General features: G+C 40.0%; 1 protein-coding gene across 2 annotated transcripts; it reads left to right on the top strand.

Annotated features, from left to right (window-relative positions):
- Positions 1 to 33,569: 33,569 nt before the first annotated feature.
- Positions 33,570 to 69,716, top strand: SEPSECS (Sep (O-phosphoserine) tRNA:Sec (selenocysteine) tRNA synthase). 2 transcript variants are annotated; one of them, XM_045881380.3, is made up of 11 exons: positions 33,570 to 33,756; positions 34,570 to 34,724; positions 37,040 to 37,158; positions 37,478 to 37,636; positions 40,681 to 40,834; positions 43,721 to 43,823; positions 51,353 to 51,482; positions 51,616 to 51,707; positions 61,765 to 61,858; positions 64,075 to 64,165; positions 65,575 to 69,716. In XM_045881380.3, the coding sequence occupies exons 1-11, from the start codon at positions 33,643 to 33,645 to the stop codon at positions 65,876 to 65,878; spliced, it is 1,515 nt and encodes a 504-aa protein (XP_045737336.1). In that variant the 5' UTR covers positions 33,570 to 33,642; the 3' UTR covers positions 65,879 to 69,716. The 2 variants fall into 2 exon arrangements, with proteins under 2 accessions (XP_045737336.1, XP_045737337.1); XM_045881381.2 differs by lacking the exon at positions 33,570 to 33,756 and adding an exon at positions 33,766 to 34,316.
- The last annotated feature ends 2,373 nt before the right edge of the window (positions 69,717 to 72,089 follow it).

Here is a 72,089-nt window from a genome sequence, read left to right as displayed (position 1 = left end):
TGTAGTCTTAATCTCTCATCCAGAATCTGCAAAGAGGACAAGAGCTTGACAGAGCTTCCATTTTTTATTTGCAACCATTATTTTTCCTCCTCTTTTCAAAAGGGAAATGTTTTCTTTAAAGGATTACATGCTTCTTTTTTTTCTCCATCTATCTTACCAGTGTGTGGGTGGCTAATACCCCACGCTAACTGCTGGTTATTTATCACTGTGTAACAAATTACTGCCAAACTCAAAACAATGACCATTTAATTATATGTCATGAATTTGTGGGTTATGAATCCAGGCAAGATTAGTTGGATGATTCTTCTACATGATGATTGTCAACTCAGGTCACTTGGTGGCTTTAGCTTGTGGATGACTGCTTTGAAAGGCTTCATTCACTTGTCTGGCTTCTTGGAAGATGACTGGCAGGCTGGGACCACCTCCCCCCCTGCTGTTGGGGGCTCCCACACAGAGCATGGTAGTCTCAGGGTGGTCAGACTTCTAACATGGCAGCTTAGGGCTCTCAGAGAATGTTCCAGGGACCAAGAAGTGTATGTTTCCAGTCTTTTAATGCCTACACCCAGGCACAGAGTGAGCTTTGGTCGTATTTTATTGATGAAAACAGTTACAGAGCCCACCTAAATTGAAGGGGAGGGCACATAGACCTTATTTCTTGATGGGAGGCGTGGCAAATAATTTTTGGCCATTTTTATCTTTTGCACTATTTACATAAGAAGAAGCTAACAAGACCATGACTCAGGTAGAGTCTGAGTTTCATAGTGATCAAGGATGGGAGGATTAAAGGACGAGCTTAGGTTCAGCAGAGCAAAGACTGACGTTCCAAAAGGTTAGCTATAGCCAAATCCCAAAACAGTGAATGAAAGATTAATAGATTAAGCTAATTAAATATTAAAATTACTGAAGAGAAAAAAAATATACAAGAAAAATAATATATTTAATAAAAGGTTACTATCAACATAGAAAAAACTTTACAGATTAATGGTAGAAAATACATATGGAGAGATGCCTGGGTAGCTCAGTCAGTTGGGTGTCTACCTTCAGCTCAGGTCATGATCCCTGACTCCCAGGATTGAGCCCTTCATCGGGTTCCCTGCTCAGTGGGGAGTCTGCTTCTCCATATGCCCCTCACCCCCGCTCGTGCTCTCTCTCTCTCTCTCAAATAAATAAAATCTTATAAAAAAATACATATAGAAATGCAAGGGGCCCAGAATATACAAACAATCCTAAAAAACAAAAAGAACAAACTTGAAGGACATACTCTTTCTGATTTCAAAAATTACTACAAAACTATTGTAATTAAGACTATGTGGTACTGGCATAGGATAGAATATAGATCAATAGAATAGAATTGAGAATTCAGAAATAAACCAATTTATGGTCAATTAATTTTTGAAAAAGGTGCCCAGAACAATTCAGTGGGGAAAAGATTAGTCTTCAACAAATAGTGCTGAAATGACTGGATATCCACATGCAAAAGAATGAAGTTGGATCCCTACCTCCTACTATATACAAAAAAACAACTCAAAATGAGCCAAAGACCTAAATGTAAGAGTTTAAGCTATAAGACTTGCAGGGGTAAATGCTCTTGTCCTTGGATTGGGCGATGGTTTCTTTTTTTTTTTTTTTTTATGTTATGTTAATCACCATACATTACATTATTAGTTTTTGATGTAGTGTTCCATGATTCATTGTTTGCATATAACACCCAGTGCTCCATGCAGAACGTGCCCTCTTTAATACCCATCACCAGGCTAACCCATCCTCCCACGCCCCTCCCCTCTAGAACCCTCAGTTTGTTTTTCAGAGTCCATAGTCTCTGGGCGATGGTTTCTTAAGATGTGAAACCTGAAGCGTAGCAACCAAGGAAAACATAAATTAATTTGGTTTCATTAAGATTTAAAAACTTTTTTTCTTTAAAGAACACTATCAAGAAAGGGCAAAGACAACACATGGAATGGGAGAAATATTTTCAAGTCATATATTTAATAAGGAATTAGTTTTCAGAATATATAAGGAACTCCTAACTCTACGATAAAAAGACAGATTACTCATTTGATAAATGGGCACAGGATCTGAATAGAGATTTTTTAAAGTAGATATACAAATGACCAATGAGCACATGAGCACATCATTCATCATTAGGGAACAGCAAATCAAAACCACAATGAGATAGCCCATCACACCTACTAGTATAGCTATAGTAAAAGACAGATAATAACAAGTGTTGATGAGGATCTAGAGAAATCAGAGCGCTCATACATTGTAGATGGGATATAAAATGGCAGAGCTGCTCTGGAAAACCATCTGATAGTTACTCTAAAAGTTAAACATACGTATACCAAATGATTCTCAATTTTACTTCAAGGTATATACCCAAGATAACTGAAATGATATAAACTGCTATAACATTTCTAGAGAGCAGATTAGAAATAGGTATCATGACTTTATTTTATTTTACTTTATTTTTGTTTTTATTATTTTTTTTAAGGTTTTATTTATTTATTTATTTGACAGAGAGAGACACAGCGAGAGAGGGAACACAAGCAGGGGAGTGGGAGAGAGAGAGAAGCAGGCTTCCCGCTGAGCAGGGTGCCCGATGTGGGGCTCGACCCCAGGACCCTGGGATCATGACCTGAGCCGAAGGCAGACGCTTAATGACTGAGCCACCCAGGTGCCCTTTTATTTTATTTTTTTAAGTAGGCTCTACACTGGGTGTGGAGCCCAATGTGGAGCTTGAACTCACAACACTGAGATCATGAAAGACCTGAGCTGAGATCAAGAGTCTGACGCTTAATTGACTAAGCCACCCACGCACCCCGGAAATAGTTATCATGACTTTAAATGTGTATACCTTTCAACCCATAAATTTCACTTCTAAGAATATATTCTAATGAAATATATTAAGGCATGAGTGCAAAATACATGTCTAAGACATTCCCTGAAGTGTCATTTAATAGATTTGGAAATAAGGTAAAATATCTAGAAATAGAAAGTCAGTTATGACATAATTTCTATTAGTGGGACATTTAGCACTTCTTTAAGAGGATATGGTGTTGCTGAGCTTTTTTTCCTGTAGTTTTCCCTATCTTGTGGAGATGAAATGAACAGACCAGGGCAAACATCTTTTTCTTTTGTAACCGTAGGCCCAATTCCCAGAAGATGGACTGTGTATTTGAAGCAAAGGAGGAGAATGTGTGATGTTTGCAAATTCCTTTTTGACAGTTCTCCTAGGTTGGGGGGTGATGCTGAGTTGCTTTTTATGTGTCTGTTTGAGAGCTGGGGGAAGACAGATGCCCCTCGGTGTCCTAAATGAGAGCAGAGGACTGTGATCGGGAATGGACAAGTTTCACAATTTCATCCTGGAGAAAGTTCAATAGAAGAGGTGAGGGCAGCTCCCGCCTGGGAGAGGGAGTCCCCATAAGCCTGCAGGATACCAGAGGTTGCTTGCTGTCTGCTCCCAAATCACGAGACAGCTTCCCTGACTTGAGGCCCAGCATCCCTTGGCAATCTCTGCATCTCACCTTTAGGGAGATGCTTGGAACCGTATGGGCTATTGCCTAGACTTGGCTTCACACTGAGCGGGACTTTGCCCCTTTTGGCCCTGAAAATTCCACTTCATTGCAAGGAGTCTAAGTAAAACTTAGCTCTGGGTGGAGGCAGCGTTGGCCAGCCTGAATTTTAACAGGTCCTATGATATCTATTTACAAAATAATTATATCCATAATATATTAAGTAGGAAAAACAAAGCTGAAAAATTATGTATGTTGTGATTTCTATTTTTTTATATTAAAAAGCATACAAGTATTGGTATAGGCAAAATATTTTTTTAAAGATTTATTTATTTTATTTTAGAGAGAGAGAGCACACGTGTGTGCAATGGGGTGAGGGGGAGCAGAAGGAGAGGGAGACAGAGACTCTCAAGCAGACTCCTTGATGAGTGGGGAGCCCGATGTGGGGCTCAATGTCACAACCCTGAGATCATGACCTGCCTGAGCCAAAATCAAGAGTCAGAGGCTTAACCAACTAAGCCACTCAGGTGTCCCTAAGACAAAATATTTTGATAGGCATACAACTAATATGGTAACTGGCTACCACTGGGTGGTGTGTTTTCAGAGGTGATCCTTATCTTCTTATTATATACTTTATTTTCTTATTATACTTCACCAGTGTTTGATCTTTTTTTTTTTTTTTCCTGTGAGCATATATTACTTTATAAAAGGAAGAAACAAAACTTTTTTTTTTTTTTTAGGTATGTCAGTGTGAAAGGGTTAGGTAAATATTACTGGTCTGAATAGGTGGACTTTGGAGCCTGGCCGGTCCATGATGACACGTGGAAAAGCACACAACACAATCTGACTGCCGATTGCAGGGCAGAGGGCATTTACTTTCTGGTCCACTTAATACCCCTCTCTAGATGCTAGCGGTCATGTTTCCTTGTGTGTCACATGGCAGTAAAAGGGATGTCAGAAACTGGTTCTGCTAAAGGAAGAGTGTTATGAGCTGAACTATTTTACCCTAAAATTCATATGTGGAAGCCCTAAATCCTAGCACCTCTGAATGCGACTGTATGAGATAGGGTCTTTAAAGAGGTAATTAGGCCAAGACGAGGCCATTAGGGTGGGCTTTAGTCCCATCTGATTGGCGTTCATATAAGAAGAGGAAATTAGACACACGGAGAGACACCAGGGTGTGTAAGCACAGAGAACAGACCATGTAAGGACACAGCCAGAAGGCAGCCAAGGAGAGAGGCCTCAAGAAAACAAACTTGTTGATGCCTTGATCTTCCAGAGCTTCCAGAACTCTAAGAAAATGTCTGCTTATGCTGTGTTATTACAGTAGCCCTAGGAAATGAATGCAAGGATATTCATGATTTTAAGTTTTTGCATGTTGCAATGTGTAAATTTTTCAGCCCAAATATTTTCACAAACACTGACTTTTTTGCCTTCACTGAGAGTACTTTTCTTGGACAAATATTTTATAAGAAAAACCTCATCAAAGAAGTTGTCTCTATTTATGATGTTGCATAATTATAGGCCTCCTACATTTCATTTCATTCCTGTTCAGTACATAAATTGGCCCAATTAAAAATAGGTGCTTTAGGGGCCCCTGGGTGGCTCAGTCAGTTAAGCGGCTGCCTTTGGCTCAGGTCATGATCCCAGGGTGCTGGGATTGAGCCTCACGTCTGGCTCCCTGCTCAGCGGGGAGCCTGCTTCTCCCTCTCCCTCTGCCTGCCTCTCTGCTTACTTGTGCTCTCTCTCTATCTCTCTGTCAAATAAATAAATAAAATCTTTTAAAAAAATAGGTGCTTTAGTAAATGATTTATCTTACAAGTTGAGATATTTCAAAATGCAATTACAGAATTTCAGTATCAATATTGTACACTCGTTGAAGGCTCATTGTTTAATTTGTTCAGAACCTCCTGTGCTTAGGAAAGGATAAATTTCCAGGCTCTCTGTTTACAAGTCATGCTTCCAATAACAATTTTGGAACTTGATTTGATAAATACTTTGATCAGAAATGTTCATAAGCACATAAGATGTCCAATTTTATTGATCATCAGAGAAAAGTCCATTAAAATCACAATGAGATACCACTATATCCTAGGCTGGATAAAATAAAAAAGACAGACACTACCAAGTGTTGTCAAGGATATGGTGCAATTGGAACTCTTATACACTGCTGGTGGGACTACAGTCTCTTTGGCAAACAGTATGGCATTACCTTACAAAGTTAAAGATTCATTACCATACAAGCATGCAAGCAGAAATTTACTTCTGGCTATTTACCCAAAAGAGATGAAAACATACATCCTAACAAAACACGTACATGAATGTAGCAACATTATTCATAATAGCCCCAAACTGGAAACAAGCCAATGGTCCATCACTGTTGAATGGATGAACAAAATACGGTGTATCCATAGCATGGAAAACTACACAGCAATAAAAAGGAAGGAACTTTTTTTTTTTTGGAGAGAGTAAGAAAGAAAGAGAGAGACAGAGAACAGAGGGAGGGGCTAGAGGGCGAGGGAGAGAGAGAATCTCAAGCAAACTCCCTGCTGAGCCCGAAGCCGAATGTGGGGCTCGATCTCATGACCCTGAGATCATGAGCTGAGCTGAAGTGAAGAGTCAGACATTCAACCAACTGAGCCACTCAGGCACCCCAGAAGGAAATATTAATACAGACAATAACATGGATACATCTCAAAATATTAGACTAAGTAAAGTCAAACACAAAGATTCCAAACTGTATGACTCTATTTATATGAAATTCTGTAATACGCAAAACTATAATGATAGGGACATCAACGGTTGCCTGGGGCCAGGGTAAGGGGAGATAAATGAATACAAAAGGGTCTAAGAAAACTTTTTAGGGTGGGAGAACTGTTCTACTTTCTTGAGTGTGGTAGCGGTTAAATGATTGTACAAAATTACAAACATTCATCAAACCGGCCACTTAAAATTACTGTATTACCTTGATTAACAAAAAAGAGGAAAAAATTTCCAATTAGTTTTGAACGACATACAATCAAAATTTAGAGGACTTGTTTACAAAAAAATGTTTGACACACTGGTATCAGGACAAGCAGATTTGATATCAGATTTAGTGGCAGATCACTTGGTTGTTGGTTTGCAGCCTCAAGGGCTCCCTGGGTGAAATTCAAAACTGGCCTCCATTTGCAAAGGGCAAGCAGAGACTGAAGAAAGAGGCATGCCACTGCAGATGGGTAGGTGGCCGTTTTAATAAACAAAGGAACTAAACAGACAAAACTTGTCTTGGGCAACGGGAAAATGAGTAGATCTCTGCACCTGCTCACCAGAATCTCAGGAGTTTATATAGACACCTTAGTGGGGTTCAGTCATATGTAGAGTCCAGATGGTCTCAACAACACCTACTCTCTCAAGGCTACATTCTTGAAGTGGCTCTTGCTGTGGGAACAGTGGGCAGAACGTACATTCCAAGCACAGGGGAAGGAGTGAGGAGCCTCCAATGGCCCATGTCCACCTGTGCCCGGGTCACTCAGGTCACGTCCCCTTGATGACCTCTTCCAGCATGAAGCCATTCCACCAACTCTGAGAAAACATGATCTTCATTTTGAAGATGATAAAGCAGAGGTGCGTTAACATGAGTAACTTGCCCAAGGACATAGCTACTAAGTGGTGAGGCTGGGATTCAATTACGTCTGAGTTCAGAGCTCACTTCCATCTACTACAAACCTTTGACTTCTTAATTGGACCTGACATTAGTGTTTAACATGATCTTTTGGGGCCACTTGAACATGCTGTGAATAGTATTTAATGAGAAACCTCCTTTTTAGCCTGTTTTAGATGTTGTTTTCCTATCCCATCCTCTACTACAGCACTATGCTCTATCAGCGGTCCCAGAATGAGTCTCAGGGGTCCCTCCTTCACATCTGGATCTCCTTCGCTTCATTTTTTAAAAGAAGATTTATTTATTTATTTATCTGAGAGAGAGAGCCCTCACAGAGGCAGAGGGAGAAGCAGGCTCCCTGCTGAATAGGGAGCCTGAGGCGGGCTGGACCCCAAGACCCCCAAATCATGACCTGAGCCAAAGGCAGACACTTAACCGACTGAGCCCTCCAGGCTCCCCTGTATCTCCTTCATTTCAATCAATCTCTCACATCCCTTCGCTACCCATCAGAGGTTCACACTCCAGGAAAGTCCAGTCCTCTAAGAGGTACTTGAAAACGTGTGTGTGTCAGGGAGCATTTTGGACCTACTGGTACTTAGTGGGCAGAAGCTGGGGATGGTGAGCATTATGCCAGGCATGGCCCATGAATGAATCATCCAGCCCAAACTGCCAATAGCACTCCCCCACCCAAAACTTGGGCTAAATCCTGTCTTTAGAGACCTAATCAAGGTATCTCTGCAAGGCTTTCTCTGCCCAACCTGGCCCCAAGTCACCTTCCCCTCTCGAATGACTCTCTGCTGTTGTAACCTCTGCTCTTCTGCATAGCTTTTCGTCCTACCTTTTCTATTTATTTCTCTTCTTGCCGTAAAAACCGGTCAAAGCACATTGGAGGCACTGTGGCTTCAGGAAGCGAGTCTGCCATCCAGTTGTGTCCAGCACTTCGGGGCTGCCGTGCTTCGCTGGCTCGGTCACCCAATCACAGAATGATTTAAAAAGGCTTCCACGGCAGTGTCGTAGGAATTTCTCTAGGTATCTGTAGCTAGAGAGACAAGAACAGGGGGCCCTTCTATAGAATGAGTAAGATATGTGTGCTACGGATGCCTGTGAGAGACCCGGGGCTGGGGGAGGCTGGGTGGTGTGGGGGGCTCCAGCCGTGTCTGGGCTTTGCTGGGGCAGCATCGGAGATGGTTCTCCCAAACCCTCCTGTTAGCACTTAATCCTGCAAAGGCAGTCACTGTGATTCATGCACCAGGCCATTAATCCAGGAAGAAGCCGCTAAATGGGCAGACGAACAAAAACAGGAGGCCCTTCTGAGAGCTGTAAATTATATCTCATAACAGCTTTATATACTTGAAAGTGAAGGGTATTCCAGGAGCGTGGTGGAAAGTACCTGGAACTTCAGCTTCTAATAGAAACCTAGGAAATCCGGTTCAACCATGAACACATTGAAGACTTATTTTGTACCAGTGGCTGGTCCGGCACAGAGATGAATAAAAAGACAGTACTTAATCTCTTAGGAGTTCAAAAACTCCACAGAGTGACTCACAGCACTAATCTTCCCTCCCCTGCCCCCCATATCTAGTCCTAAGACCAAGCCCCTTCATACGCTGTCTGGACCTTCTCTTCCTCTCCGCCCCTACTGCTGTTGCTAGGTTTTCTGGAAGTCTGGACAAATGGCAGCCTGGCCTCTTCACCTGGTTTCCCTGGCTACCCCTGCCCCATGTGACCCAGCGTCCACACACCAGCCCAGGTGAACGTTTCAGAAAAGCAATCTGATCATAACGCCCAGTAAAGGGCGTAAACCCAGTGCAGAACTCTTTAAAGGCGCTCTATTGTTTTAAGGATGAAATTCGAACCCTTCACCCAGGCCTTTCACCACTGCGGCTGTTTGCACACCTGGCCTTTCTGTGATATAGTTCCTCCATCCCGACTTGGCAACCCTCTGGCAGTTTCCCAGAATTCTATGCTCCTACTCTTGCTTGCTTACACATCACGTGTCTCAGCCCCCCAGTCTGGCTCACCAACCTTTCAAGATTCAGCCCAGGTTCCATGTCCTCCTCCTCCTGCCCTCTGGGTGAGGGGTGCCCCTCTTTGTGCTCCTGCACTTTCTCCCTCATCACATGCTCCGTATCTGACTCCTTACGGCTCTCTCAGTCGACTTTGATTTTCTCAGCTAAACCACAAGAACTATACCTGATTGGTCTCTGACGGCTCAGCACCTTGCCAGGGGCACTGTAAATGTTTGCTGAGCGTATCTGAAGGAGGGCCTAGGCAAGGTCATAATACATAAGACAAGAATAGCTAATTCAGAGCTGCCCTAATGCATGTTTATCTGCATGTGCTCCCTGCTTCATTCCTAACGCTGCACTTGGCAAAGTTGTCGTGGACAATCGAATGCTTCATGGTTCCCGGATGATGTATGGGAGTGCTAAGATGTTAGAAGAGACAGCTTTGTTATCTTTGGAGAAGTCGGAACACAAGTCTCCAATGTAATTCTGTCTTACAAATGATATAAACATTCATATTCACAGGGATATCTGCACAGAAGATCATAGAACGTTCAGTAGGTTGAACATTTTGGTTAAGTAGTTGAGTTTGAAACTTCATGATTTTATTAAACATTCTGCCTTGCTTTTGACTCGGTTTTATTTAGTTAGGCCTACTCTAACAAATTACTACAAACCTGGTGGCTTGAAACAACAGATAATTCTTCTCTCACGGTTCTGGAAGCCGGAAGTCCAAAACCGTGTGTTGGCAAGCTGCACTCCCCCCACCGAGGACTCTAGGGGAGAATCCTTCCTTGCTTCTTCCAGCCCCTGGTTGCTCCTGGTGTTCCATGGCCTGTGGCTGCACCTGTGGATCCATGCCTCCATCTCACATGGCCTTCTCCTCTTCTCCCTGCATCTCTCTTTTTTTGTGTCTTTGAAGGACACTTGTCATTGGATTTAGGTAATTACCCAGGTCATCGTGATGATCTTGTCTTGTTATACTTAACGTGATTAAGTCTGCAAAGACTCTTTTTCCAAGTAAGCTCATATTCACAAATTCCAGAGATTAGGGCACAAACATATCTATTTTTTTTTTTTTTTGAGGAGGCATAATTCAATCTACTACTGTAGACTGTAAGGAGTAATTTTAAATACATTTATAAAAGCCATTCATGACATAACATAATAAAAAAAGGCTGTATGTAGATGGCTCTGAAATAAATAATAAAAAAAATTAAAATAGAACTGTAAAGTAAAAAAAAAAAAAGCCATTCAGATGAAATTCTAGGGAACATGATTATTTTACCTTAATTATAAATAAATAACTATTTTGAAATGTTTGTGTGTGTGCGGGGGGGGGGTCTTACTTCCTCAAGTTGGAAGGAGCTGCAATTGAATGAGCATTTAGTATTTTTTTGTTTTTGTTTTTGAGCATTCAGTATTGATATCAAATGGGAATGCCACCTATTGGCTGCAAAGATTTACAGGCTGGCAGAACTTGGATCTAGCACTGAATGTAGCGTGACGTGTGGTTGCACAGATAATAAACCTAATTACATGGTACCTGTTAGCACATTTGAAAATGTAAGATGGCTCTTCAAACACATTGGATATGTTGAGTCCAGTAAAGACACTTGTCAAATTTAGTTTTCTCTAGGGTTTTGAAGCCGTGAGCTTGAACAGAGTCCACTTTTCCCCCTTCAAGTTGATGATACTTTATGTTCATTAAGAAACAAGAAGAGGCAGATGAACTCCCTTGGAATCCTTGAGCATCAACCCTAGAGTTTACAATAAAAAGGATGGGAAAGTATGGCATTTATAGTACTATGGTGCCATGAAATCAGTCCGTTCATCCAGGCCAGGAGATGGCAAGCTATGTCACAGGCCAAATCTAGTCCACTGCCTGACTTTGTAAATAAAGTTTTATTGGAACACAGCTATGCCCATTCATTTATACAGTATTTGTGGTTACTTCTACACTACACTACGGAGTTGAATAGCTGGGACAGAGATATAACCCTCAAAGCCAAAAAATATTTACAATCTGGCCCTTTACAGAAAAAGCTGGCCAACCCCTGATTCCACTCAATCAATAATATTTAACATTTGGAACATACATTATGGATTAGATGCTGTGTTGTTTCATGTAATTTTATTTCATCCTCCTAACTATGCTATGAATTGACTATTATTATTATTATTTTTAAAGATTTTATTTATTTATTTGACAGAGAGAGCGAGAGCAGGAACACAAGCAGGGGGAGTGGGAGAGGGAGAAGCAGGCTTCCTGCCCAGCAGGGAGCCCGATGTGGGACTCGATCCCAGGACCCTGGGATCATGACCTGAGCTGAAGGCAGACACCCAGTGACTGAGCTACCCAGGAGCCCCTGAATTGACTATTATTATTATTATTATTATTATTGACATTTTATAGGTGACAAAGCTGAGGCTTAGAGGACCCGGACCTGGATCACAAAACTACTGAGTTAGTAGGTGGGGCTTGAACGGATGTCTGTTTGATTACTAAACACGAGTTTTCATTTATCAAACTATATGCAAGCTTTTTGGTCTCCTAATTACCTAAATTAGCACAGAGAGTCTTACACACCAAGGACCGTGAGGAAAATAGTATATATTAGCATATATTTCTTATTTCTTTTTGAAAAACACAAAAATGCTTTTTAAGCCTTATTGGAACAATACTGAAAAATAAACTTTAGCTTATTTTATTTAGTTAATATTTGGTTACTGAAACTGAATCATATGCAGAGAGGCAATGAACTTGCCTGTGAAGCGTACCCTTCTCTCTTGGTTATAAACATGATTAAAGGGAGGTCACTTTCCAAAGCTGCACATGGGATGGAACCTTGGACAACAGACTTCATATAATATTATGGTTCTATTGACAAGACCATCTTTGCTGTAGGGAAGAATGTCTCAAACCATGTTATCTGATGCCCACTTCTAAACTCTCCACATCTGACTTTCCTCACCCTGATTGCATGTTCAACAATCAACCTATTGGTTATTCAGAGCTGGTGCACTGCACAATTTTGTGTGTGAGGGACATTACAGTCCACGTGAATGGCGGTCCCTAGGGTTCTGCATTGTACAGCCTGGGAAGCTGTATGTAGATGGCTCTGGAAAGAATGGGCAATTCTTGCTGATGCCTATCGTTTTAATGAAAGTTACATCACTCGTTGTAAAATAAATTGGCATCCAGTTGTATGCATTGCTATCTCTGAACCTTAGTTAATGTGAGTATATTACTAAGACTAGTCCATATTTTATGTGCTGACACTGTCAGAGCTCACATCAGTTTTGGATGAGGCAGACCAAGAACCAGTCCCCGGAGAGTTTTAATGTTTCGAATAGATGCCACATTATGAGGTCTTTAGGTAAAGAGCCATAAACTTCCTTGGCATTACCATGGTTCAACCATGTTTTCTCGTTTGCAGAAGATGTTTTGCTGTGCCACTCAGAAGTGAGGGACTAATTCCCCAGCCATTGGGAATGCCCCTGGCCCCTAGCCCGCAGCTGTCCAAATGCACTGTATTAGCTATAGAGGGCCGCCTTGTCCCCTTGTTCCAAGTTGAGACAGCCTCAAAGGTCAGCCTATCTTCAGAATTCCCTGTAGGTTTACTGGGGGCTCCTACTAAGACTGTGTCAAAACTCGACTTCTCCCACTGCCCAAGCCTGCTTTCTTCTCTTCCTCGCCCAGACGCTGATGAACTTCCTGCCTGTCAAGTTCCATCTCAGAGTCTGCTTCCTGGAGACCCTAACCAGTCCCACTCAAGCCTCAAAATCAGAGACCTCTAACCTTAGGGCCTGGCAATCTATGGAAATGACAAGGAAGAAATCTCCACTTACTCATCCAACAATTATTTACTGAACACTAATGATGAGCCAAGTTCCTTCTAGGAATTAGGAATAGAGCAGCGAATAAGAAAAGTATCTGCCTTCCTGGAGAACTTTCTAGTGTAGGAGGCAGACAAAACTGGATAACAATTTACTATGTCAGGCAGAGTTATATACTTGAAGAAAAACAAATCATGGTTGAACCATGGTAATGCCAAGGAAGAGTTTTGAGATGAGATGGGCGGCGACATGGAGCAGAAACCCGAAGGAAGTCAGTAAATGCAAGGATTCAGGAAAAGAGCATTCTCAGCAGTCAGCTAAAACAAAAAGGCCTGAGGTGGGAAGGAACATTGGTTTTTTAAGGAATAGTAGGAAGGCCAGAATGGTGGAGTGGAGTGAGCAAGGCATGTTGTGAGGGGTAAGATCAGAGGCCCAGACAGGTGCCTTTTATTTTGAGCCCAGTAGGAAGCATTCAAGGTTGTGAGCTGGAAAGCAACAAGATCTGACTTAGGTTTAAAGAGATCACCCTGACTGCAGTGGGGCAAAGAGTAGAAGCAGGAGACCAGTGAAGAGGTATCGTAATAGTCTTGGAGAGGGATTATGGTACTTAGATCAGTGTGGATGGGTTAAGTAGCTGCATCTGGGGATGTATTTTCAAGTTGGAACCTTAGGACCTGCTGATTGTTATAAACTGAATGCTTGTGTCCCCCACCCCCATCCATATGTCGAAGCCCTAAGCCCCACTATGATGGAATTAGGAGGTGAGGCCTTTGGGAGGTAATTGGATCAGATGAGGTAATGAGGTTAGAACCCCCATGATGGGATCAGTGTCCTTACAAGAAGAGGAAGAGCTTCTCACTACCATTTGAGGACACAGCAAGAAGGGAGCCATCTATCTCTAAGCCAGGAAGAGGGTCATCACCCTAACTGACCCTGCTGGCACCCAATCTTGGATTTCTATCTCCTGGACTGTGGGAAATAGATTTCAGTTCTTTAAGCCACCCAGTCTGCAGTGTATATATATATGTATATATGAGGGGCTAGGGATGGGGACAGAATCAAAATGGCTCATTGGTTTCTTGGCCTGAGCACATAGATCAATGGTGGTACCATTTACTGAAATGCACATTCTCCCCATTTACAGACTTCTAGAATTTCTTGTGCACAAGGCAGAGGTCTTGTATAATAACATGGTTTCGTGGGGGAATCCTTCACTGTATGTCTGAGAAGAAAGTAGAGGAGATAGTATTTTAGTTAATACAAATATGCACTTACTGTTTTATAAGAAATATTCCTGGTGGGGAGGGGAGGGGTAAGGGAGGTTGCAGTCAGGGGCATTCTGCTTTTATTCTTACTAGGAGAGTTGTCAGCAGAACAGATGTAGGGATGATAAATAAGCTTTAAAACCAGAGCAGTGCTGAATGCAATTAGGCCTCTCTGGTCAGTTCTGCTATCTATTCATTTAATTACAGTTTTCTTTTTTAACTTGATGTAATAAATTTTACTGGTGTATTTCATGATGTTGAACCATCCTAGCAGTACTGAAATAAAATCCATATGGAAATGATATACAATCCTTTCAATAGACTATTGGGTTTGATTCGCTAATAATTAATTATCCAGCTAACTTGTTTATTAATATTCAATGTTCTTCCAAAAATAAGTTAAGGGTATTTTATGTCTATTGTCTTTGATTTTCTATTTTATTAAATTTAGCTTTTATCTTTATTCATTACCTTCTCCTACTTTCTTTATTTTGTTCTCTTCCTATTTTTTTACATACTTATTTATTTATTTAAAGATTTATTTATTTATTTATTTAAGAGGGAGAATGTGTGTACGAGAGAGCAGAGGGAGGGGCAGACGGATAGAGAGAGAATCCCCCAAGCCGACTCGCCGCTGAGCATGGAGCCTCACAGCCCTGAGATCATGACCTGAGCAGAAATCAAGAGTTGGACACTTAACCGACTGAGCCACCCAGGTGCCCCTCTTTACAGTTTCTTAACTTGGCCATCTATTTCATTTGTTTTCAGATTTTTTTTTCAAATAATGAAAGCATGTAACCATTAACCCAAATTCAAATTGCCATTTGAGTATCACGCTACCTGTACGTATAGGCTTAGGTACGAAATCATTTCCTTATTGTTTCCTTGTTTAATTTTGCTTTGTTTTTAAAATTCAGTTTTAACATTCCCAAATTGCTTTAGGTTGTTTTTTTTTTCTCTAGAAACAATATATTTCAGAACTTATTGAGGTTGTCTTTCTGATCAAGTATATGACCAATTTTTGTAAATATGCCTTAAATATAAGAGTAGAAGGTATGTAGGAAACGAAATTTCAGTTACTTGTGGGGTTTCCATGAAATCTTGCGATTCCCTGCGGAGCACCCGTGATGTGTTTGACTCCGTTAGCTCTTACTGGTGCTTCCATCTTAAGCCAAGTCTGTACCATTTCCTTCATTAGGATATCTCGCTTGATCTCGTTCCTTCCACCCGGACAAGCTTAGTCATGTCTCTACGCTCGGAACTGCCTCTGCGAATGGACGGGCTGTCTGTCATTTCTCAGGGACTCAGCGTGTCTTCCAAGTCATGACCTTGGCATGTTTGAGGAAACAAGTCTTATGCAGAAGATACAAATAATCTTAAATAGGCACCAGAATATTAGGTTATCATTTAAGTCCCCTTGTTATACAACAAAACCACATCTTCTCTTCAGGGATGAAGTGAGGGAAAGAGACCAGTGGGCTTCTACAGAAGGCCGAACCGGGTTCACGCTGCAGCTTTGCCTCTGACCGGCTGTGCCCTTGGGGCAAGTTTCTTTCCCCCCCGGGCCTCACTTTATTTTTTTTTTTTAAGATTCTATTTATTTATTTGACAGAGAGAGACACAGTGGGAGAGGGAACACAAACAGGGGGAGTGGGAGAGGCAGAAGTAGGCTCCCCGCTGAGCAGGAACCCCCAATGCGGGGCTCGATCCCAGGATGCTGGGATCATGACCTGAGCCTCACTTTGTTCACTTGCAAAGGTGGAGTTTCACTCACTCGACATGTCCCTTATTGAAGCATTATTATTTGGGCATTCAAATACCTAGTAGTGGCTGGGGATGCAATGATGAGCAAGCACAAACACAGTCCCTTACCGATACGAATTTCTGTTTTACAGTATTGTTGTGTGAATTAAATGGGGGTAATTCAAATAAAGGGTCTGGTACAGAATACATTGGTATTGTTACTATTAACCTTAAATTGTATGTGATTCAAATGCCTAACTGAAGCAGCCAGACTAGGGACTTGGTCTTTTTTGTTGAAGACGTCCAGCTTTAGGAGGAGCGCTTGTTGGTTCTTTGCACGGTTCCCTCTGGCCTACAGAAGTCCCACCACCATCTCATTTAGCTCGGTTAACTCTGCACATCTGAGCAAATTATTAGCAGAAAGAAGGAAGGGGCCAGGAGGTACTCTCCCCACCCATTCCAGATTCCCCTTGGTTAGCGCATTCTAGGAGACATCTTTCATTCTTTCAAAATTATCGAATATCTCTTGTACATTGGATCATGTACTAAATGCAGAATAAACAAAACAAATGAATTGTGGCCTTTGTCTTTGAGAAGCCAAGAATGTTTGAGACCCAAATTCTAAAAATGCACCAGACCTCAGAATATCTAAGAGTGTAATAAGGAGGCTGTTCTTCAACGAATGTCCCGGATAGTGTTTGGAAAAACCTAGGTCTCATAATTCTTACAAATTCAAATGCAGCTCAGTGTCGCTTGGGGATAGAATTTCCCCTGATGTCTTAACCATCTGCTAACCAACTTTCTGCCTCCGTTTGCATCCACTTTTATTTCAGCTGGACATCTCCTAACATCCTGAGAAGGAAATGCTTCTAAGCTATAAAGAACTTGGAATGTGTTTTTTCAAAAGTACGTTTTTCAACATTCAAGGAATTTCAAGAAATGTACCCTTTGCCTAAGAGCAGATGATTTAAAACATCTCTCTGGTGATGGCTTCCGATAAGTTAGTGATTGGAAAGCTGATGCCTGAATATAAGGCATTATTATTCCACCCTGATGCTTCAGGGGAGGGAACTAGTTAGGGGAATATTGTCCTCCCGAACATTCCTCCCTGCTGAAATAAGTCAAAATACCCAATGTTCTTTGTATTCAGAGGTGACACTGATAGCCACACGACTCTCAGTTGCTGTCCATCCCGGGCTTCTGGAAGCAATGTCACGGTGCTTTAGCTTGCTTTTCAGTTTGCTCAGCATGTCTTTGAAGCATTGCCTCTATTCGTCTCTTCCACAGCTCACTGTTCAGCCAAACTGTACTATTTCAGCAGGAACTCAACTAAATACTTAAAAGCTAGTGGGCAAGCCTTCTTCTTGTTGAGGATTTAAGCCTGTGTGTTTTCAAACAGTGATCCTCAGACAGGCAGGCACCAGCCACATGGCCTGGGGTGCTAGTTACATGGCATACTCTTGGACCTCATCCCCAGACCAAGGCCTTCTGAAATTCTAAATGGGAGATCAGGTAACCTGTGTTTTAAACAAACACCCCGGTGATGCACCAATGGTTAAGATCTATGAGTTGAGGGCTTTTGCAATCACCAACTCTGTTCTGGTTGAAGCTCGTGTATTTCTTTACACACAGGGACATCAACAATCTGCGGAAGCCTATTCCCAGAAATACACCTGAACATCACCAAGAGTAAGTCTGTTCATACGATTCAAATCTTCCCAGAAAACTCTCTATCCTTTAAATATACTATGGCTTATATTTTGAAAATATCTCACATGCAATCAAGTATGTCTTTCTCAATGGCTAGATAGACAGCAAACAAATCAAGTTCAAAACATTAACATACTCTGAAGGAGGAGGAGCTTGAATAGTGGGAGTAGAATTAAACTTCCGCAGGAAGGGAAAAAGCCCTCTTGGCTGATACACAGGCAAGAGCTCTTTTGGGCATTTGCTAAGAAAATTAAAAGTGTAGCACCTTCCAAGACAGGTATACCTCTGGCCCTGCTTAGGGCAGGTTACCCTCTTTCCTCTGGCCGCCTGGATGCGATCCCACTAGCTCGGAACTCCATTTCCATCTATATTGTTTCTACAAGCACAGACAGCATTTCTGCATATTTTTTTTAAACTTTTGCTTTTGACATTGTAGATTTGTAGGAAACTGCACAAAAACAAATATACGGGGAGATTCCATATACCCAGTCCTCAGTCTCTCCGAAGATAACATCTTGTACAACAGAATATCAAAGCCAGGAAAACAGGGTTGGTCATCTGCACATTCCACAGAGCTGATTCAGATTTCACCGGTTTCACTTCTATAATTTCCCACAATGTGACAAGGTCACATTGCATTTTATTTTTAGCCTTGAGGCAACCTCCAACCACGCTGAACTTCTTGCCTGGACTGTCCAAGTTGTCTCTCAAGGTCCCAATGACTGTTTTTGTTAGTGCCCTGGTTACAAAGTTACATAAATGCTTAGTGGTCTGACCATAATTCTAATATTCCTAAAAGCATTATTTTGAATGGACAATTTTGCTGAATGTGTGTTTTTCAGCAATAGCTATTTCATGTCATAGCAAAAATATCTGGCTCCAACATAATAGTTTATTTTTTACCTATAGGAGAGCAGAAGGAAGGTGTTCTGTCTGGCAAGCGCTTCTCTTCCAATTGGCAATCAAAGTCACCCAGACTCTTTTCATCTTGTCACTCTGCCACTTTGATGGTTAATTTTCTGTGTCAACTGGACCAGTGCCCAGATATGTGGTAAGACATTATTTCTGAGTGTGTCTGTGAGGGTTGTTCCTGGGTGAGGTTAACATTCGAAGAAGTACACTGGGTAAAGCAGATTACCCTCCCCTAGTGGGGAAGCCTTATCCAATCTCTCACAGGCCTGAATAAAATAAAAGGCTGAGTAAGAAAGAATTCTTTCTGCCCGACTGTCTTTGCGTTGGAACATGGGTCTTCTCCTTTCTTTGGGCTTGGACTTGGACCAGAGCCACATCATCAGCTTCCTGGTTCGTAGGTCTTTGGACTTGGGCTGGCACCCCACCACTCGCTTGCCAGGCCTCTAGCTGGCTAACAGCAGACCTTGGACTTCTCAGCCGCCATAATCACGTGAGCCGATTCCTCATAGTAAATCTCTTTCTCTCTCTACATCCTATGAGTTCTGTTTCTCGGGAGAACCCTGCCTAATACAGTCACCCTCTAGGGCCACGATGTAGTTGCAGTTTCAATTCTCTAGTAGCTGGGGACAGAGGGAACAGAAGACACAGCTTCTTCTTCTGGCTTGGACTAGAAAATGGCACATTTCATGTTCACTTATGTTCCGTGGGCTAGAACTCAGTCCTATGGCCACACCCGACTGCAACAGGGGCTGAGAAAAGCTGTCTAGACCAAAGGTTCTCTCTCCTTAGCTCCCAAAAAGGGAGGTTTTCTTAAGGGGAAGAGAGGGGAGAGGGAATGGCTTTGGAGTAGGCAAAACCTAGTGTCTGAAATAAGGATGAGTGCCTAGATAAGGCTACAAACTTTCATCGTAGAATCGTTTGTAAGAAAAAAATGTTTCAACCACCTAAATAAGCTATAACAGAAGACTGGCTAAATACATGATAATGGATTTATACAACAGAAAAAAAATGTGATGTTGAAAATGGTATTTTAGGGGCGCCTGGGTGGCTCAGTCTTTAAGCTTCTGCCTTGGGCTCAGGTCATGGTCCCAGGGTCCTGGGATCGAGCCCCGCATCGGGTTCCTTGCTCCGCGGGAAGCCTGCCTCTCCCTCTCCCACTCCCCCTGCTTGTGTTCTCTCTCTCGCTGTCTCTCTTTGTCAAATAAATAAATAAAATCTAAAAAAAAAAGAAAATGCTATTTTAGAAGAATACATGGTTTAGAAGTACATTGAAAACATTTATAATGCATTGTTAAGTGTCAAAAGCAGGGAACAGAACATATATATGACATATTCCCTTTTCTGGAAAACAACAAAACTGGTAAATACATGCACAGAAGAGAGGCTGGATGAACATACACCACGATTTTAACAAGTGGTTATCCCTCTGTGGGAAATTACAGCTGATTCTTGTTTTTGTCTCTTTTTTAATCTGTATTTTCTAAATTTTTTGAAATATAACAAAAATGCGTGTCATACTTTTTTAAATATTTTTTTTATTTTTTAAAAGATTTTATTTATTTATTTGAGAGAAAGAGAGCACAGAGGGAGAGTGAGAGGGAGAAGCCGACTCCCCACTGAGCAGAGAGCCCGATGTGGGGCTCCATCCCAGGACCCTGAGATCACAACCCGAGCCGAAGGCAGATGCCTAACCCACTGAGCCATCCAGGCACCCCAAAATGTGTCATACCTGAAATAATAATTATAAAAAGTTATTTTTTTAAAAAAGGGAATTGATATAGGTGACCATAAAACAAGGATAAAAAGAACAAGGTCACAGAACTGAACTGGTGACCTGGGTTTGAATCTTTGCTCTACCACTTACCAGTTTGTGACCTTGGAGGAGTTATCAACCTTTCTACATCTTGATTTCATCCATAAAATGAGAATACTGGTGATGAAAATATGCCCTCCCTGGCTTTCTGTGATGCTTAAATAAAATATTGTTCTTGTAGTTCAGTACTTGGCACACAGTAAGTGCTTGCAAGCCTTCACCACTGTTACTATGACCATTATTAGTAGTAATAGTAGAGTGTCTTGGGGCAACTTAAGGTCCTGGGATAACATGATGGTGTTTGAATGTTCTCTCCACTCCAGAGCCAAATATCAATCTTCGTAAAGAAAGCCCTGCTTCTCCCACATCAACATTGCTCTGGTTTCATCTCAGTTTCAGCACTATTCTTGTTCATGAACTTTCAAAGAAGTTCTTTGTTATTACCATCCAACCTAAACTCGGATCTCATTAAAAAAATTGCAAATTACCATCTTCATTATTTCATCTTACTAGAAGATCATACCATCAATCAGTCATCATTAAAGATCACTTCTAAAGAATTGGGGTTTTAAGCAGGTGCATTGACCACATTTTGCGGAACATCTCTCTCTCACCACCAGCACACACATACATAACACCATTCCCAGTGTTTCCTTTTATGTAGGAGTAAGTCTCCTGGTTTTCTCCAGTCCCTCCCTCCCTCCTCTCCCTCCTCCCAAACAGGCCTTTCTTCTTCCTTCTCTATGGGGAGACTGCCCTGGGCTGGGACTGGTTGTGGATAAATCTGGCTAATTTTGGATGCTGTATAGGAAGCCCATTTGGTGATGTCTCTGATATAGACTTTATCAGTAATAAAAATGATATTTTGGCCTCTATCTGCCTTATCATTTGTCTTATTTCTTTTTTTTTTTAAAGATTTTATTTATTTATTCATGAGAGACAGAGACAGAGACAGAGGCAGAGGGAGAAGCAGGCTCCCTGTGGAGCAGGGAGCCCGATGCGGGACTTGATCCCAGGACCCTGGGATCATGACCTGAGCCGAAGGCAGACGCTTAACCGACTGAGCCACCCAGGCGTCCCTCATTTGTCTTATTTCTTAATTGGTTCAAAGCCTGGATGGAGAAAGCAGTTTTATTTATTGGGCCGTACTCAAAGTTCCCAAGAAAAACACACACACGTGAGTTTCTTGATAATATAACTTAGTAATAATAAAGGTGGTTTTTTGTTTGACTTTCTTCATTTTTTACTAAAGCTATGGTAGGAAGCAGGTAAGGAAGAGGGTGCACTGAAATATCTAAAGAAGTAAAACAATCTGACTAGAATAGGAAAGATTAGGTGAGTGCTCAGTGTGGGTTCAGTTTGCATTTTTAGGATAGGATAGTTGCTTCTCAAACTTTAATAGTGCCAAAGAATCACTTGGGGATGTTGCTGAAATTCATATGCTGATTCAACAGGTCTGGGGTGGAGCCCAAATTCCATATTTCCAGTAAGCTCCAGGTGATGCTCCTGCCTCTGGCCTGTAGACAACACTTAAACAGCAAGGGTGTAGGATATTATGAATTGCTACCTTCCATACTCAATAATCACTTATCAACTTACTTATTTTGAGGCCTATTTACATTAATAATTATTCTGCCTAATCTAATATTTATGACGGGCCTCCAATTTCCCAAGTGCACTTCTATCCGGAAAGCAAATCCTATTTCTCACCTGCCCCTACCTTTTAATGGTTCCACATTATCAGCAAAATTTTGCCACATTAACAAACCACCCTAAAATGCAGTGGCTTAAAACAACAACCATTTACTTTTGCTCACAGTCTTGTGGGTTATAATTTGGGTTGAGCCCACCTGAGGATTCTTTTGCTGGTCTTCACTGGGCTGGGGCTTGCATCTAGGGCCACCTGCAGGGCACTAGGTCGCTGTTCCCCCAGCAGTGCTGACTGTTGACTGGGGCAACGCAGAGGAACTGGACCAGGTGTTTGTCCTCATCATCCAACTAGATAGAGCAGGCTTGTTCACATGGTGGCAGAAAGATTCCATGTGCAGCATCAGGGTAAGTCCAAATGTGCGAGGCCTTTTCATACCTCTACCTGAATCACATTTGCTACCATCCACCCTACTGGTCAAAGCAAATTGCATGACCAATTTCAGCACCAGTATGACAGTTACCTAAGGGGATGGAGGTGGGAGGCAGAGGCATTTGTGGTTGCTTTTGCAATCCAACTATTCAAGTTCAAATTGGCCTTGAAGTTGGATTTTGCAATCCAACTATTCAAGTTCAAATTGGTATTCTGGTAACTCTGACTCTTATATTCCCTTACCAGGCTTGTTTTTGTCTCCACACTATTGCTCTTTCCTTTCTCTTCTCCTGGAGCACTCTTCCTATTTTTGGACAGAGCTTTAATCCACTTTCCAATGCTACCTCCCACTTAAGGTTGATGTCTAAATTGAATGGGGTCTTCAACCATATAGCACATCTCATTCAGACTATTATAGTTACCTATATACAGATGGCATCCTCCTCTACTAGATCAGATATTTCTAAAGAGTTTTTGATTGTGGCTTGCCCATGTTTGTATTCCTGCAACATTCAGCAAATAATATCAATTGCTACAATTTATTGAGTGCTACTATTTATTGAGTGTAGTCCTTTTGTATATCTGTCATCTCGTACAAAGGAGGTATTCACATTGACTCCTTTCTACAGATTAGGAAAGTGAAACAGAAAAGTAAAATAATTTGTCTAAGAGCACAGAGCCAGGAAGCTGTAGAGTCAGGATTTGAACCTATATCCCTTAAGTCCAAGAGCTTGGTCTTTTCAGTTAGTCTCCTAATTGAATGAAAAGCATGGTTTTGAATAGGCCACATGCAGATAATTAAGAATTGACCAAAGAGTGTATGTTTGTCTTCTTGGGAATGCAAGTCAGGCTTTGAGGACAGAAGACAGTCCCGGAGTTAATGGGCTTTCATAGAGTCAAGCTCAGATTCTGACTCAGGTCTATAGGTTCACAAATGGTTCTCAGTTCTCTGTAGAAATGGTTCTCAGGCTCTGTAGAACTGAGTCATTGCTACGATGATTTCAGACTCACAAGGCTTGAAGAAAGTCTCGAATGCTAACTTATTAGTGTTTGGGGAGATAGAGAAGGGATAACCACACCAGCATAAGTGTCAGATGGTCAGCACGATCTTTTATCAATAGGGAAACTAAGGTGAGAAGGTTGCAGACTGTGTTTGGTTCCTGCCCCTTTCCAAAAACAATCTGAGCCCATTGCAAAGGGAGTGGCTATTTTTTTTTTAAGGATTTTATTTATTTATCCATGAGAGACAGAGACAGAGAGAGAGAGAGAGAAGCAGAGGGAGAAGCAGTCTCCCAAGGAGCAGGGAGCCCGATGCGGGACTCAATCCCAGGACCCCGGGATCATGACCTGAGCCGAAGGCAGACGCTTAACCATCTGAGCCACCGAGGCACCCCGGGAGCGGCTATTTTTAAGTAATACAGTCACCAGTGAGGCATGATGAGTCATTCGTGATGAAAAGGCTGAATCTGCCAAGCCAATGGGAAGACTCATATTGAGTCGTCAGTGCTCCATCTTTCTCGGGCAATACCGGACAAATTCTTTTCTCTCAACGTCTCTGTTTTCAGCATTCCATAGGAAAGTCAGTATTGAATGGGCTTCACTTCCTTGGTTTAGGATTGTGAAGCTGACTGTATTCTGGTAACTCTGACTCTTATATTCCCTTCCCAGAATTATGATTGCAGTTTGGGCTGCTGTCATAGGGGATGACAATGCCTTCGGCTTAGTTACTCAGGGATAGGGCATTTCGTCAGTCTTTCTGTAGGTGTGAATAACACAGGCAAAATAATTATTTATTTTTGGTGAAGTGAATGGACGCTTTAAATTTGTTTTTCACTTGTAAAAAATGTGGTACATAAGTGAGATTCTGAAGGAAAGAAATGCAAACTCCTAGAGTAGCAGTTAGGATTGAGTGCAGGAAACAGACAAGACTCTAGATATTTTAACTATGAAGGGACTTTGCGTAGGGAGTAAGACGTTTACAAAATCTTTAGGAGGTCTAGAGATGTGGACTCTAGACTGGGCTTCTAGAACTGCCTCCCAGAATACTGCAGAACTGACCTACCGAGGGAACTACCACCTCTCAGACCACCGTGGGGGCAATGGGGCCAAGAAGCCATCCCTGAGACCGTTCTTGTGTCAGGAAGCCACACTGCCTCTGGACACCCAGAGGACAGACCCTAAAAACCCTCATGTCTCTGCTGCCTTGCTTGCCAATGACAACACAGTGGAAAGAAGCAAGAAAATGCCCTCCACCTTCCAAGTCTCATGCATGTATATCTAATGGGCTACACTTAATTTGCTTCTAGAATGCTCGTTGGGAAGGAGTTTGGAGAATGTAGTTTGTAGTTATCCAGCCTCAAGTAAGGTCCTCGAGAAGGAAGCGGAGTGAGCCAGTCCACATGCGGGTCCAGTGGCTTCCTCACTACCATGACCACGACTTGTTGTAATAGCAGAGATCATGGTGTCACATTTTCTGAGCGCTCCTCTGGGCCACATGCTGGGCTGAGCCCCTGCCATCCCTCATTGCCTTCCCCTCACTATTATGATGCCCCTCTTGCAGAGATGCAAGCTGGGGCCTAGAGAGATTGGGTAATTCGCACGAACTTGTGGGGAGGATAAAAAGAGCCAGTTATGGACTCCATCTGTCTGATTCCAGAGCCGCTGTCCCCAACGCTGCTTGACCACTCACCATTATCCTGGCTCTACCACCTGCCCTCTCTCTGTGTCAAAGGCCTGGGAAACTCGTCCTCACTCTCTTTCAAGTGTCAGCAAGCCCCAGGCTCTGGGCCAGTTCACAGACCCCTGACAAGTTTCCTGCAGCTTTTCTCTTGCTCCTGCTTTTACAGGGGATTATCTCCATCTCCGCAGTTTTAGAGCTCAGAGGCAGCTTTCTCTACCTACCTCTCCACCCTCTGGAGAGAGAACTGCTTTACTCATCCCAGGGAAGGTCTTAAATTACCTTCTGCTACATCCACATCGACTTTTATTTCATCTCTCTCCATCTGAAATAGAGAAGATGAAGGCGAGACCAAGCTTTCTGAATTCTGAGTCTCAGCAAAATGTAATTACTACTTTTTTCCCCCCCTAATCACAGGAGACTTCTCTGAGCAACCTAGTTACTGATTCTGCTCTTCCCCCATTCCCTCCCTCCTTCCAACTGCTCTTTGAAGCTTGATGTTGGCGTGAAAGTTATTTTGCTTCGAATTGCTTAAAAGGCCTCATTAATGAGGTTGATGACAGCCAGATCCTGCCATGCTTCTCAAGACACTTGTCATTTCCCTTACCCCAAACATTCTGGAACACATGTGAATGGAATGACAAAATGGCACGGTCCTTATTTATCTGCATCTGCCAATGGAAAATATCTCCTCCACAATTCAAAATGCCCTCATAATCTGAGATGTCACCGATTTGTTCCCCGGTGTCTGCCTTCTGTCCTCTCTCCTCACCTGGGTTCATTCAGCAACCACCAAATGATAAACAATCTTTGGAACCCATTCTTATCGTTTCTCCATTGAAAAATGTTTGTGAATGCATCCCATGTGCCAGGCACTGCGCTAAGTGCTAGGAAGAGTAGGTGAATAAATAGAAGCTTCCATCTAGACATTACATAAGCAATCAATTCATAAAAGAATTTTAAGTGAATATATATAGCATTTACTTCAAATTAAGTTCCCGCTTAGATAAGACGTTCAGGGAAGGCTTCTCAGATGAGGTGACATCTATACTGAAGGGGAACTGGAAGCCAGCCATGCAAAATGAAGAGGGCAAAACCACTGAGGGCTGCAGGCAGAGCATGTGGATAGGTCCTGAGGTGAGAAAGGAAACAGGTGTGTTTCAGGGTCTGTAGGGAGGTCAGTGAGGTGGGAGCTCACCAGTTGAGGGAGGACAGTGCTTGGTGTCAGTGGGGGACCAGACCTTGCAGGGCCTTACAGGTCAAGATCAGGAGTCTGGACTGCATGCTCAGTGTGATGGGAAAACTTTAAAGGGGAAGCATGTGATTTGATATATAGTTAAAAGGTACTTCTCGCTGCTGAGTGGGGACTGGAGTGGGATCAGGGGTGATAAGCCAAAGTGGAAGCGGAGAGACCACTGCATTTGTCCAACGAGAGATGGCAGAGGCCTGGTCCAGGTGGTGGCATGGGACGTGGGGAGAAATGGGTGGGGTGAGGCATGATGACATTGCTGATGGATGAGGTGTGAGTGATGCTGGAGCAGAGGCGTCTATGATGCCCTCCGCACTTTCAGCCTCAAGGAATTCCGGCACCACTATGGTGGGGTGCTCTTCTGTTCACGCAGTTTAATGGGCTTTGTGACTCAGTACACTTCTGGGCAGCTTGCCCTCTCTCCCGTTCTGGTTCTGCTCTTGTTATTCCATCCACATCGCAGTGGACAGAGCCCTGATACTACGTACTGACAGGGTGGGGGAGTGGGAGAGAGTACAGGCTCTGGAGTCAGAAGCCTGCTCACAGTGTTATTTCCCTTGACCAGAGGTGCCATCCTGCCTGGCTTTTCTGACACTCAGCTTCCTAGCTGTAAAATGGAGAGAGGATACCCATACCTGCATTGTAGTGTTGCTGGGAGGACTGGATGAACCACTGCAGGTAAAGTTAGAGCTGCGCCTAGCAGAGGGGCTCTGTACGAATGCTTATTAGTGTAAATCCAAGGACCAAGTGCTTTTGAACTGCCTGTATTTCACTCTGGGACCGCCCTGACAGCAGGATTTAGCGCTTCAAGGCATCCCCCAAATAGACCCAAACCTAGAGTGGATTAACAAGAAAAGACTATTTTACTAAGCATTTCGCAGGGAGATGGAAGATGGGGATTTCCTCTAGAACGTACAGCATTTCACTTCAAATCCCTCATTGAAAATCTGGCCCCTGCTCTCCCTCCCTGGCCCTTCGCTGCCCAGCAACCTCCCCCCCCCCCCCCCCCCCGCCTTCTTGCAGCTCCCCTGGCCTTTGGACCTGGACTCTCCTCACTTTACCTGTAGCTTTTTTTTTTTCACCACTAATGGTTTTGCTAATCTTCTCTTTGTTTTCTATTTCTCTGATTTCTGGTCTTTCTTATTTCTTTCCTTCCATATTCTTGGGTTTATTTTCTGTTCTTTTACTAGATTTTGAGATAAAATCTTAGCTCTTTGTTTTAAGCCTTTTTTTTTCCTACTATATGCTTCCCCCCCCGACTTACCCCACTCCCTTACTGTATACTTTTAAAGTTTCCTTCTGAGTGTGGTTTTAGCTATTTCCTGTAAATCTTGATACGTGGTGTTTTTTATTACCGTTCAGTTCAAAAGTCTTTTTAATTTTTACTATAAATTTTCTTTGATATATGGGTTACATTTAATTTCCAAATAAGCCTTATTTTTGTTATGGATCCTTAGCTAAGTTGCATTGTGTCAGAGAGTGTGTTTTGCCTGATTTCACAGCTTTGAAATTTGTTGTGACTTGAATGACCCAGGATATATAGTCAATTCTGGTAAATGTTTCATGTGAGCTTGAAAAGAATGTATGCTTTGCAGTTTGATATAGTGTTCTATGAGTGTACATTAGGTCAAGGTACTAAACATGGTGTTTCCGTATCTTTACTAATTTTGGGGTTAACTTTTACTGTCAGTTCAATATCCCAGTATGACTGTAAATTTGTCTATTTTTCCTTTTGTCAGCTTTGACTTTATGTATTTTAAAACTATGTTATTATGTATATGCAAATTTAGAAATATTCTATCTTCCTGGTGAATTGAATCTTTTATCATTATGAAGTTTCCTCTTTATGTTTAATAACAGATACAACTTGATTACGAATAGAGGAGTCCTCTGGAACCTTAATAGTTCCTCTGTTGAGCATTTAATATTACAATTCCATTTGCAGAGTAAGTCTCTCCTTATTAAATTTGCAGGGGTGCTATCACAGAGCAAAAGGTAATGTTTTTCATTCAAGGGTGCAAGCGCTACAGTTAAGGGCTAGGAGGTAGAAAAAATCTGGGGGTTGAAAGACCTATTGTGTATGTTTATTCTGAGGAAGACGTTGAGCAAGGCAAGGGGTTTAATGTAGTAAGAGTAGCAGCCTTATCTACTAGGAATTGATTAGGTTGACCATCTATATTTATCCATCTTGAGTGTTTAAGGGTAAGTCAGGATATTGGGAGCTGTTTCCTTCTTCCGAGTACCCTCTTTGATCAGAATTGAGGGTTTTTCTTTGTGCCTGGTTTTTCTTTTGTAAGACGGGACATTCTTTTTGCCAGTGTCCCTTCTTTTACAACACCTACAATATCCTTGTCAAAAATAGTTGCTTGGGAGCTGTGCCCCCTAGCTGTTTGACCTGCAAGATCATAATTTTAGATTCTGTCTCATTTTTATTCTAAACCCTTCTTTTTTCCCCAAATTTTGATTGAAATCCTAGTTAGTTAACATAATATTGGTTTCAGGAGTAGAATTTAGTGATTCATCACTTACATACAACACCCAGTGCTCATCACAAGAAGTGCCCTCCTTAATACCCATCACCCATTTATTCTAAACCCTTCTTAAAATGTTCTAACAAGTGTTCAGCAAAGGTGCTATTTCCTTTTCTATTTTTGAATCAGGCTTCAGCTTCAGGTTTAACTCCATTGACAGATTGAGATGAAAGGGCTGTTTTTACACTGACACCTCTGTGAACTCCCGAATGTTGTCAGAGGGATTTTCTAGTCTAGCACAAAAATCTCTTATATATATATATATTATATATATATAATATATATATATATTTTACCATTTTTCTGTTTTCATGATTAAATTATGGTCCAATCAATTTTTGTTGGAAATGTTTAGGGATACTACTGGTGAGAGACTTTGCCCTACTTTTCAGGCCTTTTTTTTTTTTTTTTTTTTTTTTTTTGACCCTAGCTTCATTATGGACAACGAGATCCTATAGATCCCTCTCTGGGTCAATCCAATCAGCTTTTGCTATTCAAGATTTAGCATCTGTGGTCCTGACCAACATATGTATAAGCTGATGTAGGTTAGGTAACCCTGAATCATATGCACCCAAAAGAATTGTTCTAGGAATAGTTGCTGGTCTTGTTGGGGGTCTTGTAGGGAGGTCCTTAACTATAGCTCTTAATTCATCTTGGGTCGAAAGTTTAAATTCTACAGTTACCTGCATATCTGGCTCATAAGAGAGATGGATCATTAAGCAACTGACATTTTATGGTGTTAGGAGGTCCTTGGGAAAACATACAGGGTCTGCTCAAGAGGAAGAGACAGACGTAGTTGACAGAAGCGATGAAAGACAGAGATGGGAAGGATAAAGAGGAAGAGGGAAATTGGATATAGGGAGGCAAGTGGAGGACAAGGAGAGGGAGGATTTACTAGGAAATGAGTCTAGTTCCTTGTTGCTTAGGCTTGTCAAATTGCTTACTAGCTTTGGCCAAAGTATCTTTTAATGAAATAATTTTTGAACCAGAATTTCTATTGGAGGCTTCTGTATACCAATTAAAAACTGCTGTCCATTGACCTAAGAAATCCTAATTCCCCTTCTTTTCTAGGGTACCTATTAAATACAAAATTTATTCAAGTCAAATGTTCCACAGACTGGCCACAGCTGAAGTTATGCCACTGAGAGAGCTAGCCACCAGAACTGGGATTGTAATGACAAAACATATAAGAAGCAGCAGTTTTTCCTGGAGGAGGAGCGGATTTAGGCCTGGACAACCCCAGGAGAGCCGGCAAAGCTTGGTTGAAAGTGATGCTTGTATTCATTGTGTGTCAGCCCCCCCCCCCACCTGAGGGCTGGCCCCCTCCAAACACTGACCCCTTGGCAGGTAGAATAGTGGAGTGAGCCCTCTCTCTGAATTAAAGGCAAATTCTCAGGACAAAAAAAAAAAAAAATCAAGGTGGAAGGAGTGCCTCACCCAGTTTTATTAGTGACCGATGGTGAAGTTTGTCCAAATGGATGCCCATCTGGTGAGAACTGCAAACTCACTGTCTGTGAGGCTGGCTCGAACAACAGGCTTATAGGGCCTATGTCTGTGTTCTACCCTATCATTCTCCTTCTTATGACAAATAGTACTTTCAGATAACACAATACAAAATAAAAGTACAAAAGAGAGCCCCCCAAAAAGGATGAAAAAGAATAGCCTGATTCCACCCAGGATAGCGTAAGTAGAATAAATAGCTGAGGAACTCAATGCAAAGATAGCAGAGTTCAGACCCAGCTCTGATGATGTTGGCACAGACGTGACAAGCCACATGCAGCAAGGTACAAGGGTCCTCTGTGGGGACCGCATCGGGTCAGAGGCTGGGGTCCATGGTGATGGACAGTGCAGACCGTGTCTCAGTGGAGTCTCCAGGAAAGCTGTGGCAAGAAACAAAGACCACCCAAGTAATAAACAGAGACTATTCATTCAGAGCTTGCTAGGGGAAGGGAGTTAGTCACCATCACTTGGATTTGGCAGACTCAAGGGCAGCCAGGGAAGTGGAAAAGCTTTATGGTGAAAAAATGGGAAGGGTTCAGATGTGCTCTGATTGGGGGTTGTTGGCAAGGGGAAGATGGAGGTAGGCTAATTAGAAAAGAGCATCTTAGATCATTGGTTTAGGGAGAGCATATTTGGCTTTCTCTGCTTGGTCCTGAGTTGGAAGCGAGTGAAAAAATTGGGAAGCTGGCAGGCATCAGCTGAGTCCTAACTGTTCCGGCAAGATTGCTGCAGGGGTTTTGGTTTGGCTTCCTGGGCTACTTGCTGCAGAGATTATGGATGGGGGGTACTTATCCTCTCAGGCAGGTCTGGTCCTTGTCCAGTCTATCAAGGGAAGATGGCATTGTGCAATTACATCTCATTTAATCATTGTAACGATCTCCTCCATGTCTCTGTTTTACAAGTGAGGAAAGCAAAGCTCAGGGAATATGAGTAATGTATCCAAAGTCACACAACTAGTTAACACAAGCAAAATTCATACCTATGAATGTTGGATCTATTTTTAACCATGTTACGTCTTATAAGGGCAATGAAATTATTCTGATGTTGCCCTATTAAAGATATTAGATGCTCACTAAGTACTCCTTGGGTGAGAGAATGGATGAAAATAATTTCAGAACACTTCTTTCACAATTGCCTCCAGAGCCTGTATTTTTTTTTTTAAATAACTTATATGAGGGCAGAGCTTGCTGATGGATTTAGTTTCTAGAAACAAAGATTTTTCCAAATTAAGACCAGTAAAGAAGGTGAGAGAAACTGCTGGCTCAGAAACCTAGTGTGTCCACTCAGTAATGAGATGGATCTTGTGATTTTTGCACATTTGCCTATGATCGCCAAATCAGCTTTGAAGGCTTTCCCAAAGGAGAAGTTGCAAGAATAGTTGTATTTGGGGAGTAAGAACTCTTCACAAGTTTAATGGTTGATGCTTACTTAAAAAAATAAGCTAAATTCTCATTATTTTTGTGGTTTATCTTTCTGTGTAATTTTACAAAGTTCTCAAATGGTCTATCATTCAATAAATATTTGTCAAGTATCTATTATGTGTTTAGTTCTGTGCTTTGAACACAGATATCAAATACTGCCTTTGTCAAACCGGCTCACAGTCTAGTTGAGGAAAACAGAAAATTAACATCTGGAATGCAGTTTGACAAGTGCCAGGCTGACAAATGGTGGGTATCGATACCCTGGGAACATGTAGCTAAACATTCCTGGGAGTGGCAGGGAGGTCAGAGCCTGATCTGCAGCATTTGTTGATTTCCACGGTGTAAATACTCCCACCATGGCCAATTTCAAACTTCCAACATGATGCCACTAAAAAGGGAGCTGGAAAGACATATGCAGCAGTACACCATTTTGCTGTATTTCCACTGTCCAGATACAAGAGATGTAAACGATCTCAAAAGTGCAGGTAACAGTAAAGTGTAGAAAACATAAGTAGGAAGTGGTAAGTTTGTGTATTTACCACGTTTGCCTTTCACATAGTTTACTGTAAACTTACATAATCTATTGTTAAAAAGCAGCTGTATTTTTTTTTTTTTTAAGATTTTATTTCTTTATTTGAGAGAGAGAGAAAGCATGAGGGAGAGAGGGTCAGAGGGACAAGCAGACTCCTCGCTGAGCAGGTAGCCCGATGCGGGACTCGATCCCGGGACTCCAGGATCATGACCTGAGCCGAAGGCAGTCGCCTAACCAACTGAGCCACCCAGGCGCCCAAAAAGCAGCTGTATTTTAAAACCAGCTCACAAAATTCCTGAACATTTAACAATCAGCTCTTGCAAAGCAAGTATGAACCAGTTCGAGTGGACTCCAGCACACCACTGAACACGAACAAGGTCCGGAATTACTGTAGGCTCACCTAAGCAGAAGAGTGCAAGGAAATTGGAGGCAGGGATCCTACCTTTTCATTTCTGTATCTCCCATACCGAGCGCTAGGTTGTTCAATGGTCAGAGCTGTTTATTAATTCAGTATGGAAATTTTTTTTTAGCCCCTACTATATTCTGGGCACCGTTCTAGGCGCTTGGCGGGGGGGGGGGGGGGGGGGGGACAGCAGCGAAAACCAAGTCCGTATCTTTCGGAAGTTTACATCCATAGGTGTGTGGGTGTGGGGTACAAAAAATGTAAAGTCAGGTGGTGGGTGGTAAGTGCTGGGGCTACAAATTCTGTAGTGCAGAGGACGAAAGGAGTGAGGCTCTGCTATTTCATAGCGGGCTGTCAGGCAATAGAACATGTTGAGACCTACGAAAGTAAGGATGGAAGATTCTAGAATATGAGAGATACGGCGTAAGACTGAAGCACAGACTGCGCAAATCTCACCATTCAACGGGGCTGGAACACAGAGTAAGCTACGGAAGTTTTTCTGCAGAGAAGCCCACACAGTTCCCCTTTACTTTCCCCAGCCCCTCTGCACAAATGCAAAATCTTCCTTCAAGTCCGTCTCAGGAACACTCTCGGACACGGGCTAAACGCAACGGACACCCCCGCGCAAGATCAAGTCCACGGTTTCCGGCGCACAAGGTAGGGCGGTTTGCGCATGTGCAGAAGCGAGACAAGATTTTTGTCCCAAGGCCTTGCCGTACCGTCCGGGCGGCGAGTTGCATCCTGGGTTCAGTAAGCGCGTACGGCGTGTGTCGAGTGTTCCCTCGCCGCTGTCGCCACCGCCGAAATGAACCGCGAGAGCTTCGCGGCGGGCGAGCGGCTGGTGTCGCCGGCTTATGTGCGACAGGGCTGGGAGGCCCGCCGCTCGCATGAGCACCTCATACGGCTGCTTCTGGAGAAGGTACCGAGCTGTCGGGTCCCTCCCCAGCTGCCGCGCCCCCCACAGCCTCTGGCTCCGCCCAGCGCCCTTTTAGTCCTGCGTCCTGCCCACCGGCTCCCGTCTGTCGGTTGAGACCTGTCCCCGGAGTCTCTCGCAGCTTGGCGTGCGTGGTGCTGACTTGCGCTCGGCTCCTCAGCCTCACCATAAACCAGCAAAACCCAGAGAGTGTTGTTAGGGAGCTTGTGGGAGTCCGGATTTTGAGTCCTGTTTTTCCCGAACTTCGGGGTGTGGAAGGGAGGGGAAGTCCCAGTTGCTTTACTGTTTTGTTTGCGAGAAGGGCAAAGTTCGCATCTTCCGTCTTTCACTACTTCCAAGGGGGACGCTTTGTGTTTGTAAACCAGGATATAGAAACTCGAACCAAGAACTGCTGCAGAACCTCGCAGGTCTCGTTCCTGCCAGTACCCCGAATTTTAATTGCGCTCAAGTTTGACAAGCCGTAGTCTTAGCAGTCCGGTTTGAAGAATCGTCATTGAAGATACGGTTTTTGGTTTTCAGTTACCTTAACTGCAACTTCAACCTGAGTAAATGTCATCGTATTCATTTATTATCCCTTCTGAGAATCTGTAGATAATTGTAATGCAGTGTAACAAATGTTTTGCCTCTTTGAGGTTTCTTCGTTGTGCTGAATTGATGTCTGAAGTTGAGAAAGCAAGAAGCATGGCAAAATACACATTGCAGAGTTTAAAAAAATTCATTGAAGTACGGTTCTAGGGGATGGTTTTCTGAAATAAAAGTTTTTGTTTGTTGGTTTTTGCTTTTGTTTTTTTTTTTCAGGGCAAGTGTCCAGAGGATGGTTGGGATGAAAGTACACTTGAACTTTTTTTACATGAACTTGCAATCATGGATAGCAACAATTTCCTGGGCAATTGTGGTGTGGGAGAAAGGGAAGGGAGAGTGGCATCTGCCTTAGTTGCTCGGCGTCATTACAGGTATATTTTTAAAGTAGAAAGCCTTTCTTTCTTTCTTTCTTTCTTTCTTTTTTTTGTTAAAAACCATGGTGTTAATACTAATCATATTAAATTATAAAATATCTGTTGGTGACCTACTTCTTCCCTATTCAAATGGGCGTATAAACCAGATGCAACAGGGAGATGGAAACAGTTTGAGTAGTTGCTTTTTCAAGACAGTCCGGTGAAGGTTCTAGTTATCCTGTCATGTCTGAGTGTTTAATAACAATACTGCCTATACACTTAACATAATAAGCCTGTTTGGTTGTAAGAGTTTAAAATATGTTAAGGTTGTTTATAGTTTGCCGTATTTCTTTTCTGACATTGCAAGTTTTTTTAGAGAATGATACGTAGGTAGAACTTTAAAATGTTCATCAGTATCTAAACTGAATCCTATTTTATAAATAGCTTTCTTTGTTGCAGTAGATGCAGGAAAGGTATGCTAAACTTGATTTAAGATTATTAAGTCACTTTTTTCTTTTGCAATATTTTAGAAAGCTTTTCATCAATCTGCTAACCATTTAATTGGTAGTGTTTCCAAATATCATTTCTCTGTTCTTCCAGTTTTATGTGAAATATAGGTAAACTTTTAAAAACTCCTGTCTTGAAATTTTCAGTGGTGAAATTTTCCTGTGGATAGTAGAATTTTATTTCAACAAAACCATTGCAGTCAGAACTAATGATAATGAATCTAGAACTTGGATGAAAAATTCGTGGTTAAAATGGGCTGATAACATGATTTATAATATTTGTAAAAAAATGCTTTGTACATTAGGTTTCAGTGGTGATGAAATATGACACTAGTGTTCTCTGATAATCGCAGAGTGACGGATTTCTGATCTAACTATAAAGTACAAACAAACTTTTAATTTTGAAAAATATTCAGAGGTATCTTGCAAGTGTATAATGTCATCTAATTTAAAATGAATGGATTTGCACACTGATTTTCAAGGAGTATATACAGTTGACCCTTGAACAATATGGGTTTGAACTTTGCAGGTCCATTTACAAGTGGATATTTTTCAATGAATGCAGGACAGTATTGTAAATGTATTTGCTCTTCCTTATGATCTTCTTAATAACATTTTCTTTAACTTGTTTTCTTGTAAGAAAACAGTATATAATACATATACAAAATATGTGTTAATCAACTATTTATGCTATTGGTAAGGCTTCCGGTCAACAGTAGGCTATGAGTAGTTAAGTTTTGGGGGGAATCAGTTATACATAGATTTTTGACTGTGCAGGCCTCCCCTAGCCTCCCCATTCAAGGGTCACCTGTAATATATATATATTTTTTTAAGATTTTATTTATTTGACAGAGACACAGCAAGAGAGGGAGCACAAGCAGGGGGAGTGAGAGAGGGAGAAGCGGGCTTCCCACGGAGCAGGGAACCTGATGCGGGGCTTGATCCCAGGACCCTGGGATCATGACCCGAGCCGAAGGCAGACGCTTAACAACTGAGCCACCCAGGTGCCCCACACCTGTAATATTTTTTAAATTAAGGCTGTATTTGAAATAGCAGCTCATCCCCATTGGAACTTAATCCACTGCTCTGGTTAAGGAAATGGAAAGAAAGAAGGGAATCTAATGTTGCATATATTCTGGTTTTCCATTCCTGCTAACAAACCACCTCAAAACTTAGTGGCTTAAAACAGTAATTTAGTATTATCTCTCACAGTTCTGTGGGTTAACTGGGCTAAGCAGGATAATTAGTGCTTCCAGTCTCTCATGCAGTTGTAGTCAGATGTTGGCTGAGAGTTTAGTCATTAGGTTCAACTGGGCAGTTTATCCAGGTTGACTCACTTAGACCGCTGGGAGCTCAGATGGCCTCCGCAGGTGGGATCTGGCATGGCATCTGGATTATAGGCGGGAGCTCCCACAAGAGCAAGCCCTTCAAGAGGCCAGGTGAAGCTTTAAGGCTTCTTTGACCTAAATCAGAAATTCCAGAACATCACTTCCACTAGATTCTTCCTGGCCAAGCAAGTCACTAAAGCCAGTGCACATCCAAGTGAAGAGGAATTTGATTCCATCTCTTGATGTTGGCAGTAGTGTGTGGGCATAGGGAGAAAAGGAATTGATGGTGGCCATCTTTGGAGACTAGCTACCACAATGTAATTGATGAATTTGTTTCAATTTAGGGTATTTTTACATTATTAATAGTTTATGAAGTGTATCTGTAATAGTCAAGTGTTGCTTCTGCTGTTTTTTTGATTATTGTATCTGTATACTTATACAGTGGATTACTTAGAACACCGAATATTTTTGTTCAGTTGTTGGCCCATTTTTTGCTTAGGTTCATTCATGGAATTGGACGATCGGGTGATATTTCTGCTGTGCAGCCAAAAGCTGCAGGTTCTAGCCTTTTGAACAGAATTACCAATTCTTTGGTCCTGGACATCATAAAGTTGGCTGGTATGTATTATATTAATCATAATACTTTTGGGTGACCAGCCACACACACCTTTGCTTAATATCTTTTATTAATGCCTCTTTCCAAACAGGTTCTAAATGGCTCTTGAAAAGACATATTTTTAAAAACCCTTTAGAAAAAGATAGAAAATCAGAGCCATAAGCCTGGAGGATGAATTTGGCAGTGAGTTTCCTGAGGTCGAGTACAGAGGAAGCACTGTCTATAACTCTTATATTTGATTGAAGAATTCTATCATTTCTTCAAGAAGGATGCTGTTTTTTCAGTGGAATAACTAATTTCTCCTTTACTTCTTATTTTTAGGTGTCCCTACAGTGACCAACTGCTTTGTAGTTCCCATGGCAACTGGTATGAGTCTAACCTTGTGTTTCTTAACATTACGACATAAAAGACCAAAGGCAAAGTATATTATATGGCCGAGAATAGACCAGAAGTCCTGCTTTAAATCCATGATCACTGCAGGTAAAAGAAGAGAAATGACATATATAATGTAGAAAATTCACCCTTTTTATATAGAGGTAGATTAATGAAAAAGAAACTGTGTTCCTATTCCACCTTTTTATTATAATAAAATACACATAATAAGATTTACTATTTTAATAAGTTTTAATTAATTAATTTATTTAAAAAAATTATTTATTTATTTATTTATTTATTTGAGAGAGAGAGAGAGCAAGCATGAACAGGGGGAGGGGGAAGAGGCAGAAGGAGCAGGAGAAGCAGATTCCCTGCTTAGCAGGGAGCCCAATGCTAGCTTAGTCCCAGGACCCTGAGATCATGACCTGAGCTGAAGGCAGACGCTTAACTGACTGAGCCACCCAGGCGCCCCAATTTTAATAATTTTTAAATGTATGGTTCTATGACATTAAATACATTCACAAGGTTGTACAGTCATTAGGTAACACCATCTCCAGAACTTTTTCATCCTCTTAAACTGGATCTCTACCCATTAAACAATAACTCCTCCCTCCCCACTACCGCCAGTTCCTAGCAATCACCATTTTACTTTCTGTCTCTATGAACTTGACTACTCTGGGTCCTTCATGTAAGTGGACTATAGAGTATTTGTCCTTTTGAGACTGGCTGATTTCATAGAGCACAATATCTTTAAAGTTCATCCATGTTATAGCATGTATCAGAATTTCTTTCCTTTTTTTTTTTTTTTAAGATTTTATTTATTTATTTGACAGAGAGAGAGAGAGCGAGAGCAGGAACACAAGCAGGGGGAGTGGGAGAGGGAGAAGCAGGCTTCCTGCCGAGCAGGGAGCCTGATGTGGGACTCGATCCCAGGACCCTGGGATCATGACCTGAGCCGAAGGCAGACGCTTAACGACTGAGCCACCCAGTCGCCCAAGAATTTCTTTCCTTTTTAAGGTTAATACTCCACTGTATATATTTATATCTCACATTTTGTTCTTTCTTTCATTCATTGATGGACACCTGGGTTGCTTTCACCTTTTGGTTCTTGTGAATAATGCTGATGTGAATATGGGTGCACAAATAACTGTTTGAGTCCCTGCTTTGAATTCTTTGGGATATATACTCCGAAGTGGGATGGCTGTATCGTATGTCCCTATTCTTTGAAATGGGGATGTGATTACCTGTCATAAAATTGTTTTGATATTAAGCAGGATGACATATGAAATACCCAGCAGTAATCCCTGGAGCATAAAGGGTGCTAAGGGGCTTCAGGAATGGTGATTGTATATACATAAGTAGAATACATATAAATTATTACCATAAATCAGAGTGTAAGGACCCAGGCATCATTACATAGAGGTGAGACAAAAACTTTACGTTGGTATTTTAGTATTTAGCTTGCTTAAGTCAAGGTGAATTTGGGAATTTAAGGTTAATTTTGAATAGCTTCAGTATGTTATATGAAGTGAACTATATTGGCCTGTAATTAAACCACATAAATAATCCTAAAGAAATTCATGTAAAGGGATTCATAGTTATGACATATAGTAGAAACTGATAGACTTTCAAAAGATATACTCATTTACTTTAAGTGGTATAAAGTTGTCAAGTCTGTTTATTTACATCCTGTTAACCAAAGAACTACTACCAAACTTATGGGAAAGATTGCCATATTGAAAAATTGGAAAATTTTCCAAAAGATCTTAGGATTTGTACTAAATTTACAGTTTATCCTTTCTTAGGATAGCCTATATTCTTAGGAAGCAAGATAGTTGTATTCTCAAAAAAACCTTGCATTATAAATGTTTGAAAGAAAAAATAGGGTTGGGTCTAGAGAATTTGAAAAATAATAGAAAATTAGCTGTCATTAGGAAGCACTACTTATTTAAGTTTTGTTTGTTTTAAAAGCTATGAAGGTATAGATATAAAACCTGGACATCTCTGAACCAACATAATTGATCATTTTATAGTGGCCAGGTTTTTATATTTCTATAGATAGAATGCAGACAACTTGACATGGGTTATAAAACATAGAAGAAAACTACTTGCTCATAACTGTGCTTTAATTTGCTGTGTGACCTTGGGGAAACCACTTAATTTTCCTGAACTTTGGCTCCCTTATCTTTGAAATGAGTTAGTTGAGCTAAATGGTTTCTAAATCTCGTATAGCACCTAAATGTATGAGTCCAGCCTGCTATAGATTTGCTATTTGGGAAGACTGAAGATGTGACTACATAATAACATTACATGTAAAATTTCCCAAGTTTATTTTCTATCCAGTTTGTAAGACTCAAGCAATTAGATTTTACTTTTACCCTAAGTACTTACTAGCATTATGAAATATTTAGTTATCTAAGTGCTTTGGGCATTGTTTAGTCTATATATTGCACAGGAAACTCTTGAAGTTTATGGACACCTAAATATTCACCATACAAGATTACATAGTTATTATTTGGGCAGACCTTTGATCAGGTGCTAGTTTGATCATGTGCTAATTCAACTGAAAATTGAGAAATAGTGTTTATATTTAAATTATATAGAAGGCCCTTGTGAACTATGGGATGGGTCAGTAATCATTAGGCTACTAAAATTCATTACTTTTTCTTTAGGAGTAAAATATTAAGTTGATGATTGTGATTGGTTTTAATACTTGAATTATATTTTTATTCTTGTCCATCTCTGAAATAAAGTGAACTTAAAAATGAAATGTTGCCAGAGAAATGAGTAGATTTACTTTTCTGTGGTCTGAAATTGAATTGTACCAAATGATCCTTTTTGTCATCAGTGACTGTGTTATTACTTTTATAGGTCTCTATTTGACATTTGTTTTCCTTCCCAGAATTAGTCTTTCTAGTCATATCTAAGTGTTAAATAGATTTGTGGTCCTAGTTGTGGTCTACTAGTCCTTCACATTATTTTGGCCTGCTTTTGACTCCTACCAGTATTGAGCCAGGTCTTTATTACTTGGGGAGGGTTCACTGACCAGATTTGGAGTTCTTGTGTGGAATAGCACTGCTTTGTAGAGTTCCAGGATCTTCCCTTATTTTAGTTTATCTAACATTTTGATTTCTGATTGGCTTGGTTAGGTTTTGAGCCTGTGGTGATAGAGAATGTTTTAGAAGGTGACGAGCTGCGCACAGACCTGAAAGCAGTGGAGGCTAAAGTTCGGGAACTTGGGCCTGATTCCATTCTGTGTGTTCATTCCACTACATCCTGTTTTGCTCCAAGGGTGCCTGATAGGTAAATCATTTGCAAATATTGTCCTTTAGGTGTTCATCGGGTCTTTTAAATGAAATGCAGATATACTCATTCTCAAAGATGCTTAAGTAACATTGGGCAGTAAATAGGTGAATGGACTAGTGGAGAAACAGCATGGTGGTTTGGGAAAATAAAAATTTAATATGGAAGAAGGAAAAAAACTAATACCAAGTGGAGATCCCTTTATAACCTGTGTAGACACAGAGCATCTCTATTTTCTTGCTTTTTTCTATTTCTGATCTCTTTGCATCTTTTCCTCATTATTTAAGTAGAAGTTTCTAAGCATAATGTTGGATTTACTTGTTTTCATTGCTGTCTCCATTTCTTTGATTTTACAGTTAGTTTTCCTGTGTAAGATTAACAGATTTTTTGAATAGGAAATTTTAGGATTATTTATTGCCTTTTGAATTTTTTAATTGGAAGATTAACTCACATGTACACTTAAACGTACACAGTGGCTATCTTTGCATTTTGAGAAAAATGCATATATTTAAGAAAATAAAAGCAAAAAGAAAAAAAGCAAATGTTTACTTTTCTAAAGGATATCCGCAAATTTTATTCTGAAATTGTAATAGGTTTGGGTATAGTAATACAGATTTCTAGTTTTGACAGCAGCTCTTTGTTTGATTTTAACATTTTGAACGTAAGTGCTAATAATTTGTAAAAACTATATTGACTTTGGGCTATTTTTTAAGATCAAGTTATACTTTAGTTTTAATTCATGGAATCACACAATTTGGCATTAATGAATGTATGTTACTGTTTATTATTTTATAGGCATGTTTTAAGAGACAGTTTTAAGACCATGCTCTTGAAAATTTACCTTGTTTCATTTGTGACTCTGAATTCCATTTTAAGATTATATTGCGTATGCTTTCCTTGTTTATTCATTACTTACCAATCAGTTTTTAAATTTGCATTGAAATATTATATAAGCATCTCTGTTCATTCTTCATTGATGATTTTGCTATCTCAAAAAATTTTAATGTGATAGAAATAAGTCACATTTCCAAAAACAGCATATGGGTATTGTGTTAGATTGTTTATGCTTGAGGATAGTTTTTGTTTCATTTTGTTTTTTTTTTTTTAGATGTCAGTATACTTGGTATAGGGTTAAGTCTTTTACATGTATTATCTCTCCTTTGGGAAAAAATCACAAAGGTTTTTATCAGCAAAATTCTCATATGCCACTTTTTCGTTGTGTTATATAATGAATGTTTCTGATAAAAGTGAACTTTAGGAAAATAGCGATGCACAGTTATTAGTAATATGTTTGAATTTCTGATTTTATTAAACTTAAAATATATTTTGATTTCTTTGCATTAAGCTTATTCTTTATAGTCTTAACTTGAATAGGTATATGTATATATATGTTGTCTTTATCAGTTAATTAATTGGACAGAGTATTGTGGGGCAAAATCAGTCAAAGGATATTTAAAAAAAAAAAAAAGGTTACCATTTCTACCTGACAAACATCTTAAATTGGCTGCTAAGTTACAATACAGTTTGATCCACATAGAAAATATTTTTTGTCTTTCCTTGCCTTTCATTAAATACCTTTATACATCCTCTAAATATTAGCAGATTTGGTAAATTCTGAATATTTAAAACAACTCACAAGTGATTTTTTTTTCTTTTAAAAATAGTACTTTATGTTATCATAGCATCTTCCTTTCGAGGAGCTTTGTTATTAAGAAATGCTTTTATTAGTACACAAACGTATAAAAGTGACTTCTATGAAGAAAATACTTGTTTGTATCCCAGAAAGTCTATTTTTTAAAAACAATATCTGATTAATTTGAGTAATAGAAACGTTTCTCTGTCAATTTGTAAGGTTTATGAAAATGAATGATAAAATGACTTTTTAGTTCATAATACTTTAAGGAAGTAAATTGAAAACTTCTGACAGATGAATAATGTCATTCCTATCTGTACTTTAAAAACATAATGTGCATCTAAAAAAGAAAATGTATTTTGCAAAAACAAATAATAAAACTATATAATATATATTTGAAATACATCCTTATGGGAAAGAACTTTTATTGCTTTGCTTCCAAATTCTTTATATTGTAGAAAGAACATTTTTTAAAAAATTCAACTTTATTAAATCATAGGATTTAGTTTTAGCTTCATAGCATGTGAAGACATTTCTATTAGAAATGGCCTCAGTCACAAGTAGTATTTGATTTTGCAAAGGAACGTCATTTATTACACTCCAATTGAAATTTATTACCTTACTTTGCATAGAATTAGACTCTCAAATTGTTTTAATATAAGGAGTGTCAAATGAAAAATAAGAGTGAATTTAAAACCAGCAGCTATTTAAAAGATTCTTTAGTTGCAAGTTGTTGGAAAATGTTATTTTGGTACTGAAACATTTTAATGTTCTGTATTTTTTAATACATTAAAGTCTACTTGAAAATGTATTTTTTACTTTATGAGATGTTAAATGTAAGATTTCTTAAGATTTCAAGACATGCTAATTATTTTGCAGCTATTAGCTTTAGTATGATAAGCAACCAAAAGCATTTAAAAATGACATACCACCTTGTGAAGGGGTCATTATAATCTGCTTCTTGCTTTTTATATAGGAAATTTTAAAGTGATTTAAAAGCTACCATCTATACAGATTTTTATAAATACCCGTTTTCCCATTTATTGGTAACATTAATTTAAAAGCTTTTTTAGGTTTATCCTAAAGTGCCTGCTGCTGAATTTTATGCTAAACTACTGCTGTAGAAATTTCAGTTTTCCCATTTTTTTCCTAGTGTACATTAAGAATAACTATTGAATTAAAAAAGTTCTCACACTGTAATTTATAAAAGCACAGAAGGAATATGTCTTTCTGTTGAATATTTATGTTTGTAGATTAGAAGAACTGGCTGTGATTTGTGCTAATTACGGCATTCCCCATATAGTCAACAATGCTTATGGAGTGCAGTCTTCAAAGTGTATGCACCTCATCCAGCAGGTAAGAGATTTTAAAAAGATATGTCAAGAAAAAATGATTTTAACACACTACAAGATTATTCCTTTTGTTTTTCTTACTACTTAATAGAGTAAAATCAACTTTCTGGCATCTTCAACTTCATGGAGCGTTAGAAATTGGCATCTAATATCAGTATAGTAGAAGCCACTCTTCTTTGCTGGTAATTGGACTGGTAGCTTTGGTCAGGACCAACATAGAAATACTTAGTAGCTTATTTGTTTAGCTTTCTGAGATTATTTCATTACCAGTGTTCTCACTTTTCTAATATACTGGGTTATTGTATTTTTAAAACTATATTGATGATTTTATTCCATATTTAAGGAATCACTTAACCTTATTATCCTAGGCTGGAAATGGCTTCATTTATAAACATTTTAGTGTTTAACTGTGGAGTTGGCAGGTTTTAAAAAAATGTTATGATTTTGTTTTTATAAGCATCAACCAGATCCTAGTCATCTGTTTTAGATTCTTTTTTTTAAAGAAATTTTTATTTATTTATTTTGAGGGAGCGAGAGAGAGAGAGCAGGAGTGGGGTGAGGGGCAGAGGCAGAGGGAGAAGGAGAAGCAGACTCCCTGCTGAGCAGGGATCCCGACTAGGGGCTCCATCCCAGGACCCTGGGATCATGACCTGAGCTGAAGGCAGACGCTTAACCAACTGAGTCACCCAGGCACCCCACAGATTCTTTTTTTTTTTTTAAAGATTTATTTATTTATTTTAGTGAGAGAGAGAGAGAGAGAGAGAGAGCACGCGCGCGCATGCGTGTTGGGGGAAGGGGCAGAGGGAGAGAGAATCTCCAGCAGACTCTGTGCTGAGCATGGAGCCTGACGCAGGGCTCGATCCCACAACCCTGAGATCACTCCCTGAGCCGATACCAAGAGTCAGACACTTAACAGACTGTGCCATCCAGGCACCCCTGTTTTAGATTCTTATTTTGAAAATACGTCTAGGCATCCTATCCTGCTCAGAATAAGAGTCATAGCCATGGCCTGCAAGCCTTTGTGTATTCAGGCCTCTGCAGCTTCTCCAGTTTCATTTACTACTGCCTTCTCTCTCACCTGCTGTCTCTGGGCACATTTTTTCTGTTCCTCCATTGTGTCATGGGTGTGCCCACTGCCCTGGTTTTGCTCTTGTTCCTTCCTCACAGTGAAACTCTCTTCTGGAGAGCTGCATGGCTTCTTACCTCTCTCAGACACCTATCTAAAATTACAGGTTCCTTTTTCTTGCCTGCATTTTCTGTCTCCCTTTTCCTATTTTATATCATACTCCTTTATTTTAAGGTACATATTTTTCCACATTATAATATCTCTAAAACTGGGGTGTCTTAGATTCAGTTGTATCTTATAATGTTAATTGACAATGTTTTTTCTTACCTAGTGGTGTGGAAAATTTGGCTGCTTCTTAAAATTGATGTTGATCTTGTTTCTTTTCTCCATAACACGTCTCACCATTTGATATGATGTTTATTTTTTTATTGTCTAGTTATTGATAGTAACTAGAATTAAGATTCTGTTAGGGAAAGGACTTTGTTTTGTTCACTCTTGTGTCTTCAATACTTAAGACAGAGTCTGGTACATAATTGATACTCAGTAACTGGTTCCTGAAAAAAATTGGATGAATAAATGGAATATTATATCTACTTACAGTGATTATTTATACTGTGTTAAGATGTGGATAGATATTATCCATGTATGAGTTACATAATTTATGTGCATAATGGTGTTAATCACATACTCAGTTTGGATACACATGTGGTCTGTGTTATGTGGGCAAGACTTTTTCACAGATTATCTGTGGCCTTCTCCAGTGCAATGGTGAATGCTTCTTATTCCAGTAGATCCTAGCTGGTAAAAAAATTTTTTTTGGAGTGTACTAGTATCATTTCTCATATAAATGTAGTTTATATGATAGTATTAACTGATTTGCTTAACTTCTTTACTCAAAGGTTGTACCAGTTAGGATGCAGTTGGCTGCAGGTAACAGAAACCCAACACAAATTAGCCTAACCAATGTGGAAGTAGATTACATAACATAAGAAGTCCAGGGGTAGAGTGGCTGGGTAGGCATGTTATGTCAGAGGAAGACTATTTATCATTTCTTTTGTATCCTTTTCCATTATTCCTTAACTTTTTAAGGAACTTTTTCATTGTAATTCTAGACTAGATTTTCTCCAATGAGAATGATAGCTGAGAAAGGTTGTATAATTCTCTAGACCGGAAATCTTTTTTTTAAAGATTTTATTTATTTATTTGAGAGAGGGAGAGTGGGAGAGCGAGAGCACGGGATGGGGGAGGGTTAGAGGGAGAAGCAGACTCCTCACTGGGCTGAGTGGGGAGCCCGATACGGTGCTTGATCCCGGGACCCCCGCCTAACCAACTGAGCCACCCAGGCGCCCTCTATACTGGGAATCTTGAAAAACATTTTATTTCAGTGATTTGTTTTTATTTCTCCTCTCCCTTTCCCCCCTTTCCTCTTTAATTTTTAGCAGCCTCAATTCTTTTGAAAGTTAAGTATATCAGCATTACTAAAAGTTCAGAAAGTGAGGAAGGAGTAGATCACGCATGATCCTATACCCTAACAAATACCCTTAATAATTTAGGTGTTCACTCTTTTCTCTTTTTTTATATGTGTATTGCTTTTTACATAGTGAAAGTCATTGTGTACATTTAGTGTTACTTTTTTTAAACTTTGTGCAAAAAATATATTTAATTTTTATAGATTATATGTCTGTACTCCCCACATGCCTATAAAATCTTCATAATGATCTTTTCTGTGGCTCCAAAACATTTGCTCAAATATTACATATTTAACCCAGAAGTCCTTAGTGGTGTTGTGCTCGCAGTATAATTTTGAATACTAGAAACTCTGGCAGCATAACTGGAGAGATGAAGACACGGACAGTGAGCCCCAGGATCTGACGTAAAAGGTGCTGTTGGAGTTGTACGTCACGAATGTCCTACTTGGTCATCGCTTCTCTTCATTTGTGAGGTGGTTTTACTAACATTTTAGCCAGAAAATAACACTTTAAGGTGGGTGAGTGATACTTAAATAGTTACTGTATTGTTGCAGATACTGTATTACCTTCCAAAATGAGCATTTCTTAAAAGAAGAAAAGCAGTACTTAAATGTTTTAATTTTACCAAATTGGCCCTGAAGAGACGAGGTAGTAGCACTGTTGCTTTGAACCAAAGAAATACTTGGGTCTTATTGAGTGCTAGTTGCTGTTCATGACATTCTAAAAAATTACAGTTAGATTTAATTCATCTCAATAGTTCTTCTTAGTAGGGGCGCCTGGGTGGCTCAATCATTAAGCGTCTGCCTTTGGCTCAGGTCATGGTCCCAGGGTCCTGGGATCAAGCCCCGCAGCGGGCTCCCTGCTCGACGGGAAGCCTGCTTCTCCCTCTCCCACTCCCCCTGCTTGTGTTTCCTCTCTTGCTGTGTCTCTGTCAAATAAATAAATATAATCTTTAAAAAAAAAAAAAAAGATGTTCATAGGGAACCTGGTACTAAACCAATTTTTAAAAAAATAGTTCTTCTTAGTAATATATGCCATTTATTGAGTACCCACCATTTGTCAGGCATCCTGCTTAGACCTTTAAAGTTTATTAGCTTAATCCTAACAATTTAAGGTGTACTTATTATTTCCTTTCTACAAATGAAGAAACAAACTCAGAAGGATTAAGTGACTAGCCCGAGGTCCCATAGCTACAAAATGACCCATTTAGTTCAGTGTGACTTCAGAGCCTCATATTTTCTCTTAAAAAACAAAGTGCTGAAATTACAAATACTTTCTTGAGAAGATAGTGTTGTAGTAATCAAACAATTAGTGGAGAAAGAGCTATAACTAAAATGTTTCAGCTTTACACATTTTATTTTTATGTTTTTGAAAGATTTTATTTATTAGAGAGAGAGAAAGAGCACGAGAGTAGGATGAGGGGCAGAGGGAGAAGCAGACTCCCCGCTGAGCAAGGAGCCCGATGCAGGACTCAATCCCGGGACTCCGGGATCATGACCTGAGCCAAAGGGAGATGCTTAACTGACTGAGCCACCCAGGCACTGCCCCCTGTTTTTTTTATTTTAAAGGTGACACCCAGAATGTTTTAATGAAGAGCATATAAAACATTCTGGTATGCACGTGTCATCCCCAGGAAGGTGGCTTTGAAGAACCAATACTTCTGATTATATACTAAACTGACTAATTTAGGAGACTGATGGAATATGGATGGTAGGACAGATTAATGGAGAGGGATGTTGTAGAGTCACAGAAATACTTGGATTGATTATTTTAGAGTCAGAATGGATTGCAAAGCTCCCAAAGTGTGGGAAGCATCAGCTTCGCTTACTAAGAATTTGGGAAAAGTAGGTGTTATACTACTTATTCACAGACCTACTTGTCAGTTCATTCAACAGATATTTACAGGGTTCCCCCTCATGTGCCAGGCATCAGGTTAGGCAGTGGGGATACAGTAGTGAATACAGCAGAATCCTTATCTTCATGGAGCAGAAGCAGACAGTAAACAATAAGTATGACAGGTCTTGATAAATGCTCTGGATTGGGGAGGGGGTGTCAGATTAGATGGAGTGATCCATGAAGTCCTCTCCCAGGAATAACATGTGAGCAGAACCCTGAGTGATAGGAAGGAGTGAGCCCTGCAGCTTTCTAGAGTCCAGACAGAAGGTAACAGCAAGTGCCAAGACCGAGGCAGGAGTGTGCTCGGAGGATGTAAGGAAGGAAGGAGGCCAGTATGGCTGGATCAGGACAAATGAGGACAGCAATGGTAGTAAAGAGATTTGAGGTGTGCTAGGGATTGGGGAATTTATCCTTGGTATGGTCGTCAACCACGGGAAGGTTTTGAGCAGGAGAGTGACATGTCATTTACGTTTTTCAGCCCTCATTCTGGCTGCTATGTGGGTAACAGACTATAGGAAGGCAAGAGTGGAAGGCTGTTGCAGAGCCCACGTGAAATGTGTCGGTGGCCCGGGCCAGGGTGATGGCCGTTAAGGGTTAAGACATGGTTGGATTCAGATGTATTTTGAGAGTGGATCTTACAGGGTGTGCTGATGAATCAGACGTGAGGTATGAGGAAATGAGAATTCAGGGACTCCAGGGCTTTGGCTTGGGTAGCTGGAAGAATGGAAATGCCACAGGAATAATATTTTATTTTATAAACATGGGCTCTTCCTCCAGATTACCTAGCTTTTAGTTCCTGCTGTGTCTTTGATTTCCTGGGTGACTTTCAGTAAGGTGCTTTAACTGCCTGGATTTGAGTCCCAGCTGTGCTATTAAGTACATTTCTGACCTTGGGCAGGCCACTTTAATTTTATTGTGCCTTAATTTTCTCATCTGTAAAATAGCTATTATAGTAGCATCTACCTCGTATGGTTATTATGAGGGCTAAATGGGTTAAGAATGTAGAGTGCTTAGAACAGTGCCTGGTGCTAAGTAAGTTCTCAGTAAATTCTGACAGAAGTTATTATTATATGAACAGTTATCTGTTTTATTAATGCTACCACTATCCCTAGAACCTTAAGCAATGTTTGGCAGCTGATAGGTGCCCAGATATTTCTTTTGTGAGTAAACAAGGAGACGAATGAACTGATAAATGGCAGCCCTTCCCTTCATAGCACATGCCCCTATGTTCCCTATTTTATTTAAGCCCCTTCAGCCTTCTGGGGTTTTTTTCCTCTGACTTTAGTGAGAGTGGGTCCAGCTTGCTGTTTTTTTTTGTTTTTCTTTTTCGCTAAGCAGTTAACTTATTAAGCCATACTTGATGGATATTGACTAAACTTACGGTGGTAATCCATTCATTATATATGCATATATCAAATCATCATATCATACACCTCAAACTTATACATAATGTGTCAATTATATCAATAAAACTGGCAAAAAATGTGTTTTCATTTAAAAAAATGAAAAAAAAAAAACCAACTCCATACTTCACTTCCACATTTATTTGCAATTTTATTTTTCTTTTAAAACATATGTAGGTACATATTGGGGCTTATTCACTCTGTTTCTTTGATAAAACCGTTTGTTTTTTGTGAGACTGTTTGTTTTCTTGCCACGGAGTATGCTGCCCTTTATGCTTTCTGTGTTTTAGTGATGAAGGGTTCTAGCAAAGTCTGGCAGTGATTGTTCTCTTAATACTCCTCCTCCTGATCGAGGCTCACATTTCTCTCAGGAAGCCTTGGACAGTACTTAAATGTTAATAAAAGACAATTCTAAGAATTCCTCTTTATTTTTACGTTCTACTACTTTGTGTGCTGTTTGGTTATTTATTCTACTAGTTATTATATGCTTCTTTCTGTTTTCCTGTGATATGGTGAGAGTTTCTTTGATCATAGTTTATGAGGAAATTAGAAGAGTAACAGGGAAAGGTTAAGATTTAAACAATCATGCGGTAGCTTCCAAAGTAGTCGGCTTCCCTTTCCTGCTTTTGTGCTTCTCCCTATTGCCTGGATCTGGTCTCTCAGATTAGGCCAGCTATCTGCTCTTTCTATTCTCCCTGAGATACAGATGTGGAGGGAAAGTGTGAAGATGAAGGTCAAATGTGGTTATAATATTAATAGGAATGTAGATTGTGAATACAGATTGAAAGTCTGTTGCTACAGATAAAGAAAAAACGATCTTAGTTGAAATTTAGATAGTATCTCTGTCTTTAAGAGGAGAAAATTGAAGCGCATTGGATAGAAGGTCACAGCCTATGTTGGATGGGGACTAGAACTTAGTTTTTACATTTCTGGTAAGTATTCAGTTTTTCACTGGAATATTAGATTTTCACTTGGAGTTCATTTGCAGTGGACTGAGATCATCTAAGATTATAACATTAGGAAACGTGAGTTATATAGAAACATTGCCAAGAGTATACAAAAAAATTCCATTAGTTGATGTTAAAAATAAACTTTTTTTTCCTCTTTTGTGATCTGAGTGGTGGTGGGAACAGAGCTTGTTGCTTAAAGTAGTCATGCAGGTAGTAGATTATCCCAGCATCAAAGAGAAGGACTTAAATGTGTAACTGATTGGCAACATGAGTGGCTACTGTCCCTTAGATTACGGTGGCCACTCTTGAACTCACAGAGGGTGTTTAAAATTATTTAAGAGTTGCAGGACCCACTGTTGGCATTTATTGTCAAATAGAAGATCACAGATGAGAGGCGTGGGGAGGCATCTACTCTCCTAGCCAACTTTAAGGTGAAAAGCTGAGTTCCCACCTGAACTAATACTGAAACTCTGCCTTCCTCCCAAGGTTGTTGTGAGGATTTAGTGATTTTTTTTTTTTTTTTGGTATGAAAACAGTTTGCAAATAAAGTGCTCTTTCACATAAGAGGAGCAGCATTTAAAAACTCATTTTCATACTTAAAAATCCTTTATTGGCACTGTTACAAAGAAAATAAGATATTTGATCTATTTCCGATTTTTCATGCATTGTTTGATGGTATTTATTTCTTAATAGCAGTTGTTTCTTTTCCTAGAAGCCAATATGTAACATTACATGTTATTTCATTCTAGGGGGCTCGGGTTGGCAGAATAGATGCTTTTGTTCAGAGCTTGGACAAAAATTTTATGGTTCCGGTAGGTGGCGCTATAATTGCTGGCTTTAATGATTCCTTCATTCAGGAAATCAGCAAGATGTATCCAGGTAAATAAATCAGTTGCTCTACAGAAAAAATAACTAACAAACAAAAATCCATTTGTACTAGGCTACTATAATAAATCTTATTTTCTAAAGGTGTTTTACCCCCTTCCTGAATGTTAACTTTATCTTATTTCAGGAAGAGCTTCAGCTTCACCTTCTTTAGATGTCCTTATTACTTTATTATCACTTGGATCAAATGGCTATAAGAAGCTATTAAAAGAAAGAAAGGTAAGCTTTCCCTTCAGGTGTAAAATAATACCCTTGACTAAAATTATTCCAAATTATTGGTGTTTTTGCCTTTTGGTTTGCCACTTTGAGAGTATAGATAGCTAGTGTGGTCCTAGGGGATTTACTTTGATCTGGAATCACTCCAGTTGGTTTTCAATTAATCATTGTCTCCTGTGTGTTCAGATATTGTGAGGGATCTTGGGCAGGTGAGTTTGCCTTTTTTTTTTTTTTTTTTTTGAGAAACTTCTACATAGAGATTCATATTAGTTTAGTAAGATTCAGGTCATATGTCACTTAAAGATAGAGGGTCTTGAGAGACAAACGGACAAGTTTTTCTTTCTGTTTTTGGAAGTCTGAAGACTTGTATAGGTGTGAGATGTCAGTCACAGGAGGAAGAACGGTCAGAAGTTGGTCAGCTTCTCATTCTAAAATAATAAATTCATCCCTTGTCATTACTGGAATGCTGAACTCATTGATTATGTTGGCTGTGAAAAGAAATGAAAACTGGACTTTGTCTCCAACACTAAAAACTGGCTTAATTAATTCAGGACAACTCCAAAATTGTAGACAGAGACAGTGTTGGCAGGGTGGGTCAGACTAAAATGTTTTATTTATCTCCCATCTGGGAGAGCTAGAGGCTCCTGGTACAGTTTTTGTATCTGTGTAAGTTTCTAACATTTAGTAGCAATTAAAGTCCCTTAGATTTATAATAGTACTTTATGTATTTTAAGATATTTTACATGTATTATCTGATAGATCCTCTCAACAGCTTTATGAATATGTAACAGAAGTTGAAAAATTTTGTTCCCTAGTTTCCTCTAGTCACCCCTCTCCCTCCACCAGTTCAGTCCATAGGAAAGTAATTGCTTACTTTGTGTTATGAGGACATCTCTTAAGATTTACGTGATGTAGGAAAAGAGGCTGAACATCAGTCTTTAGGAAATGCACCTGAAAACCAGGGAGATACCACTACACACCTAGTAGAAGGGCTAATATAAAGAAAACTGACAGTACTGAATGCTGGCAAAGGTCTCAAGCGAGTAGAGAACTCTCAGACATTGCTGGTAAGAACACAAATGGTATAGTAACTTTGGAAAACACTTTTGCAGTTTTCATAAAGTTAAACATATGCTCACCATATAAACTAGCCATTCCACTCCTGGCTGTTTACTCAAGGGAAATGAAAATTTATGTCTGTACAAAAACCTATACATGAATGTTTATAGTGATTTTATTCATAACTGCCAAACCCTGGAAACAACTCAAATGCCCAGCATCTGGTGTATAAACAAACTGTGGTACATATATACTCAGCAATAAAAAGGAACAAATTACTGATATAAGCAACAAAACAGCGGCTCTCAAATGCATTATACTAAATGAAATAAGCCAGACTCAAAGGGCTACATATTGTATGGTTTCATTTATATGCCACCCCGGAAAAGGCAAAAAATATCAGGACAGAGAAAAGATCAGTGGTTTCCAGAGTCACGGGTTGAGGGAGGGGACTCATGGGATGGGAAAATGGTCTATATCTTGATAGTGGGAGTAGTTTCATAACTGTATGTTTGTCCAAATTCATGGAAGTGGGCCCCTAAAAACTGGGCCTCTGAAATTTTGCTATATGTAAATTATGCCCCAATAAACCTAACAAAGATTTTCAAATGATTAAAACTCCAGTTTGATAAACTCCCAAAGGTAATCATCGTGGTCATAGATTATTGTAGCTAAGAGAAGACCTCAATAAATCCTCCAAGGAACCTTTTTTCCATATGACAGATGAAGCCTGATTATAGATGAGCAAAACTATCATGGGTTTATATTGTTTATATGAGAGTTTAGTTGTATTAGATGTCAGTGGACCTTAGCTCTCCTATAGCTGGTTGTTTCACTGTGGAAAAGATACTTGAACTCACAGATTTTTTTGTCAGGTGTTTCCGTTATCCTCATTTTTACAGGGAATGGAAGGATAGAGAAGTAACATATATGAGGTAAATTGTGGGACATGGGTTTAAAGCTAGGCAATTGGGCCTCTAATCCTCTGTCTTAACCTCTAAACTCTTCTGCTTTTTTCTTACATGGATAAATAGTCTAGCCTGGTAGCTATGTAGTTATCTTATATAGCTATAAATCTGAAGACTTAGGTCTACTAATACCCAAAGGCGGCAAAAACAATGAATAAATTTAGTGGTCTTGGCCAAAAAAGCTCAGTTATATTTTAGAAAGGATATAAGCCATTTGCTTGTGCAGAATCACTATTGTTGGGAACGGCCCCTCCCTGACTCCAGGTGATCCTACTGAGACTATCAATCACAGCCTCCCTTCCTGCTTTGCTCAGAGGAGTGGGCATGTGATCTGGCTAGCGTGGTTCACAGGTGGGCATGTGGAGGTGGAGTCCTTCCAGCAGGTCTGATAGATCCTTTAGAGAGCGAGAGGGTTTGCTGCTTTGCAGATAGTAAACTACTCAGCTGCCATATTTCTGGCCATGCCAAGAAAGCCTTCCTGGGACTCGAGAATATGAGAGGGAAAATGGAACTAAGAGTCATTTGAGTCTCTGGATCCAGCCATGTCTGCTTGTAGACTTGGCTGTGAGATGAACCAACACATTCCCTTTTCCGTTTTAAACTAGAGTATCTGGGGCACTTGGGTGGCTCAGTTGGTTAAGCGTCTGCCTTCGGCTCAGGTCATGATCCCAGGGTCCTGGGACCCAGCCCCACGTCGGGCTCCCTGCTCAGCGGGGAGTCTGCTTCTCCCTCTCCCACTCCCCCTGCTTGTGTTCCCTCTCTCACTGTGTCGCTCTCTGTCAAATAAATAAAATCTTTAAAAAAAAAAATAAACTAGATTTCTAACACTGATACTTTTGATTTCTCTTATACCCTTGAGTCCTTTGTAATGTTTCCCAACATTCATTTCCTCCTTTCCACTTCTGCTGCTACCACCCTAACTCCGGCCCTTAACATATCACAGCTGGATGCTTACAGTAATTGACCAATTCTTCTCCCGAGCCCCAGTCTTAGTCTACTCTAATTTGCTATGTTACAGCAGAGTGCCAGATTAATATTTTAAAGTTCTTCAAGTTATTCTGCTTTGGGTTCTGATTGCCTGCAAGACAAAGTCCATATTCCTTAGCCTGCCATCATGATCCTTTATAGTCTGGTCTCACATTACTTTGGCAGTATTGGACCTTGCTCTGCTCGTTCATTTATTCAGACAAAGAAATGTTTATGCATAGGCCCTAAAGTAAATTCACAAATGAGACTCACATAGTCTCTACCATCATGGAAATTATAGTCAGGGGAAATCTAGATATTAAATAAACAATTATAAATCTGTTTGGCATTATGAAAGGACAAGCAGAATGTATGGGAGCGTGTAGCACCTAAGCCAGCCAGTTCTGGCAGGGTTGAGGAAGGCCGCCCTGAGGAAGCGACATCTGTTCTACAGAAGTACAACTCGTCCATTTATTAGACTCCTATGGTGTCATCATAAACTAGAAGGGATGGCCAAAATAACTGTCGAACTCTTAAAGGGTATTTTAGACTGAGTCTAGAAAGCAAAGTACTATGCCAGTTATTGGAGAGTCTGTTCCAGATCATTTCATCAGATTGGCTTTCCTTTAGCTAAATTCAGAGTCAGGAAGTCTGGAGTGGGGTTCAAACAACTGCATTTGTGACAAACTTCCCTGATGAATCTGATGCACATCCTAGTTTGAAACCCATTGTTTTGTGGGCACACAGGTCACTTGTATGTGTAACAGAAACTTAGAGAAGAAACAACAATGTCCTAGCATTTTAACACATAGGTAGATAATATTTTTTGGAGTTTGAAACAGACTGCATAAATATCCCAAATATCAAAGCTTAATAATATAACTTGTTAAAAAAATAATATAACTTGTTATCTGATCTTTTAAATTATCCTAGTTATAGTCTTTTCTTATATTGTTGCTGCTCTTTACCTTTCAATGATCCCTCTGCAGATTTTTGGAATATATAATAGCTCTGATAAGACTATGACATAAAGTTTTAAGTTAGACATTTAAAGATTATTCTTTATAATGTAGATAGAAACTTTAAAACTTTTTATATGCTGTTATTATCATACCAAGCAAGTGTACTATTCAGTATTTCCTATTTCTGTTCTTCTTGAATTGAAACTATATATGATAACTAATAATAGTGTATATTTGCTCTAATAAACTACTATAGGTCTTGAGAGTGGTTTTGTAGTTAAATTTATTTAACTAGCAAATTAAGCTGATTATCTGAATGCATGCCCCTCAAAATCACCATCAGGTGTCTGAAATGAAACTTGGTCCTTGCTTATGGGTAGTCTGGGAGACTAGTGTCTTGGAGTGCAACCTTGGAGTTTGCATTCATACCTCTGTTCTTCGTGTCCTTTGCTTGATATAGTAGGTGCTCATCAGATGTTTGTTGAATGAACTAATGGAAGGTATTTGGGAACACCTAGGTTTAGTTTTGTATAGTCATCTCTTATTTTACACAGAATAAGTATCTTTCTGGAAAATTAGAAAGCAAATTAACTTTTTGATACTGACTTACATTATGAATTAGATGTTCTCATAGAAATATTTCTCTATATGGTTATAGTTGGAAATTTGTGAAAAGAAGTGAGTTAAAATGGTGATGACCTGTTGTGTGTAACAGGTACTTCTGGGAGTAGGTCTTCCTCTCTAGCAGGTAGTCCTCTTCCAAAATAATTTCCTTACCTTAGGATTTAGGACTTGTTGATTTTAGGCGTGCTCTGTTGGAATCTAAGAATTTCCGTGATGCCATAGTTCTTCTGATTTTTTATATTTAGGTTTTGACTTTAAATTTTTCAGCTACTTTTAGAGGATTTCAGGCTTCATGCATGTGTACATTTTGCTTAGCATGAAAAAGAAAATCCACCTGCTTTGGGAATGACCTGTAGGAATATGTAGCTTAACTGGTAAATAGATCCAGCAGGTAGCCTAGCTTTGCTTCTCATTGGGACTTTGTTCATCATTGTATAAATATTTTATGGGCCAGATTTTATGTTCTAGTGATATTTATGAATTGGATGGCTCCATCTCAGATGTCAAGAGGTAACCTCTCTTTGCAACATCCAGAACTTTGTTCTTTTCCTTTTATCTAGATGGAGTAGAGTAGAATTCACAGGGATAGGACAAGAATAGGATTATAGCTACAGGGTATTAACATGTGTCTGTAAGAGTCCTGCCAGCTAATGTTAGTTATTATTTTTTAGTTATTTTTTTAAAAGGTTTATTTATTTATTAGAGAGCGTGCAAGTGTGAGGTGGGGGGCAGAGGACAGGGAGAGAGAATCCAAGCAGACTGTGCACTGAGCGCAGAGCCCTATGTGGGGCTCGATCTCATGGCCCTGAGATCATGACCTGAGCCAAAACCAAGAGTTGGACGCTCCACCGACTGCGCCACCCGGCCACCCCACTAATGTTAGTTATTTTAACCTGAAAACTCTTTTTTTTTTTAAGATTTTATTTATTTATTTGACAGAGAGAGAGAGAGAGCAGGAACACAAGCAGGGGGAGTGGGAGAGGGAGAAGCAGGCTTCCCGCTGAGCAGGGAGCCCGATGCGGGACTCGATCCCAGGACCCTGGGATCATGACCTGAGCCGAAGGCAGATGCTTAACGACTGAGCCACCCAGGCGCCCCACCTGAAAACTCTTTTAGGACGGAACAGTAGGTGGGTGGAAAGTGAGCATTTTTATGAATGTTTGTTGTGTGCCAGGAGCTCTGTGGGGGTTATTACACTCATTATTTCATGTACAACTTAAAGCAAGTTTATGAGGTAGGTATTATCCCCATTTTACAGATGAAATTGAGGCTCAGAGGTGTTAAGTACTTATCCAGAGAGCACAAAAAGTGCCAGAGCTGCCACTGTCTGATTAGGTCTGTGTGATTCTAAAGCCTCTGTGCTTCATGTCTCACCACTGTCTTCTCGCTGCTTCCAGTCACTCATCCAGCATTGAGGGAGTGCTTTCCCGCTCTGGGCTGGGCACTGGAGCCATAAAAATGCTGATCTCATGACCCTCTATTCTTAGCTACTGGAGGTATGTAAAACCCCAAAGGCTCTAATATATTAATTGGTTTTATTTAAAATTCGTTGCATAGACTTTACTTAGAGACTACCTGAGTAGTAAAGTGCTCCTTTGAGAACTCTGTCATTGTAAGTGAATAAAAGTTTACTCTTTAACAACTTCATTCACCAGGCAGATCTTTTCATTGGAAAATGTGGATGTCCTCGATAAACCGTAATTGCATATATGTGGCATAAATATTGTTTTTTTATTGGATTTGTTGCAGAAGTAAGGGCCTCTTTTGTTTAAGTGGACTTGCTCTTGAACTGTGAAAATTTAATCGTGATAGTTTATCGGTTCAGCTCTGGAGAAGCTGACGTAAAGCTCTTTTGCTTCAGCCAGAGCTATTTCTATACCATCACTGAGAGCTCCTTTTTATATTATCGGTGTTATTGTGTACCAAAAAAGGAGTGTTAAGAGAAAACTTAGGATTTTTTTTTTTATAATGCTGTGCCCTTATTCATCACAATATTTTTAGAGGGTATTTCATCTAGTATATCTCTTCAGAAAAGGCTTTATCTTTTCACAGTAGAGGCAGACAAGAACTCAGCTTGAAGCCATTCCTTCTCAAGCCTTCTTCTTTGAAGGGTGAAAGGATCAGAGAGAGTGGAACTGTGTGTGTGGATTGAACCTCTGCCCTCAGCCCCTTCCCGATCCACACATCTTCACCGAGGGGAGAAATGGCCATGGATTTAACTGAAGAGGGCTTTAAGAAAAGGGGTTAAAATTTAAGACACCATCTCTATGAGTTTCTCTCTGCAAAAAGAAAGATCGCTCTTAGAAGTTTCTCCTCACTTCTCTCTGCTTCTGGAGAAGGCCATCATTCTGCTTAGCTTTCCTTCTAGAAGAGTGCTTTGCTGAACAGGGCAAGCAGGTAATCATTCCTTGTTGCAAATAGCTGCTGAATTGGACAAGTGCAGAAGAGGAATGACAGCGGATGGCTGCTCCAGCGGCTAGCATCTGTTAGCTGAGGCTCTGGGAGACAAGCTAAGTTCTAGAAGAACATCAGACATACAGCCTCAAACACTGTCCTATGACAAAGCTAAGTTTGGAAACATGAGGAGATTTGCCGCCCTAAAAGTGGAGTTGTTGAATCTCAACAAAAGCGTGGCATTTCAGGCCTGGCTGTGGGGCCTCGACAGAAGGGTTTTTGGAGGCCGTGCTTTAGCCTGAGATGCCCGGCCTGCTGAGGATGCCTGGGTCCTGTCAGCTGGTCACAGGCAGAGCCACGTGTCTGCGCATATGGGCCTCTGTCTGTGTGGAGCTGTACCCACAGTCTCCTGTCCGTCTGCCCTTTCATGCCATTGTGGACATGTTAGACCACTTGGTCTGTTTCCCTTTTGATTTATTACTGACCCTCCAAGACGTATTGTGATAATTTGCGAAGTTCTCTTTTCATCTGCTCTTGTAACATGCAACAGTATGTTTCAGAAAACATGATACATAAGACATTTTCCCTTAAAATTTAGTGAATTATGCACATTTGGGGGTTATGGGGAAGGAGAGACTAAATGTTTATGACTGCAGATCAGTTTGTGAAAGGTAATGCTTCATGTAATTCAGCTTCCCTTCCGTTAACATCTTGAACTATGGCGTAAAGTTTTGTATTTTTATTCTAGAAATACAGCTGACATTAGCATTCAGGTATGCAGTTCAGTTTATCTCTGGTGAAGAATCTTTTAAAATTAAGTTAAATACAGCACAAAAGATAGAAAATCGATACTATTTCATTTCTTTTAAGTAAGATCTTTCTATATACATTTGCTTTGGGTGCTTATAAATTTCTCCCTTTACAGAAGTATTTTATAATAAATGTCAGTTATAGATTTAACTGTGGCAAAAAAATAGTGCAGGTTTTGTAGTATCTTTAATATATCAGGAAAAAACTGCTTAGCTAAGTAGTAGTGTACAGTCTCCTAAATGATATTTTTTAAATGTAGTGATATTAATGGGGGAGCATTTAGGACCTTAAGCTGTCAAATATCGTAGGATTCAGTATATTGTGCATTAAGATGTTTAAGCTTCTTTGCTTACTGGATTACCTCTCATAACCCTTCACACAGAGTATTTGCAGAAGGATGTGAACTTGACTCACAAGTATTTTCTTTTTTGTCTAATTACTCCCATACTAGTGATATGTAAGATTTAGTTACCTTAGCATTATGTTTGTAGTCTAAAGCTATTAGCTGCAGTTAAAACTGAATTCTAGTGGCATTAGGAAGTGATTGCTAGAACCGGTTAAAACTGATTTGTTATTAGAAATGGAATATTAGGAAAATCTCAGTTTTTTAATAGCCATGTGTGCATCAGTAAGTTTAAAAGCACCCTCTAGGGGTGTTACTAAGGAAACATTTCCTCTTTTTTTGGAAATAGCTAACTATATATTATATAACTGGTATAACTACATATTTTTTCAGACCAGAGTATAAAATATACCATGTTGACAAGGGTAAAAATGTTTGTGATCTTAAGTAGACTCATTAATAATTAACAAACTTGGTAGGCTTTTCTTCTTCTTGATCTTAACAAAAGAAGGATTTAGTAGGATCAGACTTTCTAACCTTTACCTTAGAGAAAATGGAAGCAGTTTTTGTGGCCTTTGAAGTAGAAATATCATTTCCTACTGTCTTTACTTGGGTCCAACTCTGTTGGCCATTGGCTCTTTGGTGTATCTTTAGAGTTTTATGTGTTTTGACTATGACTTGGAGGAGGTCAGTGCAAATGGGCTTCTTCAGGAAAGACTTATTTGGGCAGATTTTTATTTTAACACTTTATAAAGAGCTTACTAGAAGAAAGTATAATTTTAGGTCAAACAGTTGCCAATTTAATATTTATAATATCTTGTAAACTTTGTTAAACTGCTTACGTACATGTGCACATGTATGTAATATTTTTATTGTATTTTCTACTATTAGATATGCATTATTTTCCAGAGTAGGACCAAGAATACAACTTTTCATTTTTAGTTCCTGTATTCTTTTGAGTTGAGGGAATTGTTAATTTTGAGTTTGTGCAATTTAAAGGAAATGCATTTTAAACTACTTTTTCCTAAGTTACTTACATATGAAAAGTCTGGCACATTTTTTCTTGGTGTTTGGAAAACAGTAGTGAAGAACACCAAGTCCCTGCTTTCAAGTTTTCCTTTGAGTAGGTAGTCACAGTGAGTACTCATTTAAGCAAGTAAATGAGGTAATTTCAGATTGTGGTAAGTATAGTGGAGAACCCAGAATATGTAGTGGTTGGAGGGAGATTGGGAGTACATTAATAGGGAAGTCATGAAGGGAGGTCCCATGGAATGTTGGCTGGAGAAGAGCTGTCTGAGTTCAGGGGAAGCAGGCATGAAGGTTCTGGCGCTAGAAGGAGCTTGGCATGTTCAGCAGTTGGAAAGGAGGCTGATGTGGCCAGTGCTGTCCTAAATGTGGGGGTGACAGTTGCCCAGTTGGCTGTGTTGGCCACGCTATTCATTTGGGGCCTTCTAGGTAATCCTTACAGAAGGGAGTCAGTCATCGGGAGGGACATGGTCTGCATTATGCTTTTCAGAGACTACACAGGGCCTCTGCATGTAGAACAGATTGTAGAGGGGCAGGAAGGCTAGTAGAGAAATCGTTTAGAATCTTGGCCGTGGTCCAGGGAACAGGTTGATGGCTGCTTGGACTAGAATGGTCACCCTGGAGGTTCTGAAAAGAGGATGGATTTGTGATAGATACATAATAGCCCCCAGGCAGGAAATGTGCTATTCCTTTGCCTTCTTTACCTAAATCCTGTGGTTTCTGATAGTTGTGGCAGCTTTGAATCTCACTGTGTTGTGTCGTCAAAGGAAAGAATTGCTCCTAGAGCACGTAGATGTGTTAATTTACAGCACAGACATCACACCAGACGGATTTTGTCTTATTTAATCTGGCAGGTTGCAGTAAGCATTTATTTGATTTCCTTTAAATGTAACATTTTGTTGTTGCAGGAGATGTTTTCATACTTGTCCAGCCAACTAAAGAAGCTGTCAGAAAACTACAGTGAAAGGCTGTTGCACACACCTCACAATCCCGTATCTTTAGGTAATATATTCTTTTTTTTTTTTTTTTTTTTAAAGATTTTATTTTTATTTATTTGACAGAGAGAGACACAGCGAGAGAGGGAACACAAGCAGGGGGAGCGGGAGAGGGAGAAGCAGGCTTCCCGCCGAGCAGGGAGCCCGATGCGGGGCTCGATCCCAGGACCCTGGGATCATGACCTGAGCTGAAGGCAGACGCTTAACGACTGAGCCACCCAGGTGCCTCGGTAATATATTCTTCTTAAGGAAAAAAAATCAGTGCTTCTTAACCCTCCCCAGGGAGCTGGTATTTCTGGAAAGAGTATGGATTCTTTCTGGTTACAAGGATGTTTCTAAATTCATTACAGTATTAATCTGGAAATTGAAAAAGTTTAGCCTTTAAGGATGCTTTAATGTATTTCTGAGATAAAAAGTATACACTGAAAAGAATCCAAATCAATATTAAGTATTATAATGCATATACAGAAAATTATACTTTAACTCCTGCTTCTAACCAAAATAATAATAATTTAGTCACTAGTAAAGAACCCTGTAAAAATTTTAAAAAATTTCTACCAGTTAGCAAAACACCATATTAGAAATTAGATCTATATTGTTTTTAATGCTATGATTGTTTTCCTGAGTGCCTTTATGTTAGAGAACTCTGTATTTATGATAATTTCCTTTGTATAAGGACTATATATTTTTGTCACATAGTACAAGGCCTACTAAACAGGTTAATATGAATGTTGACTTTTATGCACTTAACTTTTTTTTTTTTTAAAGATTTTATTTATTTGACAGAGCGAGAGAGCACAAGCAGGGAAACAGCAGAGGGAGAGGGAGAAGCAGGCTCCCTGCCAAGCAGGGAGCCGGATGCAGGGCTTGATCCCAGGACCCTGGGATTATGACCTGAGCCGAAGGCAGACGCTTAGCCATCTGAGCCACCCAGGTGCCCCTATGCATTTAACTTTTAAGTTTCATGATTATCCCTTTTGTGAATACATACAGTATAACATGTTTCATATTTCATGTATATCTAAGGAAAGTAAGGAATCAATCACTTGTAACTGAAGCCTTTTTTAGGAATCGGCTTCCATGGAAAATCATTTACCACTGATATATAATAAAGCCCACCCTAGTTAGTCCTTTGCTGGTTTATAATCTATGTAGATGTTGTAGAAGATGATATGGTATGGTTTGACTCCCAATTCTGCCATGTACTAACCTCTCATCTCCTTTCCCCCATCTATAAAATGGAGATAATGATCCCTCACATAGTTACAGAATGGTTGAGGGACACCTGGGTGGCTCAGTTGGTTAAGCGTTCGACTCTTGATTTCGGCGCAGGTCATGATATCAGGGTTGTGAGATCAAGCCCCCCAGGTCCGGTTCTGTACTCAGTGCAAAATCTTAAAAAAAAAAAAAAAAAAAAAAGAACAGTTGAGATTGTAAAGTACCTAGTATGGTAAGTCAATCCTCAGGAGATGGTAGCTAGTGGTGGTGGTGAGAATATAGTTTACCCACATGACCTCAGAAAGATAATTCTCATTTTCATGTGCAGAAGTTGATCTTACTTAGTCTTACATATATACTGAAAATATCCCACATTTTCATTTTATAAGGTCTTAAAACATGGTTGAATTTTAATAAACTGCCATATTGATCGTGTCAGTGTTCCATCTTTAATTGGAAAGTTCACTCTTGAGAAAGGTGAGAGGGAAATTCTGTTCTGGTTCTGAGTAGGTTACTTTGTATTAACATCTTTTTGTCTGATATGCAAACAGATCCTTACTATAATGTATTAAGTACATTAAAATGAAATCATGCCACTTGACAATGAATAAAAAGTAATGTCTCCATGCCAGTTACAAAAAGTATATGATTCCTTTTGTCTGAGGTACTTAGAGTAGTCAGAATCTTAGAGACGGAAACTAGAATGGTTGTTGCCAGGGGGTCGGGGTAGGGGAGAGGAGAATGGAGAGTTATTGTTGAGTAGGTACAGTGTTTCAGTCTTGCAAGATGAAAAGAGTTACGGGGATGGATGGTGGTAATGGTTGCACAACAGTGTGAATGTGTTTAACATCACTGAGCTGTACACCTAAAAATGGTTAAGATGGTAAATTTATGTTACGCGTATTTTAACACACACACAAAAGTAGGGTCTCCATCATTAAGTATTTTTTGAGTGATTTTGTGCTGGTGAACCAAGGTGCATTGGGATCCTTTTTTCTTTTTCAGCTGTGACACTTAAGACACTAGGTGAACACCAAGACAGAGCCATCACTCAGCTTGGCTCAATGCTTTTTACCAGACAGGTTTCTGGAGCCAGGTAGGTATGTGGGAAAGAGGCCTGGATTTATTTGGCTTTTCCAAAAAGTTAACTGTAATAAAGTGTTTTTTCCTGAACAGTTGCCCCCCAGGTATATGCTGAGCTTGAGAGTTCATCATGGGTGAGGAACGATGAGGTGGAGAGTGTGTAAGGCTGTGATGGCCCACCTGTGGAAGGCCCGCGCTTTAAGCAGTCTCAGAAGGATAGGGACCTTGTCTGTTTTCATGGACATACAGAAACCAAGTTTCATCACCTCTCTGTACAGATTTTCATCGTTATTTTCCTTTGTTCGATCATCTTCAGTGGTGTCACGTTGTGGTGCTAGAAATGAGTCGTCTTCATTACTAAATTCAGATGAAAACATTTTTAAGGAAAAGCCCATTCCCTGAACCAAAAAGTTGTGCAATTCTTGTCTAAGTACTGCCTTTGAAAAATGTACTTTTTGCTCTCATATGTACATGGCTTAAAAATGAATTTCATTTTTCATTTTATATTTGATGAGGTCAGAGAAAAATGACTTGAAGAGAAATATCTTGCTCTAAGTACTCTTCTTTACGTGCCTCTATTAAAGAATTTCTCTCTGACTACCAGAGATTAGAGATATCACATCAAGGACAATTTTTTAAAAGAAAAAAAATCTTAGATTAATTCAGCTTTTACCTTGATGAACTATATCCATATACAGCATAGTTTTGACGCTTCTAAAATGGTTTTCTTGGCCTTGCTTTTAGCGTTGCCACTATTTGTCTTTTTGTTTAGGTTGATCTTATTTTTTTTTAAGTACTGTTAGAAATCTGCTTATATCAAGTATGCCAAAGAAATCAAGCTTAAAAAAATGCACGTGCCATTGCCGGGTATCACTGCTTACTGACCACCACACCACTGTAAGCAGTCACGGAATTTTTGCTGGATCCTTGCTTTTAAAACCCTCCATTGCACAGCACAGATCAGATAGGTGTAATTTCAGCTTGTTGATTATTGGAGGTGATACACGGCAGTTAGTCAACGTGGTTTGACTTAAGAAATTTCAGTATCCCATTGAAGGATATATGTGTGAAGTCAGATTCCATATATGTGAAGTCAGATTCCATATTTAGTACAAAAACAAGTAATTTTCTTCTTTTTTCTCTGAAGAAGGTGCAAAAGTATTTGTGATTCCTAGAAGTTACAGCTCTTTAATGGAAGATAGTAAATGGTCACCTCCAGGCAGCACTCTTCTACGGAGAATAGCCGTGTATTGTGTAATTTTATTTTAAGGCTGCCACCATCTGTTTTCATAGGCCATGATTTATGGACTGTTTTTAAACTTCTTTATCAGTAGATCTAAAGCTTAGGAACACAGATAATCTGTTGTCTATGGGTGATATTCTGTTAACATCACCAGACATAGTAAATCTTTTCTCTTTCAGGGTTGTGCCTCTTGGGTCTGTGCAAACCGTGAGTGGCCACACTTTCCGAGGCTTTATGTCACATGCAGATCATTACCCTTGCGCTTACCTCAATGCTGCAGCGGCCATCGGAATGAAGACACAGGATGTGGACTTGTTCATGAAGAGACTTGACAAGTGTTTAAAGACAGTAAGGAAAGAACAAAAGAAAGAGAGTAATGCATCTGGAGTTGACAATTACGACAAAACTAAAGATGTGGATATTGAAGAAATGGCTTTAAAACTAGATAATGTGCTTCTTGACACGTACCAGAATTCTTCATGACATGTGAACGGTTTCTTTTTGATCATTTGAGAGAAGTGATGAGGCTGCAGTACAAATAAGCAGTTTAAAGATAAGGCTTGCGGTTTCTGAATTGAGGATGTCATGGAGAATATTTGGTCAAGATACAGAATGTGGTCTGAGCTAGCCATTGATGACTGTTACGTTTTTTTTTTTCTTAGACTGCCTCAATCATTATGATCCTTAACAGATAAAATACAATTAGGATTTTTCTATTTGTTAGAATATTTGTCAATTAAGCATTATGATTCAGATAATTCTTACTAATGTGACCGTAAAATTACTTCTGATTCTTTTTGAAATGTGTAAACTGCTTCCTCCTAACCATTCTCTACCATTCACAAATTACTTATGTTTCTGGTCACAGAGAATTTAGAATGATCTAGTGCTACTATTTACAAGAGGTTGATGTGTGTAAGTCACGGTCTGCCTGTGAAATGGACATTCCCCAGGGAAGCAGAGTCCAGGCGTAAGCTTTAGTTTTCACTCAGTAGCAGTGCTTCTCAACTGGGGATGATTTGCTTATATCGAAGCAACATCTGGGGACATTTTTGGTGGTCACAACTTGTGGAATGCTATTGACATCCAGGGGTGGAAGCCAGGGGTGCTACTGCTCAACATCCTACAGTGGACGGGACACTTCCCAGAACAAAGCCCCAAATCTCAATAATACTGAGGTCGAGGAAGTACTACTCTGAACCAACTCCTCAAGTGAAGTTTCCCACAGCAACAGTAGTGCTTCAAAGAAGAGAGCTCTGTAAATGTTATCAAACTGTACAGTGTTAGATTCTTAAGTGATAACCAGGGTTACCCGTTCTAAACATGAGATTCTGTGGCCCTGGCGCATTTTTCCACTTGGGCCAGTGAAAACTTTATTCTACTGTTTTTGCTTTAAGCAGGCTCTGCCTATCGGTTTGTTTAGATGTTGTGCACAGCCGTTATCAAGAGTGGTTAACCTGGGTATTTTTGAACATATTTTTGCTAGGGAGGTGAAAATGATGTAGTAGGCTAAACAGGTGTATTCCCGTCCTCCCCCCTCCCACATGCTCACTTTCTTAGTCTGGTATTCCAGACTTACTGGCTATAACAATTTTTGTTGCTTATTTTTAAGAAATAGACTAATATCTCAAAGCCTGAGGAATTAGTGAGGCTTTTGAGTACACCAAAATGCCAAAGCCATATTTCTCAAGACGTGCTCGGTGGAGCGGTATTCCTATGAGATGCTCAGGGGATAAAGTGTTCCATGGGCAGATCATTTTGGGCCTTCGTAAACCTGCCTGTTGGCATATTAAAGGCTCTGAGAATTCCTTGGAAGCCTACTTAAATGTGTCCTTATCCAAAGGTGGAACCCTTCTTTCAATTAAATACTTACTGTGACATCCCACTGAGCATGATTTTGAAAACACTGCAGTTGAGAATGCAGCCTTGGTTTCTGGGTTGTGTTTTTCCCTGTCGATTTGGTCGCGTAAACCATCTCACACATGAACTCAGACAGATAGCACTCCCATCAGTGTGTAAGTTAAAATACTCTGACACTAGCTTGACCACCTTGGACGTCGAGACTGTTGAGATAAAGTACTTAATTATCAATATTGTAAAAGTTACTTTTAAACTATTGTATCTTTGGGGTTCCAGTATTTTAGATATCTTTTTCTAATAGCTATAACAACACATTCCAGAGGAGGAAATCCTGGATTAAAAGGTGGTGTGGGGTTTTCTATGTGAATTTGGGACCGAGTTGTAGACCCGAGTCTGCCGGAGGGAACGGAGCGATGTTGCAGATGCTCAGTGCTGGTGGCGCAGCTTCCTGGACGCGGGGGCCAGGCCGGGTTTCTGGAACAAGTGATCTATACCGTGTGATCATCATTTAGCTTGAGAAGGCTGGAGCCGAGAGACCAGCAAATGTTTTCTCATCTGTAGTGTATCAGCAGTTCTTGGGCTTCAGCTGCTGAATAGATAATAATTCTAATTGAAGATAAATTACATGAACCCACATGTGAATGATGGATGTGTTGTAACATTTCATTCCTGGCGCATAAAATCAGCTGCAGTTTTTATTATTCTTTCTTTTCAGGGGTTTTGGAATAACAGTGCTATTCCTGATGGTTTAAATTTGACCTTGAGGTCCTGGAATTCCTGAGTTTTTGAAGGGGTGCTGTAGATTCTGCACATTCAGGCTTGCCTTCGCTCCCACCCCAGGGTCGTTTTTGCTCACTCTCGCCCACTTCCACATGTAAGTGTAAAAAAGTATATATGTACAATTATTCATTTTAAATTGCTAGTACCGATCGGTAAACCTCATAATTGGCCTTCGTTACCCTTGAACTATGGCAGAGGGGCAATGGGGCGATCCGGTTTCCAATCACGACTAAGATGACCTGTCTTTATGATCCAACTGCCCTTATTAAGGCTCTCAGGTAGAGTTTTGGAGTTTGGTTTTTAAAGTCATTGGACTGTGGTAGCCTTCCCAGAAAAGAAAATTGAGTAACACAAAATATTCTTTAGGTCACTACACAGTGTGTTACTTATACGCACAGCAGGGAAAGGTATTTTAAAATCCAGCTCTCAGTTTGGCTCTTATGTCCTCTGTTGATGAATTCTCACTCTTATCAGGGAATGATATGTGATACCAGCCTCAGGAGCTCAGTGTTCAACCATAAATCTTTCTATTTAGCTTTTTGTATTAGTTGAATGAAGTTACAGAATATGAATTATTGAATACAGTTTCTGTTCAGCTAATAGGCACTTGATATACAGAATGGTAAATTTAAATATAAATGAAGTTTTTTCTGATATTTCTCCCCAGCACATAACTTCCCTGTGGTTCTATTTCTGTAAGCACCCCATCATGACTGTCATCGGGCCTGAGCTATAGGCTGTGTTTTCATTTGTAGACTATATGCCTATGAGAGGCTTTAGCAAAATTTGAATGAAATAAAGACAGTTTTTTTAAACCAGTGATATTACTTTAATCTTGAAATTAATAGGTCATTGTGAGAGTAAAATTCTTGTGTCCTTTCAAAGAGGAGAATAGCCAACACTTGACGACAACTACAGCAAACTGGTGAGTCTCGTTCGTGTAACACTCAGAGAAAGGTTTTTGCGTACGTACGTGTTTGCTGCACACAAAGCTTGGGGTTTCTCCTCCCATCTCCTAAGATGTCCTCATTTCTCCCAAGCCCTTAAATGATTTTGTTAGGTTTTACGTTCATGAGGTTGACCTTATATTGGAACGAAAAAATAATCTGTCTTGTCCTGGTCGTCTCAGAAGTTAGGTACCCTCTGAATAATTTGATAAAAACTGTATATATGCTGTTAGCAGTTAAAAAAAATTCCCGGAAGCAGCTTTTCCTCTCCTGTCACGTTGTGTTGATTCTGCAGCCGCACTCAGCGTACAGGTCTTAGGCGTCCCCACTGCGTCCCTCTGTGCCTTTCATCTTGCTTTCCTGCTCCTTCGGCCGTATGGTGTGTACATGTGTCAGGTGATGAGTTCAGGGCTAATGAATATATCTTTATAATATCCCGTCTACTATTCAGGTCAATCTAAGGCCTCAGGCAAAATCTGGAAGTGTTCATACTGTTTTGTTTTTATCAAGCGGTGTCAGCTTGATCTTTTAGAGAAATGTGAAGAACAGCTATGTTTCACTGTGTAATTGTGAGGGGACTCTACCTACTAGAATTGAAGCTGATGTCAGCCGGCTACTCTGTACGTTTTACCAAAAGAAAAAGATGTTTCAAAAAATATTTTTGGTGTAGACTGTTTAAAAATAAAAATGAATTATATAATTTATTACGTGAAATAAATTTTTAATAAATCATTGACAGTGCGTTTCCTTATTTTACCTAATCATTGCTGCAGATAAAATCTGAAAGTACAGATAACGAACACCAAATTACTTGCTCATTTTTTGATTCAGTCATCAGTACCAATCAGCAAGAAAAGTCCTATTTACAATGGGAATCATGAACCACGGGGTTGGGGGCTAGTTTGTTGTTGTTGTTTAAAGGTGAAGGAGATGACATTCCAGCAATGTTTTGCAAAGGATCTGTTGACTATAGAAAGTTGGATGCATAGAAACATTTCATCTTTTCTAAAAGAAACACTTTATCTTTTATTTGAAAATAAAATAATGTTACTTCAGATTTCATTTTTAAATTGTGCTGTTTGAATTTTGCAAGTAGTTCTCATTTGATTTGGAGCTGGATCTCTGCACGGGTACTTATTAAGCATGTGAGCTCACATATTTAACCTCTGAATATCGGTCCCATCATATGTGAAATGGGTACAATCTTAACAGAATTGAGGATTAAATAAGGTGATAATATATGTAAAGATTTAGCTCGGTATAGCACTTTCTGTTAATAACTGCTATGATGCTCTACATAAAGTTAATTTGTACCAGATTTAAATAAAAATATATTCATTTTCTAGTTAATTTAGTAGAACTCTTTGAGGCGGTGTCATCAATTTATTTTGTCCCTTCTCCAGTGGAAATTAAAAAGTATGTGGTTGATTTTAGATGACCATCTTTTTTTTTATTTTCAGAGTTTCTATTCTGGTTTCTATTTGCTACTTTGGTTTCTATGAGTTTCTTTCTGTTTTGCATTTACACTTAAGAACTATTTTTAAGAAACATATTTAAAATGCATTCACTATTTTATGCCCCTGAACTTGGATCACAACTCAGGAGAGATGTACAGAAATAGTTCGTGCCACAGTGACTTCCAAATCAGCTGTATTATGGACTAAAGTTTTTGGGATAGCCAGCAGACCCACAAGCATAGCAGTTCATTATATTTAGTCCTATTCTTAGATGACTTTCCACATTCAGTAGAATGACTAACAGCTCCCAAATTTACTTCTCTAGTAGACCTCTTTCCTCAACTCCACACTCACGGAACTGCCTGATCATCTCTTGGATGTGCTAGACGTTCATCTCCCTCATGCCAAGGGTGATTCTTTGATCTTTTCCCCAGAAAACCTGTTCCACCCACAGCCTTCCTCTTCTCAGTTGAATAGACTTCTGCTCTTTCAATTACTAGTCCAAAAACCTTGGAGTTGTCCTCTGCTCCTCTCTTTCTCACAGTCTGTGTCTCCCTCATCAAAAAATTATATTGGAGCTACCTTAAAAAATTATCCAGGATCTAACCCCTCCTCACCTCCTCCGCTGCTCCCAGCCAAATCTGAACTGTCAGTGTTTCTGGTCTGGATTATTGCAGTACCCCCCCCTTCCCGTGTCCCCCAAAGAGCCTCCCTGTCTTCTATCCATGCCCCTTTGCAGTCTATTGGGAATACAATATCCAGGGTGATCCTTTGAAGACATGGATCCTATCAGTTGTCTGCTCAGGCTCTTGCAGTGGCTCTGCATGCTGCTGAACAGGAGCCCAAGTCCTTGCTGTCCCCAGAGGTTCGGCAGCATGTGGCCATCCTACCCCTACCTCCTTTATCTTTCTAACTCTTCTTCCAACGCTCTACCTTTGCCTCGTCCACTCCAGCCCAGTTGGCCATCTTGCTGTTCCTCAAACACTGCAGGCACACATTGCTTCGAGCCTTGGTTCCAGATATCTCTGCCCCCTGCCTGGGAATACCTCACCCAGATGCTTGGCTAAAGGCCTCCCCTGCGTCGTGTTTTTAATCAAAATTTTCCTTTTCAGTGATGTCTACCTAGACTATCCTTTTTATTTTTTAAATTTTTATTTATTTTTTAAAAAGATTTTATTTATTTGAGAGAGAGAGAGCACATGAGCGGCGGGGGAGGGGCAGAGGCAGAGGGAGAAGCAAGCTTCCCACTGAGCAGGGAGCCCGATGCAGGGCTCTATCCCAGGACCCCGGGATCACGACCTGAGCCGAAGGCAGACACTTAATGACTGAGCCACCCAGGCGCCCCTAAAAATGGTCTTAAAATTGAGAGTGGAGCCTCAGTTTTACTGTGCCTAAGAATCTCCTGAGGTTCTCGTTAAAATGCAGATTTGGAATCAGTAGGTCTGGGGTGAAGCCAGCGTTTCTAGCAAATCCCTAGGTGATACTGATCCCACGGAGCATGCACAGGAGCAGAGGTCCGCCTACTATGTAGTTACATATTTATTGTGTCCTGTTGTTTGTTCGTCCGCTTAGAACATAAGCTCCACTAGAGCGGGATCTTTGTTTCGTCCACTCACGCATCCCAGGCACCCAAAGAGCACTGGCACGTGA

Source organism: Mirounga angustirostris, unplaced genomic scaffold, assembly GCF_029215605.1.
Source record: "Mirounga angustirostris isolate CCGP_5_RB_7025 unplaced genomic scaffold, mMirAng1.0.hap1 SCAF_2, whole genome shotgun sequence".
Taxonomy (NCBI): domain Eukaryota; kingdom Metazoa; phylum Chordata; class Mammalia; order Carnivora; family Phocidae; genus Mirounga; species Mirounga angustirostris.
This window is presented reverse-complemented; position numbering and strand designations above follow the sequence as displayed.

Bases quoted from the DNA above. Each gene is read 5' to 3' on its own strand.
- SEPSECS (XM_045881380.3), top strand. From the start codon at position 33,643: ATGAACCGCGAGAGCTTCGCGGCGGGCGAGCGGCTGGTGTCGCCGGCT. The intron at 37,637-40,680 runs GTAAAAGAAGAG...TGGCTTGGTTAG, and splicing joins TAAATCCATGATCACTGCAG to GTTTTGAGCCTGTGGTGATA. The intron at 64,166-65,574 runs GTAGGTATGTGG...TTTCTCTTTCAG, and splicing joins AGACAGGTTTCTGGAGCCAG to GGTTGTGCCTCTTGGGTCTG.